Here is a 72,089-nt window from a genome sequence, read left to right as displayed (position 1 = left end):
CGCAGACCATGGAGCGCAGCAGATGTGGAAAGATGGGACGTGGGAAATGAGAACGTCGCAACGTCATTGTGTCCCCCATCTTTGCCAAAAGCATGGCTACTGCTGGCGAAACACATTACATGATGGGGTCTTGTTGTGTCCTGCAAGGTGCCAGGGCGCCCGTAAGAAACCCAGCAGGTCACCATGGCTTGCTACAATAACCTGCGATTCGCAACGTGACGCCATTCATAGTCATTGGCCGTGATGCAGGCAGTGATACACTGGAATCTTTGACCCTGTGATGTGACTCAGGCAAACTGACCGTGTAGTCTCAGGTACATCCACACAGCCGCACGTATTCTGTGATCGGCAAATTGCGGATAACGTCCATGTTGCATCAGTTTTTTTTTTTTTGCAGACCCAATGACTTCAACGCGTCCATAAACCACATTTTCCGGCCAACGAGAGGATATGTTCTGTCTTTTGTAGAACAGACAGGCGGATGCGGAAAGCACACGGATCATTTGCATCTGTATATCCTATACTTGGCCGCAAAACGCGGTTCATGCACCCACTGAAGTCAATGGGTCTGCCAAAAACTGATGCAACATGGACTTCGTCAGTTGCCTGCGGATCCGCATTTTGTGGACGTCGTGTGACTGTGCCCTTAGGCAAGATTCACACAGATGCATTTATTCGACCACAGGTTAAGGGCTCGTTCACACGAACGTATTTTGCGTTCCGTACATGGACCGTTTTATACGGTCCGTATACGGAACCATTCATTTCAATGGGTCCGCAAAAGATGCTGTGCTGTGCTGTGCTGTCCGCATCCGTTGCTCCGTTCCGTGGCCCCGCAAAAATTATGAGTCCTGTCCTATTCTTGTCCGTTTTGCGGACAAGAATAGGCATTTCTATATAGGGCCTCCTGTTCCGTTCCGCAATGTCGTGTGAACAAGCCCTAAAGGGATTGTCCAGGTTTTTTTTAAGTGAAAGCCTCTCCTCAGAACAGGCCATCGCTAGCTGATCCGAGGGGGTCCGATACCTTGCCGGTCAGCTGGTCTGTCGACAGAAGTCAGCGCTGGAGATACACGGCACCGTCCGTCGACACTGTAGTGGTGGGAGCTTACTGCTACATTGCTGTACCCATTGACTCCAATGGGAACAGTGCTGTAGTAGCGAGCTCCCATCACTACAATGTGGCTGGCGCTGTGTGGCTCTGGCGATGACAGAGCTACACAGACCAGCGCTGATCGGTGGGGGGGGGGGGGGGGGGGGGGGTGTCAGACCCTTGACAACCTCTTTAAAGGGATCTTAATACTCATGGATTGGTGGGGGTCCTACATCCCGCACCCCTGCTGATCAGCTGGTTAAAGAGCAGACGAGCTCAGCCTTCCCTCTATTGTTTACCTGCTTGCCGTCGATATTGCAGCGATGAGCAGGTAAACAATGAAGGGAAGGTAGCGCTCACACAAGCTGATCGGCGGGGGTCTTGGGTGTCAGACCCCCACTGATCTGATATTGATGAACTATCATGAGGCTAGGTCATCAATATTACAATCCCCGAAAACCCTTTTAACTGACCCGAAATCATGGTCTATATCACCCTATGATGCTTGAGTCCCGAATCCGTAAAACCCGCTGTTTGGCCTCGACGCGCATCCGTAATACTCTTGTGTCCATGTCCAGCTAAAGAAACAGAAGATTAGAACTTTAACAATTTAAAGGGGTCGTCCCATCCTGACAACCTCTACCTATATGCCCTACTGGGGGCGGTTTATGCTGGAGACCTCCACTCACGAGGGGTCAACCGCTTATAAGTAGTGGCTGTCGCTCTCACAGACCCAGCCTGTCATTTCATATAAAATATTAAGCACCTATAATATCGATCCTTTTTGACTCTTCAGGCTTCACTTTAAATCCCCCCCCCCCCCTTATCCATTTCCAGAATCGGCAGGCTCTTCCCCGGGCAGCCGCCGCCATTAAAATTAGAATTACATTTTCTCTACCTTGAAGCCCAAAAATGAAACTTTTATTAGTCCTTATAATAGATGATGTAAAGACCTGAATATGAAAATGCCTCCCACCCGCGTCTGCGGTTTCTTTCAGCTTCCCGAGTGAATTAATAGGGTCTGGAGATTGCCTAACGCGGGGGGCGCGGGCTAATGCGATTTGTTTGCCGAGGCTCCTGGCTGTTAACACCAGGTATTGCTATTGTGCAAGATCATTTTGAGAAATTCACGGCACACTGGATGCAGCGAGGCGGAGAGCAGCTAATAAGGAATGGCGCTGGAGTGCGTAGTCGTGCAGAACAGTAACATTTTATTACACGCCGGTTACTATTCGATATCCACGTCTGCGCTGAATCCCGCATATTAGTCTTAGTGGTTAGAGTAATCATGGCCCTTAATAGCCTCCATTACTCTATATTTCCTATAGTCTCTTTGGAGTTGGTTAGGATATCAGCGAAATATGGCTTCTCAGACCCAGCTTTACATTTGGCCATAGTGTTATGGGAGGGAACCACCTTGCAACTTTATCAAAAAATCTGGTTAAAGTGGTTTTCTGGGAGTAGATAATTGATGAATCAATATCTGATCGATACCTGGCACCCCTAGTGATCAGCTGTTAGAAGAGGCCGTGGCGCTCCAGCGCCGTCTATTGTATGGTGGCTGTGCTTGGTATTGCAGCCAGGCCCATTCAATTGGTCCTCATATGGACTAATCCTATCAATGTTAGTCCAATTGGCGCTGTCTACCATGTATGGCTGTGAAAAGCCCGCCAGAAGTATAATACCTCATGTTGCTGACAACACCTGTAATTTGAAGTTTTGTCTCACGCTAATTATGATATAAAGAACCCAGTCTAGTAACAATGCTCAATAATTGCATTTCACAGTTACGAAAGAATGCATTAAAGGGGTTGTGAACCCAGACATACCCATAATCTCAACCAGGCAGAGCCCCCCTGATGCTCTCCTTTGACCTGCGCTGGATCGCGCAGGGCAAGGGCTCTTTTATTTACACCACCACACTGCCGGGCGGAGGCTTCCGCCTAGCGGTGTGTTCGGTGACGTCACCGAATCTGAGCTAGAAGTAGCTGTAATAAGTTTTCCTAGATAGAGGAGACCATAAACTTCTTCCTTTTTTGGAGTTTGTGTTCTCCACCAATGCCCCCCAGGTCAACAGTCTACAGTGATATGGAAGACAACTTTAGAAATAAAGTGTGGAATTGTTTTTTCAGCCTGGACTTTTTGTAGTCAACCTCCTAGAAGATTCCAAAGTTAAAGAAGTTGTTCAGTAAAATTTAGAACTTCTTTTTGGTAATAATAAGAACATGTCCTAAAGGTCACGGAGATGATTTTATATATAGTTCAGCCAACAGTCCCATATTACTTCACGCTACACAAGGAACAGCTATAAACACAGCAGATTGCTGTCTTGTTGATTTGACCTTTTTTGTTTTTGCTTGGAATTGGACGCTGGAGAATATCCTTTCCTGTTATAAAAGTCTCTTATGGGCTTCTACACTAAGTAGATGTTATAAATTAATGCTTAGGGGAAAATACAACTCTATAGAAGAATTCTGTATGAAATGGTTCTCCAGCAGAATGTAGAAATAGATACATTCAAACACAAAATACAAACAAAAAAAATTAAGACAGAATCACGTGGGGTTTCCTAAAAAGATAATTTTGGTAGTGCTGGACATGCATGGTTGAGACTGGGTCGTAAGATTAATGAAGGAATGACCTCTTCACTGGTTTTAAATACAGGGAATGTTTTTTATATGGTGACCTAAATACCACCTGGTCATCCGACGACGTCATGAATCTCCACAGAATTGGTACAGATAAGCAAAGAGAACTTTTTATTTTTGGGGACACCTTGAAAAATACTCCACTGCGGCTCTCTCACTGCCTATCTACCGCTCGTCTAGGCAATGATGTACAGTAGCTTTCATTAAAATGTCTTGTCCCATGACCATAACTGGCAATCATGGCATCCTATGGCGTGATGACAGGACAAAGAAGGGTTTTCCAAAATCTACCTATGAATCCATCACGAGGAACAAAACATGCAGCTTACACATGGTCAATAGACTCATCGAATCTTGTCTTCTTGTCATTCATATCAGCAAAGCATACAGTCCATGGACAACACATCAGTCAGAAGTGATGGGCTTGGGTATCTTGAGTCAACAGGAGGGAAATCTTCTGAAGGCTCATTTTCATAGTAAGCCTCATGGATTTCATCATACACACAGGAGATATGATCCATGAGGACTATTGACCACAAGTGGGTTCTCTTCTGTTATATATCTTGTCCCCGGTTGTAGCTGAACCTTGAACCTGAGACCAACAGTGACGGGAAACCTTCCATCCTTTTCGCCATGGTTTTCACCTATTCACCAGTATGTTTTTGGATTGTGGGAGGGAACCAAACTAGCTCCAAAACCCACAAGGGAATGTCGGGATCTGTCCTTGTGAGTGGGGTCAGAAGTGACAAAACACGGGCATCATGGGTTAGAAGTCCAAATAAGGTTAATTTTCTTCAAAATGGCTGCCCTTTAACACCACAGGGCATCCGAGTTCAATATTCACTTGGGTGAATCCACAGCAGAAAAGTAATACATAATCAGAACACCTGCCTGTCTGGACGCTAACTATACAGAAGCTTACCTCACCTAGGTACAGATTAAACAAGGGGATCAGGCTTTGCACAGCTATCACAGGCCATGCAGTCTCCAAGCTATGACCAGGAACAAGCTTTTGAGGCTTGTATTTATCCTCATGGTAATAAGCCCAACAGCTACACCTGGGTTGGTCTCAGCCTAGTTGAATAACTTGTACTGGAGTGTGGGGGGGGAATGGCAGGTCCCTCTACCAACCTATATGCAATTCTATTAAAATTGAGCCCATGAAATGATTTAAAGAAAATATCTCAGCAAACAATGCTTTGCTGAATCAACACAGCTTTCTGGATTATTTTTGCCTCACCCATCTGAGCATTCTGGATGAGATATACACCCCATACACTACTTTACCATACACAGTGTTAAAGGAACTTAACAGATGTTCTTTAGATAGGAATTTCCATCTCCCCCCCCCCCCCCCCAAAAAAAATAAATTAAAATTAAAAAATAAAAACAGCTTTAAGCAATGGTACCTAAGCTACGTTCTCATTTAATTATAGTCTGGCTCTGGGTGAATCTGAACCATGATGCATGAATTAAAACACGTCATGTGAGGTCTATGAGGCTTTAGCAATGAAGACAGAAACAAGACAATCCAATCATGAAAAAGTACATTTTAGACCCTTGTTAAATTACTCCTGTCATGCTCTGTGACCTTTACACCATGACAGGTTCATGATAATTGTAATTGGACGACCAAGACATTTAACTTGGTTAACAGGCAATTTTCAAGTAATATTTTAAATAATTACTTTTAACTACGTCCCTGGCATATCTTCCCTTAATAGGCATTTTACAGAGGCGCATGGCGATAATTGGGGATATATCTGGAAAATTACGGAAATCAAGGGTATATTGGACTCTTCTATACCGGAGTCTTAACATTTATCTAATTTATATTCAAGAATGGGGTGGCTTCCAGTGACAGACGGATGGTAAAGAGGTTTGGCTGCGTTCACCGCGCAACAATGATTTTGCTACTGAGAGAAAAACATGTGATTTATAATAAAATGAGCGCACTGATTCCAAATAGGAACTCGGAATACACATGCAAAGCCTATTCAGTTATAATATTAATGCATTATATCGGAGATATTCCAATGGACCTGTTCGGACGCACTCAGGCTGATGTCAGCAGTAAGTATATAAGGCAAGCTGGACAGATTTTGATAAAGTGATCTGTTATAGTGCTATCAGTTTTGAAACTTAAGATGGATAAACGCAAATGTGTCCAGACAATTTCTGCTACATATGTGGCAAATACACTACTTATGATCACCGCAAGAATCTGACAAAGCGAGGGCGTCTTGCTTACAAGTATTTTTTTGACTGTAAAATTGGAGCTCAAGATAAAATCTGGGCACCTCATGTTTGTTGCACTGTGTGTTACTCTGGGCTAATGCAGTGGTTGAATGGTAAAAGGAAAGGAATGGCTTTTGCAGTGCCTATGGTTTGGCGTGAACAGAAAAATCACCATTCAGACGGTTACTTTTGCATGACTAAAATCGCCGGATATTCGAAGAGAAACAAGTCACAAATTGTGTATCCTGACTGTGAGTCTGCTCTTAACCCAGTACCACACGATGTAGACAATCCAGTGCCTTCCCCTCCCACAGCAGGAACGGCAATTGAAAGACGGTTCTGATCCTGATGAAGAAGATGATGTTGACTGTCACAATGTATTTCCTGATCCAGAACAACTGGAGGGTCAGCCGCACTTTCTGAGCCAATCAGATTTAGATGATCTGGTAAGAGATCTGTCATTATCTACAGAAAAGTCAGAACTGCTAGCTTCTAGACTTCAGGAATGGAATTTGCTATAACGAGGCACCACAACTTCACACTTTCGTCATCGACGCACAAAGTTAGCTGCATACTATGCAATGGTATCTCATATTTGAAAAGGATACCTTAATATATCACTTTTATTAATTATTCACTAAAATTCCCTAAAAAATTGTGATACAAACTACATAAATCCCTGCGCCAATGGTAACCTTGAGCTAAGGGTGTGAGGGTGGCTAATACTGGGTCTCTTACACTTGATCGTGATGGAAATGGTTTCCAGTATTTGAAGAAGTTTAGCACACTAAAAACTGATGCTGAAATAAAGGCCGGAATTTTTATTGGCTCCAAAATCAACTAATGCATGATGACACATTCAGAACAAAACTCAACCCTCTGGAACTTGCAGTTTCGGATGCATTTGTGCTCGTAGTGCAGAACTTCCTTGGGAACAGACGAGCTGCAAACTCTGCTGGAATAGTAGACAACATACTTACAGCACATGAACAACTTGGCTGCCGAATGTCATTGAAAGTGCATTTCTTACATTCCCATCTTGACTTTTTCCCACCCAATTTGGGACACGTAAGTGACGAACATGGAGAGCGGTTCCATAAAGATATTTCTACAATGGAGAACAGGTATCAAGGCCGCTGGAATCCCAACATGATGGCGGACTACTGCTGGGAAAATATGACCGTTCACAAAAGCAGATGCCTGAAGCACTTAAACAGTACTGGGCCTCGCTCAAGTAAGACTTTTAAACGGAAAAACAAGACTTTTAGAAATTTTGTTATTCCGTTACATTTTCATACACTGTTTACTGCGCAAACTTTGATGTAGATCAGGGAATTGTTGGAGTAAAACTCGTTCTGTTCAAAATTATTCAATGCTTTCCAAGTGCGTAATTCATTTAGGCATACTTATGCATAGCAAAATTTTGTGACGTGTTACACTCGATTTAGTATAGGACAAATGGTTTTTGCCCAGTAGCAGACGAAAAGTTTTTTTAACAGGTACAGGTGCAGGAAAATCTTCAGGACCAGGCACCGTTTTTCACATGTGTTAATTAAACCGCTCCAACTTTTATTGTTTTATTTGTTGGCAGAGCAATATGATTTTTTTTTCCAGTTTTTTAAAATAATTTTTATACATATAAATTATAATTTTTTAATTTTAAGGTTTAGAACTTGAAAAAAAATTTATATATATATACACTGCCTGTCCAAAAAAAAGTAGCCATCTGGATGTAACTAAGCAAATAGTTCTGAGCCTCCTATTGGATAATTACTGCAGGGGCGATTATCTTTCAGCAGCAACAAGTTATTTAACCCCAACTGGTGCAATGAGTTGCTTCTCATTTCTTAAACAACCATGTCGAAAGGCACATCTCGTGGTCATGGAAAAGATGTTAGTGTGTTTGAGAAGGGTCAAATCATTGGCGTGCATCAAGCAGAGAAATCATCTAAGGAGATTGCAGAAACTGCTAAAATTGGGTTAATTACTGTCCAACGCATTATTAAAAACTGGAAGGATAGTGGGGACCCATCGTATTCGAGGAAGAAATGTGGCGGGAAAAAATCCTGAATGATCGTGAATGGCGATCACTTAAACGTTTGGTGAAATCAAATCGAAGAAAAACAGTAGAACTCAGGGCTATGTTTAATAGTGAAAGTAATAGAACTCAGGGCTATGTTTAATAGAGAAAGTAAGAGCATTTCCACACGCACAATGCGAAGGGAACTCAAGGGATTGGACTGAACAGCTGTGTAGCCGTAAGAAAACCACTAATCAGTGAGGCAAACCAGAAAAAAAGGCTTCAATTTGCTGGGGAGCATAAAGATTAGACTCTGGAGCAATGGAGGAAGGTTATGTTGTCTGATGAGTCCAGATTTACCCTGTTCCAGAGTGATGGGCGCATCAGGGTAAGAAGAGAGGCAGATGAAGTGATGCCCCCATCATGCCCAGTGCCTCCTGTACAAGCCTGTGGGGGCAGTGCTATGATCTGGGGTTGCTGCAGTTGGTCAGGTCTAGGTTCAGCAACAGTATGTGCTCCAAGAATGAGGTCAGCTGACGACCTGAACATACTGAATGACCAGGTTATTCCATCCATGGATTTATTTCTTCCCTGATGGCACGGGCATATTCCAAGATGACAATGCCAGGATTCATCGGGCTAAAATTGTGAAAGAGTGGTTCAGGGAGCATGAGACATCATTGTCACACATGGATTGGCCACCACAGAGTCCAGACCTTAACCCCATTGAGAATCTTTGGGATGTACTGGAGAAGGCTTTGCGGTCAGACTCTACCATCATCAATGCAAGATCTTGGTGAAAAATTAATGCAACACTGGATGGAAATAAATCTTGTGACATTGCAGAAGCTTATCGAAACAATGCCACAGCGAATACGTGCCGTAATCAAAGCTAAAGGCGGTCCGACAAAATATTAGAGTGTGTGACCTTTTTTTTGGTGGCGACTTATTTTTTTGGACAGACAGTGTGTATATATATACACACACACACACACATTTTTACTTTTTAGCTATTGCTTTTTCTGGTAATAATATTGCATTACTCAAATTCAGGCTTTTTATTTGCGTTTTTGTCTAATTTTAGGTAATAGGGCGTTGGCCAGCAATGCGACAACAGTTAGCTCAGGGTATTTTTTTGTTGTTTATGTTTTGCATTGGGGAATATATATATATATATATTTATTTTTTTACTTTTATACTACACTTTTCACTGCACAGTAGCCTCACTTACAGGGGTAATCTGCCCAGTTGCAGCGGTCAATGTTAGGGCTGTGTCATGACCTGTTGACTACTTTAGCCTGGCCTGTATATTGGGGGCTTTAAAAGAGAATATACACCAGGAAAGGTCCTTTTTATGGAAGACTTCAGGCAAAATTGGTATCTTATGACTACTGCAGGTACTGAGGAGGCAGAACATAACACAGGGATCCTCTTTGGTGTTCCTTAAAGGGGTTCTCCGGGAATTAAGAAAATGAAAATACTTAAATATTACTATATATTACCAAATACCTTTCATTAGTTATAATAGCATGTTTTGTCCGGGGAGCGATCTTCGGGAAAAATAAAATGGCCGCCTTTCTACTAGTCCACACAAAACCTGTCCTAATTACACAGGAGGACAAGTTAAAGAGCTGTGCCATCTTCCTCTCTTACCTGTCAGGGATTATGATCCTGAATACAGTTTAATATGATCTTCAGATGAATCTCTGTAGGAATGGAGTCGATTAGGAGACATGAAGTACAGAGAGGGGGGTTAGATGTGGATAATGAGCAGCAGCACTTGTATGCAGTCTCCATTACCACAGTCTGTCCTGTCCGTCCTCTCTGTACTTCATGTCTCCTCATGAACTCCATTCCTACAGAGATTCAGCTGAAGATCTTCTCAACTGTATTCAGGATAAGCAGAGAGGAGGATTAGGCAGCTCTTTAGCTCAGTGTTGTGAAGTAACTTGTCCTGCTGTGTGACTAGGACAGGTTTTGTGTGTACTAATAGGACGGCGGCCATTTTATTTCTCCTAATGATTGCTCCCTAGACAAAATGAACCATTATAGCTAATAAAATGTATTTGGGAATATATATATTATAAAGTAATATTTAAGTATTTTCATTTTCTTAATTCCCGGAGAACCACTTAAAATACTTTGGTCATGCTTCGCCCCCTCAGGCCCTGCACTAGGTACAGTACAGTTTTGAACCAAGGGTTCCTTTGGGCATATATGCATTGGGTGCAAGAGGGTTCCCCAAAATGTCCATTAGAAAGAGGGTCCTGATCCCATGCATAGAAAAAAAACTATTTGTTGGGAAAGCTCATATGTTAACTAAAATTAAGCATTTCCAGGTCAAATTTGAGGAGATGGCTAGAATGCCCACCTTCCCCTCCACCAAAAAAAAAAATAATAATATCCAGCCGAATTGCGAGTTGCAGACATTAGGGTCAAGAGACGTATAATCACATTGTCACGCAAAGGCAATGAGAGTGGATTATCTGTTCCGGACACGTTAATCCTGGAGCTAAGAGGATAGTATCCTTTAAGGGGATTAGAGGTTTAAACCAGGAGGATCTGGACCTTGTAAAATTAAGGGAAGAGGGCGCTCTGCCTGTTAGTAATACCATCAAAGGGAACACTTACAGCCAGGCCACTTACAGCAGGCATTTCTCATAATACATTCAAGAGCTGCACATAAATGGTGTTTTGCTGAAGGTGGCTGCACCGGACTCTGAATTTTGGATATGTACATTAACCCTTAATCCTTCAGAATTCCGATAGACCCATTCGGAGCATATACTAGCGCAGAAATCTGAACGTGCACAAATGGGTTACTGTGCACCGGAATCCGAGAAGGTAGCTGCAATGCATTGTCTATGGGCATGCTCTTCTTGTAGTGTCAATGTATGGCCGGTGAATCTCTACAAAGAGCCCTCGACACGTCCATGTGTTTTAGGGCATTTGTAGTGCTGGCGTGATGAATGGCTACCAGTGCTTGGTGCAGTGCTTTGTAATGTGCACACAAACCTTTGTGGCCAATCTTTGCTTTTCTTTAAACTCGTTCTATTGAAGTTTAACAATTCAGGTATGATACATAAAAATTCATCCGGAAGCATAAAATAATCACGAGACTTGTTACATATCAACAGCGAGAGTACAATTGTTATGTCAAATGGCTGCCTGTCTCCAGGCGACGTTGTCAAATGGCTGCCTGTCTCCAGGCGACGTTGTCAAATGGCTGCCTGTCTCCAGGCGACGTTGTCAAATGGCTGCCTGTCTCCAGGCGACGTTGTCAAATGGCTGCCTGTCTCCAGGCGACGTTGTCAAATGGCTGCCTGTCTCCAGGCGACGTTGTCAAATGGCTGCCTGTCTCCAGGCGACGTTGTCAAATGGCTGCCTGTCTCCAGGTGACGTTGTCAAATGGCTGCCTGTCTCCAGGCGACGTTGTCAAATGGCTGCCTGTCTCTAGGCGACGTTGTCAAATGGCGGCCTGTCTCTAGGCGACGTTGTCAAATGGCTGCCTGTCTCCAGGCGACGTTGTCAAATGGCTGCCTGTCTCCAGGCGACGTTGTCAAATGGCTGCCTGTCTCTAGGCGACGTTGTCAAATGGCTGCCTGTCTCTAGGCGACGTTGTCAAATGGCTGCCTGTCTCTAGGCGACGTTGTCAAATGGCTGCCTGTCTCTAGGCGACGTTGTCAAATAGCTGCCTGTCTCTAGGCGACGTTGTCGTGCTGTTAAAGTTTAGCGTAAAAAAAAAAAAAAAATGATGAGATGCTGCTGCAGTTAGTAATACTGTACATGCTTTATATGTTTTGCTCTATAGTTAGATACCTGGGCAGCTAACTGGAAGCAAGGTCACATGACACTTGGAGGTCATACGATGGTTCACATGACTGATGCCATGTTTAGTCCTATCCAGCTCTCCTATGGGTACATTTTACAGGACTAAAATAGACAGTACCATTTTTTTCCTTTAGGGAGAGGCTACTGTATGGATACAATAAAGGTCTCCAAGCAAAATTTTAAATAGATGTGTGTTAGAAAATTGTTCAACATTCTCTAAATAAGTAAATGTAATCATTAAAACTGGAATACCTCTTTAATTTGGCATGCAAATTGCTTGCCAATTGCCTCGAGGGTAGTCCCAATCCCAGCAAGAGCTCGAGGTATTATCTGCAAACCCCGCTCCCTTCCCTTTGCCCTAACTGACAGCCCCAGCATGGTATCTACATAAAAAAAAAAACGCATGGACATCAAGCTTCCTGATGTACTGGTATACTGTGCATACACTGGGAACGAGCGATGCATGAACAGAATTTCTGTTGATTCCAGGCTAGAGTTTTAAGGGGGAGGAGCGGAGCAGGGCTTGAAAACAACACCCAGGGCACTTTCCAGCACAGGGACCACCGTCAGGACACTTGCCAATTAATCTGCACACCGAATTCTCTGCAATAAAAAGGAGATGAATGGCCACAAAGGTATGTGTGAACCTGTTTTATGTACCCTACCAAGCGTATGAGTTGTTTGGTGGCCATATATCTTTGCAATATACTCTGAATGCTAATGATCGCTTCCATTATGGTCTTCTTCCGGGTCCCGCTGTGGTGTCCTGACTGCGCACAGCAGCAGAACATGGTGCACATAGACGACCACTATGACCTGACCCTGTGCGCCGTCAAGTCACAGTACACAGCGGGACCTGGAAGAAGCAATGAGTCCTGGATGTTAGTCGTCGTCCAGAGCAAGCAAGGTAAGTTTAATTATAATTTTTTTTTAAATGTCTGATCTGAGGTCTGATGGGGACTGGGGGGCGTGATCTTAGGCGAGTGGGGTTGTGGGGGTCCGATCAGAGGCCGATAGCGTCTGACTGTGATGGGGGCTAAGGGGTCCGATCTGAGTCTGATGGGGGCTGATCTGAGGTTAATGGAGGCTGGGTCAAATGGGAAGCTGATCTGAGGCTAATGGAGGCTGGAGGGTCTGATGGGAGTCTGGGGGGGGGGGGTCTGACTGAGGCTGATAGAGCTTGGGGATCTGATCTGAGGTCTGATGAAGAACAGGGGTCTGATTTAGGGGTCTGCTCTGAGGTCTGATAGAAAATATTTTCCTCCTCCAAATCCTAGGTGCGTCTTCGAGTCCGGTGCATCTTATAGTCTGAAAAATACGGTAATCCCTATTAAAAATATTCAGCAACTTTGTCATAAAGGGTTAACTGCTGCCTAGCTGTGTGAATGGTACTCTTTACTTTCACTTTGTGCTGGTCACCTAATAACCCTCCTCTCTGACAGCTCATAAACACTTAAGCCACATTCTTATCAGTAAGACAAGAATTTAGCTATACTGAGTGTTTCGAAGAAAAGAGATAAGAAGCCGTCAGTTGAGCTGCCTGACAGAACACAGTAAAAACACAGAGCCTGCTACTAGAGAATCTCAAGTACGGAGAAAGGGGCTTTTATCTCTAAATGAGTAAAATGCGTGACTCTTTGCCCCCAAAAGGTGTCCATAGCCTTTAAGAAGAATTTCTTACTGGAAACTTTAGGCGTCTCATGAAAACCTGTGCGTGCTCCCTTACTGCGTGTTCGGGGGCGAAGGAGTAAACGCTGCATAAAAGCATTTTGGAGACATTGTTTTTCTTGTCTAGAAATGCTGGTCTAAGCAAAAATGCTGAAATTGCTCTATTAAATTTGTACGCCGAGCAGTCAAACCAACTGGAACGTGTCAACGTCTGAACTGACACGCAGTAAGCTCCTGAGGGCTACATGTAGAAGTGTGGGTGAACCTGCTGCAGCGGCTCAGTGTTTATCAGACTAATCCCCGGCAGGTAATGTCCAGGGGAGCAGCTTGGAGCTCCCGGGCCCCAGAATACACGGTAGGTCTCCTTCAATTCAGTACAGAAAGGACTTTATTGTAGCATCTATATACTATATGCTGTCAACAATCCTCGACAAGGCCCATATCTAGCACGGCTTTTCTGGGCTCTTTGGACACCCCAGGTATAGGGGCCCAGATACAGCCGAACCCTCTACAGCTACGCCATTGTATAGCTCTCTTTATCATGCTATTGGTTTATTTAGTCTATTGTTTCTAGTGTCCCGACTCATTACCTTTATCAAATGCTACGAAATTCTTGGTTTCAGTCCATCTGCTTATGGGCCAGCTGAGTGGTAATCAGTATGGTGGGCATTAAAATATTTTTCTGAGATTTTAATACTGATGACCTATCCTCAGGAGAGGTCATCAGTATCTGATCGGTGGGGGTCCGACACCTGGGACCTCCGCCGATCAGCTGCTTGAGAAGGCACCGACGCGCCCCCAGTGGCCTTCTCCATGCTCACCAAGCAAAGCGCCGTCTATTGTATAGTGGTTGTGCTTGGTATCGCGCTCAGCCCCATTCACTTGAATGAGGCTGAGATGCGTCTAGGCCATGTGACCGATTAACGTGACATCATTGGCCTATGGAAGGCTCTAAGAAGGCTGCAGCACTACCGAGAGTGCCGGTGCCGTCTCAAACACCTGATCGGCGGGGGTCCCAGGTGTCGGACCTCCTCCGATTAGATACTGGTGACCTATCCAGAGGATAGGGCATCAGTATGTAAATCTTGGAAAACCCCTTTAATCTCCTACAGAGGTTGTTAATTTTAAACCTGTCTAATTATTCCACGATGTGGGACACTGCCTACAGCTGCACATATGTCCAGGAGATTGCCTATGGGCCAATACTAAAGCATATACTAGAGCCCTGTATGTGCATAAGTACCTTCTTAATGGGAGCAAATACACCACATAATACCTAGTGCAGGAGATGAGGGGGTGGAGCATGACACAGGGACTCAAAGAAGACCAAAGAGAGCACCTCTTTGTCATGCCCCGCCCCCTGCTCCCCATCCAATAATCACGTATTTGGTGCAGAGGGACATGATTGAAAAAAAAAAATGTATATTCAAGAGTCGTACCTCATCCCTATAACGTATCTCTGAGCACCAACTGTAGAAGGATGCTCCATCTTCACGGATAGGACGTGCGACCCGATCCTTGCATTAGTAATTAGACAAAACAATGCCAGGCTTAAAAGGGATTGTTCATCTTTTTAGGTGGTTTGGGCAGAACTTCCTTCCTGGCCAGACCTGGCCGTTAGATCCTGGCTCCTTCGTTCGGGCCCCCTGGTGTCAACATTCACATTGTTACCGGTTCAGTGGGGATGTGCCCCCCTTTGCATCATGTGATCCATTGACTGACGGGTCACTGCTGCAGCCAGTCATTGGCTGCAGCGGCATCAACTAATATTGACAGCAGGGAACCAGAGAGCAATAGAGCAGGTAAGTAGGCTTGTGTTTGCAGGTCTAGCCAGGAGGGGAGAAAGTGACTGCCCAAACACCCCCAAAAAAATGAACAACCCCTTTAAAAGGGGACACCATTTAACATAGCCTCTCCCATTGTTTTAATAGAATTTCACGCCATATTTCATAAAAAAAAAAGAAAAAAGAAGTGTCATCAATATCTGATTGTTGGTGGTCTGAATCCCACCTCCACCATGGATCAGCTAACTGTAGAGGCTGTGGCCCTCTCATGGCGTCACGTCCATTGGTCACACTGCCTTTGTGCGGGTCGGTTCCACTCAAGTGAATGAGCTGCAATACCAAACACAACCACTATATAATTGGTGGCGCTGTGCTTGGTATTGGGTGACTTGTCTGAGCGGTCCCTTCAAACAGCTGATCGGCGGGGTAAAGACTAGGGATGAGCGAATCGACTTCGGATGAAACATCCGAAGTCGATTCGCATAAAACTTCGGTCTAATACTGTACGAAGCAGGAGCCAAAGTCCGATGAGCCAAAGTTATTGCTTTGCCAGACTTCGCGCAATAACTTCATAAATTAATTTGTACTGTAAAACAAAAAACATTTCCCGAACTCGGGTTCGGTTCCAAGTGGTACCTGAGTTCGGAACCCGAGTTCGGGAAATGTTTTTTTACAGTACAAATTAATTTATGAAGTTATTGCGCCAAGTAATAACTTCAGCCAAGACATTCTAATACTGTATGAAGCTCCTGCTCCGTACAGTATTAGAACAAAGGCGATATTTCATCCGAAGTCGATTCGCTCATCCCTAATAAAGACCTATTCCTGCCGATACGTCATCAGTACGTGAATGGCAGAAAACCTCTAGAAATAGGATCATATAATATATCTGGACTTATAGAAACCTACCACATTTCCACATACAACGACTCATGTTCATAAGCCGACTCACGCCGGCCGAGCGCTTACACGTGATTCTAAATCACAACAACATGACAAGATGACTGGAGAGCGAGGAGATAAGGCGAGGCAGATATGTTCTCGGAAATACCTACTTGAAACAGAGGACTCGCCGGTATTATACGTCGTCGTATCATCTGGAATAAAGAAAACACAATTAGATACAAGCTGAATACCCGGCTGCCAATCACCGCGCCACTTAACTGTGCCGAGATCGTTTGTTGTACAAAACAGCACATCAGTTACTAAATGTGGCTCGTCTTCTGAAAGTACACAATTAACTTTCCATAGAAGAATGAATGGAAATGTCTTCTCCCTCTTAAAGGGGAAAACAGAACAGAACACAATGCGACTATTGTTTTCGAAGACGTGTAAATCAGATTTTTCAAGCTAAAATTAGGAGATGTTCCGCCTTCAGACACAATGCAAAGAGCTCTATAAAAGGTGTAACCCTGTAACGTACCGCACTTGCAATAATGTATCCTCCGCGTTTTCTCAAAGGGACACAATATGCAAGAATTAAAATAAATAAATAGAAATCCCTAAAGCCGTCGTCTCCTTCCAGTGACCGTGAACCAGGTTGAGGGGCAGCTTGCAGCACCATTGGTCTGTCGGTCAGTGAAAACCAAGGAAAACTAAGCCCCACCCCTTTACTTAAAGGGGGTTTCCAGGTTTTTCCTTTTTAAACTGTATTTGCAAATATGCTCCAGACAAAACTGATGCACTGCATTATGACTATAGCACGACTTCTCTTGAACTCCTTGAGTTATGCACTGCCTCTTAGCGCCTGCACAAGGATAACACGGCATTTAAAGAGGGTGTCTCACTTCAGCAAATGGCGTTTATCATGTAGACAACATTAACACGAGGCACTTACTAATGTATTGCGATTCTCCATAGTGCCTCCTTTGCTGGCTGGATTTATTTTTCCATCACATTATACACGGCTCATATCCAGGGGTTACGACCACCCTGCAATCCATCAGTGGTGGTCATGCTTGCACACTATAGGAAAAAGCACCGGCCTCTCTAGTGGGAATGCATGTACGACTGCACTTTTTTTTGCTGGCTTGATTCATTTTTTTCCCATCACGTTATACACGGCTCATATCCAGGTGTTATGACCACCCTGCAATCCATCAGTGGTGGTCATGCTTGCACACTATAGGAAAAAGCACCGGCCTCTCTGGTGGGAATGCATGTACGACTGCACTTTTTTTTGCTGGCTTGATTCATTTTTTTCCCATCACGTTATACACGGCTCATATCCAGGTGTTATGACCACCCTGCAATCCATCAGCGGTGGTCATGCTTGCACACTATAGGAAAAAGTGCAGTCGTATATGCACTCCCACCAGAGAGGCCGGTGCTTTTTCCTATAGTGTGCAAGCACGACCACCACTGATGGATTGCAGGGTGGATATGAACAGTGTATAAGGTGATGGAAAAATGAATCCAGCCAGCAAAGGAGGCAATATGGAGACATAGTAAGAGCCATGTATTATCTGCATCTACATAATAAATGTCATTTGCTTACGTGAGAGGACCCCTTTAAGTGCTTGTTCCTTTAACACAAGTGGACCACTTATTAAAATATCTTAAATGGAAATAATACCCCCCCACTGTGCCGCACATACACCAGGTTATTAGTCAAAGTGCGCATGTCACATCAACATGGGGAATGCAAAGTTGTGGGTTTGGACGAATGAATGGGACTGAGGAATTAAAGGGCATCTGTCAGCAGTTTTGTCCCTATGACACTGGCTGACCTGTTACATGTGCACTTGGGAGCTGAAGACATCTGTGTTGGTCCCATGTTCATATGTGCCCGCATTGCTGAGAAAAATGATGTTTTATATATGCAAATGAGCCTCTAGGAGCAACAGGGGCGTTACCGTTACACCTAGAGGCTCAGCTCTCTCTGCAGTTTGAATGATAGGACCAGGTAGTATAAACATCATCACACCTGGACCTGTCAATCAATGTGAAGAGGACGCGGCAGTGATTTCCATCAGTGATTGAGAGCCAAAACCAGGATTGGATCGTCAGAACTGCAGGGAGTTGCACCACCATGATCTGATTTTGATGGCCATCAAAAATTCTGGACACCCCATTTACCTAATTTTTCAGAGTATAAGACGCACCAGGGAGCGGTGAGAAGCGGAACCGTCTGGAGCAAGTTAATTTATTAACTTTTTCTTTTTTTTATGTCTAATCTGAGGTCTGATGGGGGTCTGTTCTGAGGCTGAAGGGGGGGGTCTGATCTCTCTCCTCCTGTACCAGTTTGTAACTCATCTGGTTTATAATTAGTGCAATTGTCTGTATTATGTATGTGCACCGCTTATCACATGTACAGCGCTATGGAATGAATGACGATTTAATAAATAATAATAATCTGAGGCTGATGGAGCTTGGGGGTCTGATGTAACATTTTTCTTATTTTCCTCCACCAAATTCTAGGTGCGTCTTATAGTATGAAAAATACGGTAAGCATCTCAAATGTTTCAGCTGATATATAAAAGACCCCTGCTTCTCTGCCGGACGTCGACAAGGCATTGTCCTTGCAGACTGACGAGCAATTACCGACTATGCTCAGAGGGGTTTCTGAGAACAAAGGGTCCTCGACTGCTCCAGTCACCCGCTGTGCACAGAATTGCAGGACCCCACCGATCATATCCTAGTGATAAGATCAAAATATCCTTTTAGGCTACCTGCACATGCTGTGTATTTGTGTGCCGAAGATCTGCACCAAAACCGCCTAATAAAAAGGGAAAAAAATAATAATAAATAAATAAACAAATCCTCACTATTTATTTCCGTTTTGAAGCAGATTTTACAATCTCTCTGCGTCTGACTTCTGGAGTAAAAAAAAGAAGCCGCAAACCTCATGTTTGTGACTTTCTAGACACCATTGTGATAATATATTGTCACAAGTGGCTTTTTTTTTTACACCAGATTTGAGAAAGGGGGCGTGGCCAGCAGCCGCAACAAATTTATCTTTTTTTTTCACCAGTTTTATGGCACAAATGAAGAGCGAAATCGGAGCTGCCATAGATGTCTGTCTATGCGCACAGACTGCCAGAGGATGCGCCTAACATGACGAGGCCTGTGCCTCCTCAGGCTGCACAGGGGATGTCAAGACAGAAACCTCCCCCTTTGGGCTCATGCACATGAACGCATTTTATTTCCGTGTCTGTTCCTTATTTATTTTTTTTGCGGACCGTATGTGGAACCATTCATTTCAACGGGTCTGCAAAAAAAAAGGAAGTTACTCCGTGTGCATTTCGTTTCTGTATTTCCGTTATGCAAAAAAATAGAACATTTCCTATTATTGTCCGCATTACGGACAAGGATAGTGCTGTTCTATTAGGGGCCGGCTGTTCTGTTCCGCAAAATACGGAAAGCACACGGACCTCATCCGTATTTTTTTGCCGATCCGTTTTTTGCAGAACGCAAAATACATACGGTCGTGTGCATGAGCCCTTTCTGTTTAACAACCCCTCTGTAGTCTATGGCAGGGATGGCCAACCTGCGGCTCTCCAGCTGTTGCAGCACTACAACTCCCAGCATGCCCAGGCTACCTACAGCTATCAGCCTACAGCAGGGCATGGTGGGAGTTGTAGTTTTACAACAGCTGGAGAGCCTCAGGTTGGCCATGCCTGGTCTATGGGGTAAACCAGTACATATAAAATTTTTAAATCTGTCGACAGGTCAATTTCCACACATTAAAAAAAATACACACGGCGTACGAGATCTGGCCAATCGCTCTTACTTTACTGGTGCTGTATTACGCACATAATCCGCAGTGTGTGCGGTTACTCTTAGGCGACCTGCACATGGGTGAGGGTTTCCAAACTGAGTTTCCCCAACGATTTTTGTGCACATTTCGATGCAGATTTTGCTGCGATCTCACCCTTTGCAATCCACAGTAAAAATCAGCAGAAACCCGTTCCGTGCAGCAGAAAGAGATTTCTGAAATCTCGTTCACTTTGCTGGTGCTGTATGACGCTGAGGTTTCTCCGCATGCAACCAGCCACGTGTGCAGGTAGCCTTAAGGGACGATACAAATCATAGAGCCGAGCGTTATTAAACCAAAGCAAACAGCGTGCAACTACTATAAAAGCATTTAATGAGCGGCTTACCCCACATCGCAGTGCAGCGATAAATCATCTGGCAGGACAACAGAATAGTTTTTCCATATGATCTGATACAAAACGTCGTTAACAAGCCTCATACATTATTCCGGATAAGAGATGCTTAGAAATCGGAATATCGTACGCGGCGCTCTGCACTACAGGTACGCAATGCGTTTATAGAAGGTGCTGCGTCAGGTATTGGTGTCCTATAGTGCTGCTAATGGAACAGGTTGGCAGGGACAAAATCAATGCAGCGTGTGAAATGACCCCAGCGCGTTACCCTAGGACAACTTCCAACTACAATTCACTGCAACGTTACATCAAACCCAAGCAGAGGAATAGATCTGAAATCGAAAAACAAATGGCGACGGCTCTGTCCAAGGTCTGGTATTGCAGTCTTTTCCTATGCAGCCGCGGGGAAACTACAACTCCCAGCATGCACATGTTTGGATGTTCTCCGGACTCTTACAGCAGTGAATGGGGCATGCTGGGAGTGGTAGGCTGGAGCGTTGGAGGTTGCTGACTCCTGCAATACCAGTAGGACTAAGGAAGGGTGTGGAGTTTTGGGGAATAAAAAGGCAGATCATTTTTTTTCAATCTCATATCCAGGAAATGATAACCTATCCTCACATCGGCGGGGGTCTGAGTCCCCGCACCCCCATCGATCAGCTGTTTCAGGGAGCTCTTGGGAGTACAGCCGGCACCAAGCACAGCGCCGTACATTGTATAGTGGCTGTGCCTGGTATTGCAGCTCAGCCCCATTGACTTTAATGGGGCTGAGCTGCAACTAGGCAATGTGATCGATATACGATGAGGTCACTAAGCGCCCGGCCTCTTCTAACAGCTGATTGGCGGGGGTCCCAGGTGTCTGACCTCCTGCCCATCTGATATTGATGACTTATCGTGAGGACTAACCCCTTTAACCTAGAGCCTCTACCCAATGGCCTATGACAGGGATGGCCAACCTGAGGCTCTCCAGCTGTTGCAAAACTACAACTCCCAGCATGCCCAGACAGCCTACAGCAGGGCATGGTGGGAGTTGTAGTTTTACAACAGCTGGAGAGCCACAGGTTGGCCATGCCTGGCCTATGACTTCATATTGATTGTACAGGTGATATGTCAAACTGTACGGGCCCTATCCCTGCTCATCGTGGTGATACTGTTCTTATGTGGCATGAAGTTGTGATAGAAGCATAAAGTTTAAAGATTGTATAAATGACTGCCTCTCCTCAGAATAGGCCATCGATGTCTGATGAGCGGACGGTCCAACTGCCCACACCCATGCCAATCAGCTGTTACAGAGCAGCACTGGCACCAGAACTTCACAGCTATGTCCATTGTAGGGTTGTTGCGGGTATCGAAATTTCGATACCCAATCGATACTTTTGTCCTGGTATCGATACGATACCGGGATTTCCATTTTTCCGATACTGGGCTGCGCTTCTGCGCAGTCTAGTATCTCTGGACATGAGCGCGTTGCTGTCGGCGCGCTCATGTTCTCTCAGCAGCACAGGGGAGAAGGAAGCAGTCTCTACCTCCCCCTGTGCTGCCGCTGCCACCAATGAGAAGAGAGGGGCGGAGGAGGGGCGGGCGCACTGCGCCACCAATGATAGGACTTTTCCTACACAGAGCGGCGCACAGCACTTACTATTATTCCTGGGCGCCGCTCCGTTCGCCCGCTGTGCCCCATTACTGTCTCCTCTCCTGCTCCACATGCTGATTACTATCGGAGCAATGGGGAGGAGACATCAGCTTCTCTAGTGGGCGTTCCTTCTTCCTGCGCTGCGATTGGACAGCGCTACAGCCAGGGAGAAGGAACGCCCACTAGTGAAGCTAATGTCTCCTCCCCATCGCTCCGATAGTAATCAGCATATGGAGCAGGAAAGGAGACAGTAATGGGGCACAGAAGGGGAACGGAGTGGCGCCCAGGAATAATGGTGAGTGCTGGGACATCGCTGGGCACCGCTCTGTGTAGCCTAATACTTAGTCTGGACCAAGGAAAAGTAGACTTTAACACATAATACAGGAGGCGGGTGCCGGCAGCAGAATCGCATTGCCGGCACCCTGCCCCTGACAGGGAGCTGCGAGCAGCGGCAGTAAACCCCTCAGGTGTGGCACCTGAGGGGTTAACTGCCGCTGATCTGCCAGTACCCGCCTCCTGTATTAAGGGGTAATTATCATTGGTGGAGCAGGGTGCCCCCCCCCCCCCTCAACCCCCCATCCCATTAAAATCATTGCTGGCACAATGCGCTGGCCCCTCTCAACCCCCCAGTATTAAAATCATTGGTGGCAGTGGTCACAGGGTCCTCTCCCCTCCCCTCATTGGTGGTGTAGTGGCAGCTTCTGATCGGAGCCCCAGCTGTGTAAGCCTGGGGCTCCGATCCGTTACCATGGCAGCCAGGATGCTACTGAAGCCCTGGCTGCCATGGTAACATCCCTGATGCTGTGTGCACAAAGCACAGAGCAGCAGGGAGAGTGTGGAGTCCTATTCACCCTGATAGATCTCTATCAGGGTGAATTGGACAAGGGATGAAAGATCCCAGGTTCTGGCCCCTAAGGGGGAAATGGTTATTAAATAAAAAATGTCAAAAAGGAAAAAAAAAAAACACCAAAATATTAAGTATAAATCACCCCCTTTTCCCAATTTCACATATAAAATGTATAAATAATAAACCTATTACATATCGCCACGTCGGAAAAGTCCAAACTATTAAAATCTATGTGGTGAACGCCGGAACAAAAATAAATAAATAAAAACTGCGCGATTCGCCATTTTTAAAAATGCGGAATGCACGTGGCCTTTTTGGTTTCTTTTTTTCGCGTGGTATCGAATATCGCAATACTTTTTCATGGTATCGAAACCGAATCAAAAATTTGGTATCGCAACAACTCTAGTCCATTGTGTACTGGAGGGACCTGGTTTCTGCAGCATTGTTCCCATTCACTTCTGTGGTTACAGCGCTGCAGTAACCAGCTCCAGACACGCAGTAGAGGGAGCTGTGTAGATCTGGTGCCGGAGCTACTGCAGAACGGCTGATGGGCGGGTGCCAGTCCCCCTGCCGATCAGATATCGATGGGCTGTCCTGAGGAGAGGCCATCACTTGTAATATCCTGGACAAACCCATTAAAGTGGTTTTCCGAGACTTTTATACTGATGATCTATCCTCTGGTCATCAGTGGGACCCCCACCGATTAGCTGTTTGAGAAGGCACTGGCGCTTGCAGTAGTGCTCCCACTGCCTTCTCCAGCTTTTCCTAAGCCATGTGACATCATGTTCATCGGTCACATGGCCTAAGCGCAGCTCAGCCCCATAAAAGTGAATGGGGCTGAGCTGCAATACCAAGCACAACCTCTATACCATGGCTGGCCAACCTGAGGCTCTTCAGCTGTTGCAAAACTACAACTCTCAGCATGCCCAGACTGCCTATAGCCATCAGCCTACAGCAGGGCATGGTGGGAGGTGTAGTTTTACAACAGCTGGATTGCCGCATGTTGGCCATGCCTGCTCTATACAATGTTCGGCGCTGTGCTTAAACAGCTGATCGGAGGAGATTCCAGGTGTGGGACCCCCACCGATCAGATACTGATGACTTATCCAGACGATAGGTCATCACTATACAAGTTTTGGAAAACACAGTTAATACTTTTCCACTTTGGCGTCGTTTCTCTTCCAGCAGGACTGTTGCTGGTTATCTTGTTATTACCCACCACTAGGGATGAGCGAACTTTGTGTTTCAAGTTCAACGTACAAGGTTCAAGTTATCTAAGAATTCCGTTATGGATTCTGCCACTACAGACCATATAACTTATAATATCGTTGAGAATGGAGTTTTATCTTGGGCCACGCCCCTTTCCATACATGTTAGGCTCCTTTCACACGGGCGAGTTTTCCGCGCGGGTGCAATGCGTGAGTTGAACGCATTGCACCCGCACTGAATCCGAACCAATTCATTTCTATGGAGCTGTGCACACGAGCGGTGATTTTCACGCATCACTTGTGCGTTGCGTGAAAATCGCAGCATGCTCTATTTTGATCGTTTTTCACGCAACGCAGCCCCATAGAAGTTAATGGGGCAGCGTGAAAATCACAAGCATACGCAAGCAAGTGCGGATGCGGTGCGATTTTCACGCACGGTTGCTAGGAGACGATCGGGATGGAGACCCGATCATTATTTTTTTACCTTATAACATGGTTATAAGGGAAAATAATAGCATTCTGAATACAGAATGCATAGTACAATAGGGCTGGAGGGGTTAATTCTTTTTTTTTTAACTCACCTTAATCCACTTGTTCGCGCAGCCAGCATCTCTTCTGTCTTCATCTGTGAGGAAAAGAACCTTTGATGACATCACTAAGCTCATCACATGATCCATCACCATGGTGATGGATCATGTGACGGACCATGTGATGAGCGTAGTAACATCAAAGGTCCTATTCCTCACAAGACAGAAGAGATGCCGGCTGTGCGAACAAGTGGATTAAGGCGAGTTAAATTATAATTTTTTTTTTTAACCCCTCCAGCCCTATTGTACTATGCATTCTGTATTCATGTTATAAGGGCAAATAATACAATCTACACTACAACTAACCCAAACCTGAACTTCTGTGAAGAAGTTCGGGTCTGAGTACCACAGTCAGTTTTTTATCACGCACGTGCAAAACGCATTGCACCCGCGCGATAAAAACGGAACGCAATCGCAGTCAAAACTACCTACTCGCGAAGGTTTGCCGCAACGCATCCGGACACGCTCGTGTGAAAGAGGCCTTACAGAACACGTACAGGACACTTAAAAGGGGTTATCAGAGACTAAAAAATGTCCCCCATAATGAAGATACCTACCTGGCTCTCCGCTCCTCCCCGTATGCACATGAAAACATCCGGGGTTGGGGAAGGCCAATGGCAGGCAGTGACGGGGACGAGACTCCCTAGTGTCACCCACGATGCTAGTGAGGCTCGTCACCACCTGCCATTAGGATACGCCCCACCCCTTTTATTTAAAAAAAAATATATAAAAATAAAAATATAAAACCCTAGTTGCACCACTTTCTAGGCGCAGACACATTAGTAATTCTGGGTCAGTGTATGTACACTCAGTACCCAACTTTTTATATAGACGTAGTTGCTCGGCCAACATTTTAATTTCTAAGTTACAGATATAGTATAGGTATAAGTGAATCAATTTGTCTCGTCAACAACAGCTCATCATCTGCGAGGGGCTGCCCAAGGAGCATGCCCCCCTGCTGCTTGATGGACAGCGCTAGAGGCTCTGCTTCTATAGCGGAGGCCCAGGCTCTGTGCAGCGTTGCGGGCGCAAGATTGTCAGGGCTAGGCGAAATGTACAGCCCTGTCAATTAAGCAGCGGGGGGGGAAGGGGCGCTTCTTCAGCAGCGGGGGCAGCCCGGTCGCAGATGAAGAACTTTTTTTTTGAGGAGATGAATCAATTCACTCATCTCTAATGCAGTAGTGTTTGTGGGCAACTAAAATAGTTTAAGAAAAAAAATAAAAAATTGCTGTAACCCATAGCAACCAATTTATTTCCTGTACCCTATATAAAAGAATAAGGGAGGAAGTTATAGGTCGTTACCTAAAAACGTAAGCGGCTGTGCGAGATCTGTGCGTTTCCAGGAACAGGGTCACTCCTGCAGCTCAGCAAATAAATAGGAGGTGTAATACCAGAAACAACCCTAAGGAGAAGAGTGGCGCTGTCTGTAGAAACACCCCTCCCCCCCCTCTAAGCCATGAAGCTCCAATGACTCAAGGTATAGAAGGTCAATATACGGTCCGTTATATTTACAGCTTTACATTTAAAAAAAAGGAAGTAAAATAATTAAAACGAAGCTGTCCATTCCTCAGATTTACACACTCGGTGTTCTGCAGCCGCTCAGTCCTTAGGCTTTAGAAAGCCTTTTTTCACTTTGCTGCTCTTAATATTACTATTTTCATCTTCTTCTTCTTCTTGGATGACTTTACGATCTCTCTTCTTTGTAAATTTCTGTTTGATGCTGGTCACTAAAGACCCATATCTGCAAAAAGAAAAGGATTTTGTTAAGGAAGTTCAGTTTTTTGCTACTCATTATATAACTGTCTCCGTCGTCACATGTAAAAGAGGGAAGCGGAGCGACAGTGCCTCTACCTGCAGCTACAAGGCACTGCACCATAAAAAGAAACAAAAAAAAAGGGACAAAATGCAACAAAAAACATGCTGCAAAGCAATACAATACAATGGTGAAACCATTCGGGCTTAGTCCTGAAGGGCAATCTGATACACTGATGGGGAGGTGCATCCCACAGGCGCTCTCTCCTAGGTGATATTTTAAAGGGAATGTGTCATCAGAAATTTGACCTGCTGTTTTATGTTTAAAATATTTTAAAATACTGCATTTTTTGCTTTATAAGACGCACCTTTTTTCCGCCAAAAGTGTGTGGGGGGGGGAATGGCCGTGCGTCTTATAAAGTGAATACTAGTGAGTGCTTCCATTGTGGAATGATACCACCTCTGTGTATAGATAAGACAGGATCCACCATTCACCTCTTCTTTGCTTGTACAATGACCTCTGCACAGGTCACAGAGCATGCCCAGAAACTCTCCCATGTCAGTCAGCGAGGTCCCCTCCTGACCATGGGGCTGCCGTAAAGCAATTTTTATTAATGCTGTGTAAATGCCGTTAAGAACAGCCCAGGCAAGATGGCTGCCCCCGTAATCAATATACAAAAATCAGAAAATAAAAACAGATTAGGAGAAAAAAAAAAAAAAAAGATGTCACATTTTTGGTGACATTTCCTTTAATCCTCGCTTCATGCTATGTCCCATTAGACTACACATGAGGCATAAATACAGTGCAGTCTTCACGTAGTGTGCCTATAGACACCATGACAATCAGCGCTGTGTGGGGGAAGGGAAGGAGTAACCGTGTAGAGCAGAGGTGGCGAACCTATGGCACCTGTGGGCAACCGCACCTTGGAAAAAGTCTATGGTGTGCCAACTAGACTAAGATGCAGTCTATTGTTCTCGGTTATTAGCCATTTTGCTATATATATATAGATAGCTTTGTTTTCGTGGCCCTTTAAATCTTCGCTGCGATTTGATGATCCTAGTAATGGGCAGTAACTGTAAGATCACAGCAGCTGCTTTGCTCCACATAGGCATCCACTGGAAGACTTTGCATCCAGCTTGCCGTCACTGCAGGCACTTACACGCGAGTCTATACCGCCACCATATATTACCTGGCCAATGCCGAATATCTTAAATACTCCCTGTGTGCCTGTCACCATCCCCACGCATCGGAGCCTGGAAGGCTTTCCGCTGTGATTCATGGTGGCATTAATGGATTCAGCAGAGCACATACATATATATTAACGGCGCGTCTCTCATCACTTCCTGATCATGGAATAAGATGATAAATCCTACCGGAGGGCCATTTCTTCGTCTGTCACATCCACATCCATTCTTCCGTCCTCGAGGACCTCCTCTTCGGCATTTGTCTTGGAGTTCATCTGGACCATAAGCTTCTGAGAAGAGAAATGACATGATTGAGTGCACGGTGACACGAGACTGATGATCGCGCGCCATCGCAACGCCCTGCGCGCCACAGATACGGACAGACGTGGTTTTCCTATTTTCCGGTAATGGGATTTGCTCTTGTGAAACACAGTATAGGCGGCGATAAGCATCCGCGTCCTTAGAGGGGATCTGTCACCATAATTATATCAATTATATGTGCGTCCTAGGATAATGTACAGCACAGAGAGGGCCCAGGTTATAGCAGTCCTGCCTTCAGTTACTCTAATGGGAGGGCAGATACCAATATGCGACGCCTCTTGGTGCTGCTCATTTGCATAAGGTATTTAAATATAAAAAAGGTATAATTGTTTTTGGAGCCTCACCCCCAATCGGAAAGGTTTGTGGGGTCACAATGATTCCGGCTGGCCGTAGCTATAAGATAAATGTTGGCCGAATTCACCGATTTAAGCAGGACTTGCCGACCATCTACAGTATATGGGGGCCTCCCGGCTCTCGCCTAACAGCACATGTTGCCGAAAATGAGGATCGAGCTGTCGGATTTCAGTTGCCGGATCCTTTTTGTTCTCAGGGAGAGATAAGCCGATACCAAAAGTGTGTGGCAGCGGCTTTCTCCAGCCTCCCCTTTCAGGACACATGCATGCTCAGCCGAGCATGCATGTTTATAAGGGTGTCAGGAGAGACAGCGGCTGGCTGAATGAACATGTACGGCCAAGCCTTAGCTTGGAAATCGGAGGGACATTAGATCAAATCACTGAAATCTGCCCAGTGTGAGCCAGGACCCCTGCAAAGAGGACTCGGCACCACCGACTGTCCCTGACTTCAATGGGTACGACGTGCCAGTTGCCTAAACTGGCAATAACATCTAATTACCAGGGGCGGGGGGGGTCCCTATTAAACAAGAAAATAGACAGGAATATATGGTGTACATTCAAATAATGCAAAAAGAAAGCGCAAATGTAATGGATTCAAATTTGGGCCACTCTAAGCACACGATATGGCTGCGCTGACATCATACATACCCCAAAAAAGTTACAAAAGTGCTAAAAACCTATTAAAGTGTGGCCAGACCATACCAGCCGAGGCCATGACACATCCACACGGAGGTCACACCGGCGGCCCTGCTCTAGGACAGGGATGGCCAACCTGAGGCTCTCCGGCTGTTACAAAACTACAACTCCCGGCATGCAGAGTCTGCCTACGGCCATCAGCCTGCAGCAGGGCATGCTGGGGGTTGTAGTTTTACAACAGCTGGAGAGCCGCAGGTCGGCCAGCCCTGCTCTAGGACTTACATGTTGTCCGACATCGATCATCCTGCAGAAGTCCTTACCTCAATCTCCGGATTAAACCCTTTGAAGGACATTCTGCCGTACAGGAAGTCTTCGCATGGGAGGAAGCTTCGCTCTTCGATAATGAAACTCCTGAAAATGTTGTTCAAATTTCGATTAGCATGACCGTACATTTATCGGCGATTAGGTCACATTCCAAAAACGAGCGGGAAAGACTGAAACCCAAATACACATCATTTATTAGCGCTAAATCAGCTCAGCAGGAAGTCTGCAAAAAAGTGGGTGAAAATTTGATTTTTTTTCGGTACAAAAAAAAAAATATATAAAAGTCTTCAAAACACTAGGACCGTGTGTGAACGGTAACCCGGAAGGCAGTTTTTTAATGAAGTTCCTAAATGCACAAGGGCATCTATGTATTAGGGCTCATATGCACACGACCGTATGGACTTTGTGGTCTGCAAAAAATATGGATGACGTCTGGGGAAGGTGACAAAAAAAATAATAAAGAAAATTCTGCACATCATATGTATCGCATATAACAGAGATGCTCAACCTGCGGCCCTCCAGCTGTTGCAAAACTACAACTCCCAGCATGCCCTAACAGCTGTAGGCTATCCAGGTTTGCAACAGCTGGAGGTCTGCAGGTTGAGCATGCCTGGTATATAATATCATGGAAGCAGCGAGGGGTTAATACAGAAAATCTTCGGAACCCGGCTCCTCTTGTTCTGAGTGTTGCGTTTCTTCCGTTTTGGCACTTTTAGGCCTCATGCACACGACCATTCCGTTTCTTGCAATTTGCGGAACGGAACAGGCGGCCCATTGTAGAAATACCTATTCTTGACCGCAAAAAGGACAAGAATAGGACAGGTTATCATTTTTTTTGCTGGGCCACGGAACGGAGCAACGGATGCGGACGGCACACGGAGGGCTGTCCGCATCTTTTGCGGCCCCATTGAAGTGAATGGGTCCGCACCCGAGCCGCAAAAACTGCGGCTCGGATGTGGACCAGAACAACGGTCGTGTGCGTGAGGCCTTACTCAATCCGCTGGAGTCGGCCACACAGGCCGACATAAGGATCAAAAAAATCTATCCTGCAGCCCATCCCTACTCGCTAGGTAAACCGGACTAATCTCACAGCCGCTAGCGAGAAATGTACCAAGCCAAAGGCCGGCGGGCTCTGAGGATATTACGTATCGGAAAGGCGCAATATGCGTTACCCCAGCAGCTCCACACCGGGCCCCTGTCCTACACGGATGGGATCTGCATAGAAGCTGTAGGAAGGGAAAATCCCCCGACTATTCTGCACTTTATAATCAGCTTGCTAATGGAAATGACACTGAATGACATTAAAGCAGGGATTGCTATTCAAGCATTTGTCCTGTTTTATGCATAAAGCATCTAATTGTAGTAAAACTGCTGCCTTTACATTTGGAATATGGATATTTCTGACTTTGGATGAATCCTTTGTCTGTGCTGCATGAAATGGAGGATGGGCATTAATTTCAGGGGCACTGCTCCTTTAAAGGGGCTTTCCGAGACTTTTATACTGATGACCTATCCTCCCATCAGTGTCTGTTCAGTGGGGGTCCGACACCCAGCACCCCTGCTGATCAGCTGTTTGAAAGGGCCACCAGTGCTCTGGCTTTCTCCCTGCTCACCAAGCACAGCGCCGTACATTGTATAGTGGCCGTGCTTGGTATTGCGCTCAGCCCTATACACTTCAATGGGGCTGAGCTGCTCCTAGGCCACATGACCGATGAACGGGACATCACCGGCCTGGGCTAAACTGAGAGCATAAAACAAGATAATACACACAGGGCGCGGCGCGCACGTACAGTGCAAGTCCTAAAAATCACTCCCGTGATCAGGGAGACATAAAATCAAGGAATTGGACTTGGAGCAGAATGATATTAGCAGCAGTGGATGAATTGTATAGTAAAATGAGCGCCTTAGGCCTCACCGCCACACAGATCGCAGTCCAACTGTCCTCCCGATGACGGAGGCCCCGTAGTGTCAGCGCGGTGGTCTCGCTTTTATTATACTCACAAAGTTAAAATTCATGAAAGCATATAGATTAAAAAACAATTGGATGCGGTTCCCTTCCCCGGCCGGCTTTTCCTACTCCGCTTCCTCAAGGGCTGCTGAACCGCATCCTATCGTTTGTAAATCGATGTTTTAGGAATTTTAACGTTGTGAGTATAACAGAAGACCTTTACTTACCGTTACGCCCTGCACGATATCTTCGCGTCCTCTCCACGCTATCTGGAAGTCTGAATGATACCGAGTGGTATCTCCCTGCAGCTTTATCCTGAGGAAGGTAGAGGATTGTGAACGATCTGACTCGCCGAGGGACCACCACCCTGACACCGCGGGATCTCCGTAAGAAGCGGAGTTTGGCCGCCAGTCAGACGGGCTTATTGGGAGGACAGTCGGCGGTGAGCACGGACTTTACTATAAAATTCATCCACTGCTGCTAATACCGCCTGCTCCAAGTCCAATTCCTTTATTTCTAAACTGAGAGAAGGCTGTGGCGCTACTGCAAGCGCGATGCCTTCTGAAACAGCTGATTTGTGGGGGTCCCGGGTGTCAGACCCCCCACCGACCAGAGACCGATGACCTATCCTGAGGACAGATCAACAGTGCAAAACTCCCGGAAAACTCCTTTAAATGGTCAATTTGCTATCAATGAGTGGATGTAGCGGAAGGGTTTTGGACCCTTTAAGGCTTAAAGATCTACAGCAGTAAAGCGCGCAAAAAAAAAAAGGACCACCACCGAGGCCGCCGCGGGCAGGCTGGTGATAAATTCATTAGAGGCAGCAAAACGCCGAGGAGCTCCAGGGACTTCCAATTATTACAGGTTGCAGCCTCCTGCATTTAAAAAACTATTTTTAAGACAAACCCAATAAATACTACAGAGGTCAGGATTCAAGAGGACACGCCTGGTGACCACGGGACGTCATTTGCTTTTCTGTGCACTTTTAAATGACTGGCGGGGGGCAAGAGATAGACCAGGGCCACTACCTCTGAAGTCAATGGATGGCACTGCCATTGGGCAACTTTCCACGGACTTCTATGGGGAGGGACTGTTGACTGGATTTGATGCTGCCGGTCGTCGGTGTCTTTTCACACCTGACACAGCCGGCGTTTGATGGGGAGATATGTCATGCAGAACTCCTTACTCTTTCTCCTTCAGCTCAGGCAGGTCGAGGAACCAGTGTTCATCGCTGATGATCTTCTTCTCTTCCTCTTCTAACTGTTTCTTGGTTTCTGGGTCAAGGCTCCTTTGCATAAACTAAAGGAAGAGATAGGAATAGATTTAGTAGAAGCCGCCATCCACCAGCACAGCTTAGCCGGGATTTACAATACCGCTCTGCTACCACGAGGGAAGGTTAATACCATTAACAATTCCGTTTCTCCTGTTCTGCGCTGCAATTTCGCGGACATCTGGGCGACAAGAATTATGGCGACATCTGCTCCTATAAATGGTTCCGTCCCCCTGCATTCTGAATGGAGAGCGATCCGTTCAGGATGCATCAGGACGTCTTCAGTCCAGTCATTTTGACTTTTCAGGACGGAGATGATACCGCCGCATGCTGCGGTTTTATCTCAGTCCAAAATTCCGGAACACATGCCATTTTTTCGCCATTGAAATGCATTGGGCTCCGAGTGTTCCGGCAAAACGGATCCGGCATTGCGGTCTGCGCATGCTCAGCCCGCCAAAAATGTTAAAAAAATTAATAAAATGCTGGATACGTTTTTCCGGATGACACCGGACAGACGGATCCGGCATTTCAATGCATTTGTCATAAGGATCAGGATCCTGATCCGTCTGACAAATGCCATCAGCTTGCCTACGTTTTGACGGATCCGGCAGGCAGTTTCGGCGATGGAATCCTCCGCCGCAAGTGTGAAAGTACCCCAAGTTTCTCCTTGTGAAAGTGGGCAGTTTGGCGCAGTCTTACAGGTCAGGAAATATACAGTAACATATAGGGCAGCAAAGCAATAGGTGGCAGTAGAGAGCAGTTCCGTTTCCTTTCCCCCACGGAGCCACGCCGGGCCTAGAAGACTCCCTAAGCCAACCTGCTGTTCCGCTCCACAAGGGGTAAGCAACTTCCACCACTCCAGCCGTTGTAAAACTACAACTCCCAGCATGCTTCATTCACTTCTATGAGAATTCTGAGAAGAAGTGAGCAAGCTTGCATGCTGGAAGTTGTAGTTTCTCAGCAGCTGGAATGCTGGAGGTTGCCGACCCCTGTCCTATACCTTGCAAAGGGTGAAACGCATTAAGTATTAGTGCGCCGGATTCTTCTGCGATTAGTGCTGGATGTACGCACGCTGAACTGGAGCGACACCGCGGACTATCTGCCGCTCTTAAGATGTGTAAGGTCTTGCAGATTTTTCCAGCAAATTGCGTGGCGACCCTGCACCCGTAGGAATGAATGAACGCGCGCTGGTGCACACACGTTTCTTACGCACCTCCTGCAGAAGCACAGAGGTAGGAGGCATATTTTATTGTCACGATGGGCATCATAACCCACGATTGGCCAGCAGCTCCAAGCAAGGCACGCCAGCTGTTGGCAAAGCACGGAGGGCTTAGATTGCGTGAGGTCATCGCTATGGCCTATCCGGCCGGGGATTCGGGCTGAGATACACCGACGTCACTCGCTGACAGACAGACGTCCTATGAGCTGCCACTATCCCCATTCTGAAATGGGCATCTTGCCAGCTTCCATAAGACTGACTTCCTTCTTCCATGTTTGTGTATTCAGAGAAATCGCCAACCTACAGCAGGCGAAGGTAATTTACCCAAAGGGCGGTGAGCGTGTCACTCGACGGCTGCTTAATGCATTTCATGGGAGGGTTTGGAAGCGGTGCCCTCCCTCCGCTCATTAGGCTTCCATTAGACCTACCCGGCGCGCCGCCTGGCATTAAGAAAGAAGCCTTTCAGTGCATGACCGGAGATGGCGGATGTAATACGGGTCAGCGGCTTCCTATTTAATCTCCCCGGGCTCACGTCAGTGTGGGCATTACAGGCACTTACCAGGCAATGGGGCACCCCGCTGCTTTTAATGCAGATGTACAGAGGCGAGCCTCACAGCTGGATCCTCCCTACAGCGCAGGGTGCACCTTAATGAAGTGTCTAGATTAGAGATCACATATGACCCGGATCCGGCCGCCCGGAATGCACGTGGCTGTGCTGACATCTCCCATGATGGCTTTTTACTGTTATTTCAAAGTGGAAGGAAAGTGGATTATAATAGAAGAGAAGAAGCAGGACTTGCAGCCATTATTCTTCCCCGCTGGAGGAGAAGCACAGCACACGTAGTGTTAATGGCACACAAGCTAAGGAAAGGGGATCAACAAGGGACCCTCTAAGGCTACTTCCACACTTGCGGCAGAGCAATCTGGACGCAAACTGATGGCATTTGTCAGACGGATCCGTCTGACAAATGCATCGAAATACCGGATCTGTCTCTCTGGTGTCATCCGTAAAAATGGATCTGGTATAATTTTTTTTTGCATTTTTAAAGATCTGCGCATGTGCAGACCGGAAAGCTGGATCTGTTTTACCGGAATGCCGGATCCGGCACTAATACACTTCAATGTAAATGAATGCCGGATCCAGCAAGTGATCAGTATTTTTGGCCGGAGAGAAAACTGCCGCATGCTGCGATATTATCTCCGTCCAAAAAACGTAAGAGGGACTGAACTGATGCGTCCTGAACGGATTGCTCTCCATTCAGAATGCATTAGGATAAAACTGATCAGTTCTTTTCCGGTATTGAGTGAAAGTACCCTCAGACCCTTCAATGTACTCTATTAGAACATAAGGACATCATAGAGACACAGTAACCTGCGGGGAGACCACCTGTGTAGCAGGACACCAGTAACCTGAGGGGTAATCACCTGCATAGCGGTACCCCAGTAACCTGTGGGCGAGCACCCATATAGCAGTACACTGGTCAGCACTCAAACGTATGGGCTCCGCCGAGGGAAATTCGTTATCACCAAAGTATCGCGAGACTTTGGAATTCGATTTTTCCAAAGTTTGATGGTTCCAAAGTTGGCTTCGGTACAGAGGTACCAATTGGATACCTGTTTTAAAATGGTTTTCAAGTTTAATAATCAAATGCCAAAGTAATTGACACAAGTCTCGCGAGACTTCGGTTACAACTCTTTTTTTCGCCGCACCGGAGCCCATACGTTTTAATGTTCTGCGGAAAACGGATCTCCGTACAGCGTTGAAACAAAGTTTAGAGAGAAGCGACTTTGGATCTAGGATTCGAACCTCGCTTTGCTCATCCCTTGTTGGGATCAGCTACTAGAAGAGGCCTTGACGTCACTCACTGTGCATCGGTCACATGTCAAGTCAATGGGGCTGAGCTGCAATACCAAGCACTGCCACTATATGATGTATGGCGCTGTCCTTGGAAAGCTGCTGCATTCTTCAGAGCTCCAATGAGCACGGCGGCTACCCGCTGATCGGCGGGGATGCCGAGCCTTGAACCCCCGCCGATCCTGAGGATAAGTCATCAATATATTTTCCAGGATAACCCCTTTAAAGGGGTATTCCCATCTGGAACATTAATGGCATATCATTAGGTCAGAGACGTGGGACCCGCACCAGTAGTAGGGGCCCTCTGAACTAAGTGATGACTAGCCGCACATGCGCGGCCATCCTCCGTACATCTCCGGCTGTCCCATAGAATGAATGGAGCGGTGACTGCGCTTACGCGGTTGTGCGCTCTATTTACCGCTATGGGACTTTCGAAAATACCATTCAGCTCGCTTATTTAGTTATTTGCCTATTTTCGGGACTCCCATGGCCATGAATAGAGAACACACTGCACATGCTTCCTTCACATCGAGGGCGACAGCGTCCCAGAGTTGGGACCCCGGCTTATCTGTCATGGAGGCCTCTCACTCACCCCAGGGAAAAAATAGGTGATTTTTTTTTTCTATTAGGCCTCCTGCACACGAAAGTGTGCTGCCCGCTGCTGTATTGCGGACCACGTTTGCGGATCTGCAATACACGGGCGCCATTCCATGGGCATTCCGCATCCCGGATGTGGACCCATTCACTTCAATGGGTCCGCAAATCCGGAGATGCGGAATGGAAGCACGGAATGGAAACCCACGGAAGCATTACCGAGAGCTCCCGTGGGGTTTTGTCCCGTACTTCCGTTCCGCAAAAAGATACATGTCCTATCCTTGTTCAATTTGCAAAAAAGAATAGGCATGTCTAACATGGCGGGATCTACGGAAAGAGACAATGTGTTTGGCAGATCTGCGGTTTGTGGTCCACAAAACGGACACAGTTTGTGTGAATGCGGCCAATACCTTGGGCATCATTTAGAAAGATCGGCATTTACGCTGGCAGAGAAAGAACGAAATGACGAGGCACAGGCCGGCGCCTGGAGTAACGACCAGTCCAGCCCCCGACTGAAGTCGTTCTTACTCCAGTTTTAAGGTGTAAAAGTAAGTAAATTCGTTGGGGCTGATGTCCCCGCTCTGAAGCGGCGTAAAAACGCCCAAGCGTTACACCTAAAACTGGCATAGTGCACTTTGCAAATGACCCCCTGTGTGAACACTGTGCCACCAATGCGGCACCTGAGAGGTTAACTGACAGGTTTTGGCGGATCGCCGTTCCCAGTCATTGAGGCAACCTACATTTGTATTTAAGGGTTAATTATATGCATCAGTGGCTGCTAGAGGACTATGCTGGGACTTGTAGTGCACCAAAGTCTATCGCTGCTGCAGGCATGGTTGCTAGAGGACTATGCTGGGACTTGTAGAGCACCAAAGTCTATAGCTGCTGCAGGCATGCTTCAAGAGAGGACTATGCTGGGACTTGTAGTGCAGCCAGGGATATAGCTGGGGGACAATGATAACTAGTTGTCAGAGCACAACAGCTGGAGCGGAACTACACGTCCCAGCATACCGCCAGACAGTACAGCTACAAAGTCTCAGGCTGAGGACTGACAGCTGGTCACACACAAGAGGTTCCGCAGCGGCACGTCAGCCATGTGCTCCCCCACACAAGCATCCATCATGGCGGCGGCCACCGCCTGAGCTCCTGCCCCGACCTTCCTCACCTTCATCCGCAGGAGGTTCTTGGAGAGTTTTCCCGTGGCCATGGTGACCAAAAGCACGGCAACCACCGGGAGAGTCAGGAACCGCTTCACAGGCCCCGGCACCTGAACTGCAGCCTAGCGACAGACAGCACTAGTCACCTCCCGGCAGCCAGGAAGAGCAATCGATGCGCCGAGGTAGCCGAGCAGAGCCAGTGTACCACGTGACCCGCCAGCTGCTGGACGCTGCGTTCTGGTCACGTGTGATTCCCGACCTGTGGGATTATAGCTTCTCATTCACGGAACGTGTGCTGCCCCTTGTGGTATTGCGGACCCGCAGGCGCTCTTCGTGGGCATTCCGCATCACCATTTGGGTCCGCGAATCCAGAGATGCGGATGGGTGTGGAATGGAACCCTACGGAGCGCTTCCGTGGGGTTTCGCCCCGTACTTCCGTTCCGCAAAAAGATAGAACATGTCCTATCTTTGTTCTGTCTTTTTGCAGAACGGGCGGATCGCGGACCCATTAATCTCACACGGGCGTTTTGGCTTTCCGTTTCTGAGATCCGTTCAGGGCTCTCACAAGCGTCCAAAACGGATCAGTTTGGCCCTAATGCATTCTGAATGGAAAAGGATCCGCTCACAAGGCATCAGTTTGCCTCCGATCTGTCTCCATTCCGCTCTGGAGGCTGCCTGCAGCGTTTTGGTGTCCGTCTGACTAAGCAAAGCCAAGCGGATCCGTCCTGACACACAATGTAAGTCAATGGGGACGGGTCCGTTTTCTCTGGCACAATAGAAAACTGATCCGTCCCCCGTTGACTTTCAATGACGTGATGCTAATAGAAGACATAATACAACCGGATCTGTTCATGACGGACGCATGCAATTGTATTATTGTAACGGATCCGTTTTTGCAGATCCATGACAGATCCGCCCAAGACGCAAGTGTGAGAGTAGCCTAAGGCCTTCTGCACACGAACGCGTGCGCTCCGTGGCCGTATTGCGGGCCACATTCACTTCAATGGGTCCGCAAATCCGGAGATGCGTAATGGTGCTTCCGTGGGGTTTCGTCCCGTACTTCCATTCCGCCCAAAAAATTAAACATGTCCTATCTTTTTGCGGAACGGCCGGATCGCGGACCCATTAAAGTGAATGTGTCCGCGATCCGCTGCGGCTGCCCCACGGTGGGCCATTCTCTGTGTGTATTCTGATTCCGTATGTTCGTATTTCAGTATATTTAGAAAGAATGGGCACCGTTTTATATTATACAGGGGGGCCATTATATATTATACAGGGGGGCCATAGTGATTGCAGCTCTGGAGTATAATACAGGATGTAACTCAGGATCAGTACAGGAGAAGTATTGTATGTACACAGTGACTGCACCAGCAGAATAGTGAGTGCAGCTCTGGAGTATAATACTGGATGTAACTCAGGATCAGTACAGGATAAGTAATGTATGTACACAGTGACTGCACCAGCAGAATAGTGAGTGCAGCTCTGGAGTATAATACAGGATGTAACTGAGGATCAGTACAGGATAAGTAATGTATGTACACAGTGACTGCACCAGCAGAATAGTGAGTGCAGCTCTGGAGTATAATACAGGATGTAACTCGGGATCAGTACAGGATAAGTAATGTATGTACACAGTGACTGCACCAGCAGAATAGTGAGTGCAGCTCTGGAGTATAATACAGGATGTAACTCAGGATCAGTACAGGATAAGTAATGTATGTACACAGTGACTCCACCAGCAGAATAGTGAGTGCAGCTCTGGAGTATAATACAGGATGTAACTCAGGATCAGTACACGATAAGTAATGTATGTACACAGTGACTGCACCAGCAGAATAGTGAGTGCAGCTCTGGAGTATAATACAGGATGTAACTGAGGATCAGTACAGGATAAGTAATGTATGTACACAGTGACTGCACCAGCAGAATAGTGAGTGCAGCTCTGGAGTATAATACAGGATGTAACTCAGGATCAGTACAGGAGAAGTAATGTATGTACACAGTGACTCCACCAGCAGAATAGTGAGTGCAGCTCTGGAGTATAATACAGGATGTAACTCGGATCAGTACAGGATAAGTAATGTATGTACACAGTGACTCCACCAGCAGAATAGTGAGTGCAGCTCTGGAGTATAATACAGGATGTAACTCAGGATCAGTACAGGATAAGTAATGTAATGTATGTACACAGTGACTGCACCAGCAGAATAGTGAGTGCAGCTCTGGAGTATAATACAGGATGTAACTCAGGATCAGTACAGGATAAGTAATGTATGTACACAGTGACTGCACTAGCAGAATAGTGAGTGCAGCTCTGGAGTATAATACAGGATGTAACTCAGGATCAGTACAGGATAAGTAATGTATGTACACAGTGACTGCACCAGCAGAATAGTGAGTGCAGCTCTGGAGTATAATACAGGATGTAACTCAGGATCAGTGATGTATTACCGTGCCATTGTTCTGAGGCTGTAGAATGCCATGAACGGCAGGTCTGAATAGAATATATAGCACATCTCATGCCATTAAACTCCAAAACCTAATTATAGATCCCCAGATAATCTGCTGAGACCCAGCATTCCCGGCTCTGAGCTCTCAGGGTGCACTCGGGTCATGCATGTATCACGCCTTCCAGCACATTCATTAACATTGCCGACCATTAGGTTTTAATTACAGGTCCTTGGTGTCAAGATTGTTATTTAAAGCTACAGTAATTTGCTGAACCTTTAGACTGTTTTCTAATTAAGTGCGATTGATTGACTACTAGTGAAATATCACTACCGGGCCCCATGTCAAAATGTATGGTTGTGTACGGGGTCCTTTACCGCAGGAGGCTGTTTGGCACTGTAGAACACAGGCAGTGCTATGTATGTATTATGTATAACATTTAGCGTCTTAAAGGGGTTGTCTACAAAGGGTCCTCCTCTTGAGAACACCTGGGATCAGCGGTAATCTGTGAAGAAACCTGGCAGTAAATGTTCCAACACAAGGGAAATAAAATATTACATAGTGCCTATACAAATCAATGCAGTGTCAGTGTAATGCAGGACAAGTCCTCCAGAAACTTTTTTTTGGGGGATCTGCTCCCTGGTTTGGCCAAGAGATGAGGAACCTGAACTAGAATTCACTAACACGATGTATGAAAATGGTGTTTGTAGATTAGACAGCTCCTCAGGGGCGGGGCAATCTCTTACAGGGCATAGTGAAACTGCTTCACCCTCTATCATTGCAGTCCAGGTGATCTGCCGAAATAAAGCACCAGATAATCGAGTGGATCATGTGTACGTGCCACTGGCATCCCCTCTAGGGCACCAGGGCTGAAAGTGACTGCATCACTCTGTTCCCTTTAGGTGTGTCCTTGGTGGTCTACCTATATGCCGTATAAGTCACTGGATTCTATGCGTGCATTTTCCATTCATGGTACTGGTATCTACATATGTGCTATTGGGTGCTGCCCCCTAGGGTACCAGGACTGCATGGGATTTAAATAGCTCTACCCCCTACAGTTATAGCCCTGGTGGTCTGCCTATATATAGTACCAGGTAATCAAGTGGATTATACTGTATTTCTTATTCATGGTGCTGGCATCTAATTAAGTTGTAGCGGGCACTGGTCCTAACTGAAGCACTAGGACTTGCATGTGACTGTGGTTAGTCCACTCCTAAAGGTATGCTCCTGGTGGTCTGTATGTAAGCCAGATAAGCCACTGGATTCTGTGTGAATTTCTCATTCATGATACTGATATCTACATATATTGTACATAAGTGTCCCCCTAGGACACCAGGGCTGCAGGTGACTGCAATTACTGCATCCCTATAGTATTGACCATTGTTGTTTCCCTATAAGCTATTCGATTCTATGTATGCATTTCTCATTCAAGGTACTGGTATTTTCATATTTTGCACCGGGTTCTGGCCCACTAGGGAACCAGGGCTGCAAGCGACTGCAATTACTATATAGTTACATCCCTGGTGGTTTGCCTGTATGCCAGATGAATCATTAGATTCTTTGTATGCTTTTCTTTTTCATGGTCCTGGTCTCTACATTTGCAGGACAAGTGCTGGCCTCCTAGGGCACCAGGGCTGCAAGTGATTGCAATCACTTCACCCTCTATAGTTGTATCCCTGGTGGGCTGCCTAGTCTATGTATGTATTTATCTTTCACCGTACTGGTATTTACACTGGGTGCAGGCCCCCTAGGCAACATGGCTGCTACAGTTACACCACCCCTGATACTTACATCCCTGGTGGTCTGCCTGTATGTCAGGTAAGTCATTAGATTCCATGCATGCATTTCTGCTTCACATTACTGGTATCTATAGATGCTCGGACAGGGATGCTCAACCTGCGGCCCTCCAGCTGTTGCAACATACTGGGAGTTGTAGGTTTGCAACAGCTGGAGGGTCACAGGTTGGGAATCCCTGTGCTAGGACAACTAGGACACCAGAGCTGAAAGTGACTGCAATTACTCCACCATCTATAGTTGTATCCCTGGTGGGCTGCCTATAAGCCAGACAAGTTAGTAGTCTATGTATGCCTTTATCATTCACAGTACTGGTATCTACATATGTTTCACCGGGCGCTAGCCCCCTAGGTCCGGCATGCATATGACTAAAATTGATCCACCCGCTATAGTTATGTCCCTGATGTTCTGCCTATATGCTAAAGAAGACCCTGGATTCTATGTATGCATTTCTTATTACATGTGTTGCACTGGGTGCTGCCACCCTAGGACACCAGGGCTGCAAGTGACTGCAATTACTTTACATTTTATAGTTGCATCCCTGGCGGTCTGCCTGTACGCCAGGTAAATCATTAGGTTCTGTGTATGCATTTCTCCTTCACGGTACTGGTATCTACACATGCTGTACCCTAGGACACCAGGGCTGCAAGTGACTGCAGTTACTCCATCCTCTATAGTTGTATCCCTGGTGGGCTGCCTGTATGTCAGGTAAGTCATTAGGTTCTGTGTATGCATTTCTCCTTGACGGTACTGATATCTACACATGCTGCACCCTAGGACACCAGGGCTGCAGTTACTCCATCCTCTATAGTTGTATCCCTGGTGGGCTGCCTATATGCCAGAGAAGTTATTGGATTCACGGTACTGGTATCTATATGTTGCACTGGGTGCGGACCCCCTAGGTCACAGGGCTGCGTGTGACTCCGTTCGATCCACCCCTATAGTCACATCCCTGGTGGTCTGCTTATTTGCCAAACAAGCCACTAGGTTCCATGTAGGCATTTCTCATGCATTGGCAGATGCTACGTAAGTGAGCCCGTATCCGAGAGCGCTCTTGAGGGTAGAACCGCCGCACCTAATATACACTTTATTTCCACTGAACCCGATCAAGTAGCTATTGACGGTATTATTCTACCCTATGAAAAATGAATCTGTCAGTGGGAAATAAGAAAAACATAATGCAACGGAGATTGAATTCATAGCGACAAGTACAGATCCAACAAGATGAAGGTTTAATTGAGTTAAGTCGGGTGGCGGCGTTTACATCCACTTCAGATATGGCCGCAGGTTTCTCTCTGTTTGCCCTGTTTTTATTGTTTGTGTAGATGGCGGTGTAATGTGACTGTGTCTCGGGGTTTGTTACACCGGCGCTGCTGTTATTATCCCTGCTGATGGCGAGTAAATGTGAATTGTGCGCATAATTCACCTCTCGCCGTTATCCACATAATTCATCGGAAATCGCGGCAGCGTGGAATTCCATTACCCGGCCACTTATAGAGTTTAGTCCGTATCCTGGCGCAGAATTGCTGTGCGTCTGGGGAACCCTTTCCCGACCGTAAAATAGTTATGGGTTTAAATTAGTACGGCAAAGGGGAGTCCATCTTATTTTTTTTTCTATTTAGCTGTGCGAGATGGCTAGTATATATAGAGAGCGGCAGCGATAAGTGGTGTCGTAACCTAGAAAGCATGGGGCCACATTGCAACGATCGAAATGGGCTCCACCGAACAGAAGGTCCATGTTCTTTTCCCAGGCTACAGAGCCGTAGAGGATGCGGCTGTCAGCCGGCATCCAAACTCAAATTACAGTATCAAAAAGAAATGACCAAACCCAGAAGTAAGGGCCCCATAGCAAGGATCAAACCAGGTCCCCCCACAGGACAGAAGGTTTTCCGCCTAAACCCCTTTTAATTACCCTTGGGCCATTTTTTCTACTGCCTCATTTGCTAAAAGTTGTTTCTTTAGAGCAGGCATCCACAAACTGCGGCAAAACTACAACTCCCACCATGCCCTGCTGTAGGCTGGTAGCTGTAGGCTGTTCGGGCATGCTGGGAGTTGTAGTTTTGCAACAGCTGGAGGGTCGCAGTTTGAGGATGCCTGCTTTAGAGGGTAGAGTCCTGACCAAGTTTTCACCCCCAGTAGAAGAGGAGATCATCTCAACTGGGCCCCCTCTTGCCCTTGGCCCCATAGCAGTCGCATGGTAGTTACACCCCTGACCAAGCCATATACATTGACATGGACATGGAACCTTTGCCCGGTTTTCTGTAAACGAAAAGTTCTGCAACTTGCTATACTAGGATGTCTCCATGCTGTGTAGTGTGTTACTGTGTTGATAAGTAAAGGTGCACAGGAGGACCTCGTGGTCAGACCACGCAGAGAAAGAAGAAGAAGAAAACCTGCAACAATGCATGGTAGTTAGCTAGCAAGTGAGAGTAACACCTTTCAAGTGCTGCACCCCACTAGGAACTTAGGTAAAGGTTGGAGCAGGAGCACCCATAACAGAGGGGAGCATTGAGCAGGGGCAGCTGACCTTAGCACCACCCAACTTTCCTAGCACCAATGAGTCTTTGGAGGAACTGTGAAAGGCCAAGTTAGGCGAAAAACGGACCAGCCACCATGCCCCACAGAGTAACATCAGTGAGGGTGTGGTGCACCGGACTGTGCTAGGTTTAAGTAGTCAACATTTGAAGAAAGTGGTGGCTGACAGTGTGCCATGCCTGGGCACTATAGGCAATGCAGAGAGGATCCGCGGCCTGTGGTAATGCCTGTGTAGGGTGCGGAGACTAGCCGTGGCCTATACCAAGTAGCAAAGAGCCATCTCCATCACTGCCAAGGGACATGCCCCTTCTTGGCGTGGTCTGCAAATGCGGCAGTATGGACGACAGTGCAAAAATGGTAGGCGGTTTATACATGAATTTCGAACACGTAGAATACTCTGTGTGAACGAGCTCTAGGTTCTAATAAGCTGTAAAAACATTAAATGAATAAAAAAAATAGTTCAAACAGCAAAAATGAAGCTTGGTGGCGCAGGGGGCGAAACGTAAAAAACAAAAACTATCCGAAAAATAGTGCAAAAGATGCCGAAAGCGCCAGGTGTGCCCCTGGAGCTGTACTCGCTGCCAGTCCCGGAGTGTCAGGACTGTCGATCTCTGACGTGTCTCCGGGATTCCCACGTCACCTGGGCTCCAGCGATGGCAGCTACGTAACGCGCTCGCCTTATCTTCAGTAGGACACAACATTTCTGATGTGGGTAATATGTCTCTGTAATAAATACGGGCGCATCAACATAATGAACAATTTAAAGAAAACTTCATTTTGCAGAATAGTAATAATCTTTATTCTGGGGCTATTACGGGACGTCTTGCTGGGGTTTCGGTGACTTTTAATTTCAGTTATAATAAATAATGTAGCGCGCGCTAAGCTGCGAGAAGATAAAGGTGAAATTCATGTACTTTCCGCTCTCTGTAATGGAAATATTAACTACTTTGTCCTACAGCTGCTTTCCAATTAGTTTCTGGGAAAATGATATTCTTCTTTAATACAGATACGATAGCTCATTGTGGACTGACTCGGGGACTTACCAACAGTTTGTGCAGGAAAAAAAGTCCACTTGGATTTTTTTGCACTTGTGTATTGGAGAGAACTGGTCTTAAAGGGAAACTCCACTACTGTATGGATAGTCGGGGTTTGCTGGGAAGTCTGTGAGAGGCAATCTCCATTCTCTTCTGGAGAACAGCATAGCTGATCTATCTACAGTATCTATCTATCTATCTATCTATCTATCTCATATCTATCTATCTAACAAACAAAAATTCAGACAGCAGCACTAGTCCAATAGACCACGGATACAAAATCCTTCAAACCGCAGGCTCAGCAGCTAAAGTAGATTATATACATTACAGACCAAAAGTTTGGACACACCTTCTCATTCAAAGAGTTTTCTTTATTTTCATGACTATGAAGGCATCAAAACTATGAATTAACACATGTGGAATTATATACATAACAAACAAGTGTGAAACAACTGAAAATATGTCATATTCTAGGTTCTTCAAAGTAGCCACCTTTTGCTTTGATTACTGCTTTGCCCACTCTTGGCATTCTCTTGATGAGCTTCAAGAGGTAGTCCCCTGAAATGGTCTTCCAACAGTCTTGAAGGAGTTCCCAGAGATGCTTAGCACTTGTTGGCCCTTTTGCCTTCACTCTGCGGTCCAGCTCACCCCAAACCATCTCGATTGGGTTCAGGTCCGGTGACTGTGGAGGCCAGGTCATCTGGCGCAGCACCCCATCACTCTCCTTCATGGTCAAATAGCCCTTACTTTCAAAATTTTCCCAATTTTTTGGCTGACCGACCTACCTTCATTTCTTAAAGTAATGATGGCCACTCGTTTTTCTTTACTTAGCTGCTTTTTTCTTGCCATAATACAAATTCTAACAGTCTATTCAGTAGGACTATCAGCTGTGTATCCACCTGACTTCTCCTCAACGCCACTGATGGTCCCAACCCCATTTATAAGGCAAGAAATCCCACTTATTAAACCTGACAGGGCACACCTGTGAAGTGAAAACCATTTCAGGGTACTACCTCTTGAAGATCATCAAGAGAATGCCAAGAGTGTGCAAAGCAGTAATCAAAGCAAAAGGTGGCTACTTTGAAGAACCTAGAATATGACATATTTTCATTTGTTTCACACTTGTTTGTTATGTATATAATTCCACATGTGTTAATTCATAGTTTTGATGCCTTCAGTGTGAAGCTACAATTTTCATAGTCATGAAAATAAAGAAAACTCTTTGAATGAGAAGGTGTGTCCAAACTTTTGGTCTGTACTGTATATACACGTGTTATGTATAAGCACAAGGGCACTTTATGATTTTGAATCAATGGGAATTGATCACTATCACAAATTTTATGGAATAAATGTCTTTTAAAGAATCTGTACCCATATCTTTATTGATCATCGGCACCGACATTTTGGACTCATAATGCACTTTATTTTGAATCATGTCATTTTATATGGAAATCACTTTTTTATTTAAAAATCATGTTTATTGAATAATTGAATGTAATAATATGTAATTGGATACTTACTTGCTTATATACACTGGTTATCACTGCTTTACAAAGGCTCCATTGAGATGAGCTGAAACGTTGCATTGGGCTGAATAAAGAATTCAAGTTTTTCACTATAAGACCGGAGTGCGGCCGGGTTACCTGTCTATGCTGTTGTTTGTGGATTTTGCTTGTCCGGAATGCTGCAAGGACTCTGCACCTGGCACTGAAGAGGGCTGCTATTATTAGTCTTTGTTTGTATCTGATTATCTATCTATCTCCTATCTATCTATCTATTATCTATCTATCTATCTATCTATCTATCTATCTATCTAATATCTATCTATCTATCTATCTATCTATCTATCTATCTACAGGGAGTGCAGAATTATTAGGCAAGTTGTATTTTTGAGGATTAATTTTATTATTGAACAACAACCATGTTCTCAATGAACCCAAAAAACTCATTAATATCAAAGCTGAATATTTTTGGAAGTAGTTTTTAGTTTGTTTTTAGTTTTTAGCTATTTTAGGGGGATATCTGTGTGTGCAGGTGACTATTACTGTGCATAATTATTAGGCAACTTAACAAAAAACAAATATATACCCATTTCAATTATTTATTTTTACCAGTGAAACCAATATAACATCTCAACATTCACAAATATACATTTCTGACATTCAAAAACAAAACAAAAACAAATCAGTGACCAATATAGCCACCTTTCTTTGCAAGGACACTCAAAAGCCTGCCATCCATGGATTCTGTCAGTGTTTTGATCTGTTCACCATCAACATTGCGTGCAGCAGCAACCACAGCCTCCCAGACACTGTTCAGAGAGGTGTACTGTTTTCCCTCCTTGTAAATCTCACATTTGATGATGGACCACAGGTTCTCAATGGGGTTCAGATCAGGTGAACAAGGAGGCCATGTCATTAGATTTTCTTCTTTTATACCCTTTCTCGCCAGCCACGCTGTGGAGTACTTGGACGCGTGTGATGGAGCATTGTCCTGCATGAAAATCATGTTTTTCTTGAAGGATGCAGACTTCTTCCTGTACCACTGCTTGAAGAAGGTGTCTTCCAGAAACTGGCAGTAGGACTGGGAGTTGAGCTTGACTCCATCCTCAACCCGAAAAGGCCCCACAAGCTCATCTTTGCTGATACCAGCCCAAACCAGTACTCCACCTCCAACTTGCTGGCGTCTGAGTCGGACTGGAGCTCTCTGCCCTTTACCAATCCAGCCACGGGCCCATCCATCTGGCCCATCAAGACTCACTCTCATTTCATCAGTCCATAAAACCTTAGAAAAATCAGTCTTGAGATATTTCTTGGCCCAGTCTTGACGTTTCAGCTTGTGTGTCTTGTTCAGTGGTGGTCGTCTTTCAGCCTTTCTTACCTTGGCCATGTCTCTGAGTATTGCACACCTTGTGCTTTTGGGCACTCCAGTGATGTTGCAGCTCTGAAATATGGCCAAACTGGTGGCAAGTGGCATCTTGGCAGCTGCACGCTTGACTTTTCTCAGTTCATGGGCAGTTATTTTGCGCCTTGGTTTTTCCACACGCTTCTTGCGACCCTGTTGACTATTTTGAATGAAACGCTTGATTGTTCGATGATCACGCTTCAGAAGCTTTGCAATTTTAAGAGTGCTGCATCCCTCTGCAAGATATCTCACTATTTTTGACTTTTCTGAGCCTGTCAAGTCCTTCTTTTGACCCATTTTGCCAAAGGAAAGGAAGTTGCCTAATAATTATGCACACCTAATATAGGGTGTTGATGTCATTAGACCACACCCCTTCTCATTACAGAGATGCACATCACCTAATATGCTTAATTGGTAGTAGGCTTTCGAGCCTATACAGCTTGGAGTAAGACAACATGCATAAAGAGGATGATGTGGTCAAAATACTCATTTGCCTAATAATTCTGCACTCCCTGTATTATCTATCTATCTATCTATCTATCTATTATCTATCTATTATCTATCTATCTATTATCTATCTATCTATCTATCTATCTATCTCATATCTATCTATCTATCTATCTCATATCTATCTATCTATCTATCTATCTATCTATCTATCTATCTATCTATCTATCTATCTATCTATTCATTATCTATCTATCTATCTATCTATCTATCTCATATCTATCTATCTATTATCTATCTATCGATCTATTATCTATCTATCTATCTATCTATCTATCTATCTATCTCTCTATCTTATTCAGGTCACTGTGGTAACAGTCAACAGTATTCCAGGTCCCTTGGGCCTCAATTATCAATATCGATTACAATAAATACTGTCCTTGTTGCCCATAGCAACCAATAGCAATGCAGCTTTAATGTTTCCAAATCTGCTTTGTGCTCAGTTGCTATGGGCAACAAGGACAGCTTCCCTGTAAGACAGTTTTAGTCAATGGGCTGGACCGTCTTCCTGCTGAAGGTTTTCTGTGGACAATCTGAATCAGTAAAGCGTCGATCTAAGAAACAATTCATTACAGAATCTCACACATGCCGCCATGAATAACGACTGGTCCGAAAAACGTGGTGCCTGCACCGATTGCCGAATGATGCACCAGCACGGCAATAGTTAAATGCACGTCCATGCGCTTCCTTCGCCGGCCCCGGGGCAACGTCTGCCAATTATTCTACAAGCGGTAATTTCAGCAATACCTGGTGTAGGTTAAAGTAATAAGAGAATAAATACAGCGTCGTCCGGTAATTGGTGGTCGCTCCCACACGACGCGCTCCTACCCTTTCATTAAGCTGAATGGCGACACGGCGGCACCTGCAAATAAATCAGGCTATTTTTCCTTCTGTCAGGCGGTTAATCAGAGAGCGTCAGCGTGAGACTAATGGGCCCCGGTATTTATCCTGATTAGAAATTGTAGTATTTACATTTTTATTGTGATCTCAAAATTGCTACATCAGGTCAATGGCGTCGGGCGGTATAGAGAACGCCAGCACCTGGCTTAGTAATACAGCGCGCCACAATAGCGTCCACTTTCATGGCTTAGAACAGGGAACTGGATGGATGGCTCTTAAAGGGGTATCTCCATATCTCCATCTTGTATATCTCTAGGATATGCTATCACTTTATGATGGTGGGGGGGGGGGGGGCGACCTCAGGGACCCCCAGTGATCCTGAGAATGAAGGTCAGTAGAACTGGTTTAGAGGGGATGCAGCAGTAAAGCTCTCAGGGTCAGTGAGGGTCCTGCAGGTCAGACACCCCCAACCACAAAGTCATGGCAAATGCTTACCAACACTGAAAGTGCAAAAATCAGGACATTTAAAGTTTTTATTTTCAGGAATACAGTTGTCAGGATTGATCCTCCATATATGATCAGTGGAGGTCTGACACTGCAGCCTCCTCTCATCTTACTAAGCACAGCGCTGCGCATTGTATAGTGGTTGTGCTTGGTATTGCAGCTCAGCCCCATTCAATTGAATGGGACTGAGCAGCACCTAGGCCATGTGACTGATGAACGTGATGTCATATAGCCTAGGAAGTACATATACAGTGTCGGCCAGAACATGTCCTTATATACAGTGTGAGCCAGAACGTGCCCCTATATACAGTGTCGGCCAGAACATGTCCTTATATACAGTGTGAGCCAGAACGTGCCCCTATATACAGTGTCAGTCAGAACATTCTCCTATATACAGTTTCAGCCAGAACATGCCCCTATATACAGTGTCAGCCAGAACATGCCCCTATATACAATGTCAGCCAGAACATGCCCCTATATACAGTGTCAGTCAGAACGTGCCCCAATATACAGTGTCAGCCAGAGTATGCCCCAATATACAGTGTCAGCCAGAACATTCCCCTATATACAGTTTCAGACAGAACGTGCCTCTATATACAGTGTCAGCCAGAACATGCCCCAATATACAGTGTCAGACAGAACATTCCCCTATATACAGTTTCAACCAGAACATGCCTCTATACATAGTGTCAGCCAGAACATGCCCCAATATACAGTTTCAGACAGAACATTCCCCTATATACAGTGTCAGAAAGAACATGCCCCAATATCCAGTGTCAGCCAGAACATGTCTCTATATCCAGTGTCAGCCAGAACATGCCCCTATATACAGTTTCAGAAAGAACGTGCCTCTATATACAGTGTCAGCCAGAACATGCCCTTATATACAGTGTCAGCCAGAACATGCCCTTATATACAGTGTCAGCCAGAACATGCCTCTATATACAGTGTCAGACAGAACATTCCCCTATATACCGTTTCAGACAGAACATGCCTCTATATACAGTGTCAGCCAGAACATGCCCTTATATACAGTGTCATACAGAACATGCCCCTGTATACAGTTTCAGCCAGAACATGCCCTTATATACAGTGTCAGCCAGAACATGCCTCTATATACAGTGTCAGACAGAACATTCCCCTATATACCGTTTTAGACAGAACATGCCTCTATATACAGTGTCAGCCAGAACATGCCCTTATATACAGTGTCATACAGAACATGCCCCTGTATACAGTTTCAGCCTGAACATGCCCCTATATACAGTGTCAGCCAGAACATGCCCCTATATACAGTGTCAGCCAGAACGTGTCCCTATATACAGTGTCAGACAGATCATGCCCCTATATACAGTGTCATAGAAGAACATGCCCCTATATACAGTGCGAGCAAGAACATGCCCCAATAAACAGTGTCAGCCAGAACATGCCCCTATATACAGTGTAAGCCAGGACGAGTCCCTATATACAGTGTCAGACAGAATGTGCCCATATATACAGTGTCAGCCAGAACGTGCCCCTATATACAGTGTCATAGAAGAACATGCCCCTATACACAGTGACGGACAGAACATGCCCCAATAAACCGTGTCAGCCAGAACATGCCCCTATATACAGTTTTGGAAATAATGTGCCCCATGAACACTGCAATCCAGAAAATGCACCAGTAAGCATTGCTGCCAATTGTGATAGAGAGCGCCTCCCAGTGCCTGATAGAAGGTAATGTCATCCCACAAATAAGGCAGGGATGACTGGCCTAAGGGTCATGCAACCATTTTCTTCTTCAAGGAATGAGGCAGGTGAGTGTATTCCAGCAGTAGAGGGACCCTTCAGCCCTTGTCATGGGACCCCCCTCCCCCCCCCCCCATATTCTCCTTTCTTTGCCTTGTTCTATAATCATAGGTTATGTGCCCTGCACTTAGATCTACCATTAGCATCGATCATCGCATGAGCAGATCTGCAGCACATTGCACCGCAGTCTGCTCCACCAGCACTGAGCGTAATGCATTCAGTTGTTTTTTCCCCCAACTTCATGGTTAAAAGTATTTTCTCATTACTGATAATGGGATGATGAGATGAAATATGACCGTTAGCATTTATTATGCTGAAAGCTCTCGTTCTGAGGAGCCCACAGTGATTTCAGGCAGCGCGGGAATAACTCAGGTCCATTTTCCAATCATCATGCACATATTCTCCTACATCTGTGTACAAATCTGGTAATTGTATTGAAGAGCACGCTGCCAATATCGACGGCTCCCGGTCATTCCTCTTAAGCTGCCGCCATGTGTGCGGAGGAGAACTGAAGGTACCAGCAGGGATTACACCGGCAAGAAGAGGGAACATTTATAAAATCGGGGTGAGCACAAGTGCAGGAGAGGATCAGCATGTCCGTGTGGGAGGTCCAGGTTGCAGCCTTTTGTACCTGAAGGGGAGTGATTCCCCGAAACGCGTTGTATTGCTGCAATAAAATACTATACTCCTGATCCTGGTGACCTGTGGACGGTTTTTGCACCGTGGGACGTTTTATTTCTGCTAACTACTTTGATTGAGAGGGCCAGGGAGTGTAAATGGCATCACTCCTGGCTCTGTCAATCAAAGTGGAGAGGACCCAGCAATCGCAGAGAGAGCAGAGCCTCTAGGTGTAACGGTAACGCCCCCATTGCTCCTAGAGGCTCATTTTCATATATTAAAACATTATTTTTCTCAGCAATGCGGGCACATATGAACATGGGAGCAACACAGCTGCCAAGCGCACATGGAACAGGTCAACCAGTGTCATAGGGACAAGACTGCTGACAGATGTCTTTTAAAGGGCATCTGTCAGCAGGATAAACCCTATTAAAATCAGGCATACTGCTGGTTATAGGATCATATTGCGTTAAATCATCCCTTAGTTTAATTCTGTGGCACTTTATTCAATATGCTAATTCTGTGTTTTAAACACCATGTGGCGGGTTTAGCCCGGCTCACCACTGCTTTCCCCCCTTAGCCAGACCCCCTTCCCCTTGAGCAACAGGTCCAGGCGTCCTCATTGTCTATCCTGACCCTGTAATCCTGACGCATTTACTGACACATGAGCAAATCGGATTTTGACATCAGGTAAACATTCATCGGCACGTGCACAGTTCAGATCTCAGAATAATGACCACCACCCCGGCTGCCTCGTCTGCATCAGCACTGATTCACCAGCGCATGCGCAGTTCAGATCTCATGATCATCACCACCTCTTTGGCTTCCTCTTCTCTGCATCATCACTGATTCACCATTCACCAGTGCATGCGCAGTTTGGATCTCAGAATTGTGACCACCTCCCCGGCTTCCTCTTCTGCATCAGACCCGATTTACAATTCACCAGCGTATGCGCAGTTGTGATTTCAGGATCGTCACCACCTCCCCGGCCTCCTCTTCTGCATGGGCACCGATTTACCATTCACCAGCGCATGCGCAGTTCAGATCTTAAATTGTGACCACCTCCCCGCCTGCCCTTTCTGCACCAGCGCTAAATGATTTTTAGCGCAACATAATCTACTGTATATGCACATGCGCTGAAAGGTGCGGTACAAGAGCGAGCCAAAAAGGCAATCACTTGGGTAGAGCACGTGACCGCCGCCATTTTTGGACCCGTGGTAACCATTTTGGGATCCAGTCCGGCTCCACAGGTGAGTTAAATATCCAATTTATTGTATTGTAAAAATAAAATAATCCAACAGCAAGGTGAAAGCAGCGACGCTTCTGAGTCTTATCAGAAACATGAACTTAGACAAAGAGTAGGCCTCACGTTGGTGGGTAGGTTGTCCCTCCGGAGCTGCTTAGCACAGGAACAGTTGGAAAACATTCTGTTAGTTGTAAATGGCGCTGCTTCCTGGGCTTGTGACCAGAAATTCAGCTGCTTGCTCGAGAGCGGCCATCTGGGAATAAAATGGAATAAAGTGGAAGGCGCTGATCTGGAGGTTTTCAATGGGGCCTTGCCATGTAGACTGAGGTTTTAAGTGGATTTGTGACGCCTTGACGTCTGTAACGCGGGTGAAATGGGATTGTTTAAAGCTTTCACTTCCCAGATCTTATAGTTAATGGTCAGGATATGAAGAATTCATCTTAAATAATCATCATGCCCTTTTGTATGGACGTCATACCCTTAACAGGAGATTCTATGCTTCATCAGCTCATATAAAATTTATTATATAAAAAATCTTCTCCACTTTGATAAGTGGATCTAAAAGAGATTGGGGGACTGATTAATAGAGTATTATTGGCTGAGAGTAAAATATCGATGCCTGGTTATTGACTCCATCATCCATCTGTTGGTCCTGCATCTGACCCCCTTCCTTGCACTGTGCCAACCAGGGGTGCACCTAGCCCTTCTGCTGCCCGAGGCAAAAACTGAAACAGCGCCCCAACCCCCCAATGCCAATTTCTTAACCTAACCCCTTCCCCCCAGCCCTACATACTTGGAAAACATTACATAAAGAGCTACAAAACATACAGGGTAATACAGCGCCACATACTGTGCCCACTGTGCTTCCCAATACTATACTGCAGACACAGATAATCCCCCTTCTGCTGCCCCTACCTGGTGCTGCCTGAGGCAATCTCCTCACCTCGCCTCATTGGTGGTGCACCTCTGGCCTCACCTCGCCTCATTGGTGGTGCACCTCTGGTGCCAACCACCTAACATCAAGGTAACCCCAACCACCATCAGGCAGGAGCCCCTGAATGTCAGAAAGCGCCCTGAGGGAGGAAAGTGAGGACGGTCACTGTGAACTGTCCACAACCACCACTCCCATTCTCACTGCAAATGCATGCTGTCACTCCTTTCACCTTTGTGGGACTTCCGAGAGATAGGCAAGCTCTGTACTCTGCATCTCTTCTGGGTAAGTGTTGGGATTTTGGATGAGTTTAAATCTTGGCAAACCCCTTTATTGAGAATGAAACGGAGCTACAGTACCAGGCATGGCCTCAACTGCATGTACGTCGCTGTGAAGCCTTCATACTTCATACAATTGAACAGTGAGGATGCCAAGGGCCAGACCCCCAATGATCAACTCAAAACTGGAAACTGGTGCTTGTTATAAACTTCTGGAGGGTCCGGTCATGGTGTTTGTTATACCCCCTCCATAGACTGACAGTGTGACGCCTTACATTTTTTTTGAATTTTATGGTGAAGAGAGGTAGTGCCTTACAGGTTTGTACCACCCACGAGTAACCTTTACTCATGGGCGGTACAAAACTGTAAAGAACTACCACCCACAAGGGGATGGACCAGATATTTATATTTGATTTTTGCTTCGTTTCTACTAGAGGATGATGCTGAAACGGTTAAAATGTTTGGAAATCAGACATCCGCTTCTCTTTCCAACCGTTTAAAGGCCTGCAGAGGGGGATAGCAAATGTTCCTGCCTCGCACGGCCTCGGCTACAATTTAGTGCTGATTAAACTTTCTGCAGTTCCATGTTAGATGAATAAAACACGCTGGGCAGACAGGGAGCGCTTGCAAATTCACATTTTCTGATGTCATAAATGGTAGATATTCTGCATTAAAATTTTAAACGCCAGCAGTAAATGAACACCTATAGATTACTCTGGCACGGGCTCACTCACGCGGCCTCCTCCCACCGCCTCTCATGGCCCCAGTGTGAATGCGAGCGCCACTTCTAATGCTTATGCTGGCAGGACGCATATATCTCCTCTGCATTTTTTTGGGCTTCATGGAGTAAACTTCTTGTCAAGCAGAATTCTGCATTAGTAGAAAGCAAAGTGGAGGGAGGGCAACCGCTGGAAGCAATTTCTTCTAGAAAATCTTATGTGGCCTGGTGTGAAAAGTACATTTGCCCTCCACCATATTAATAAGGTGCAGGGGTCCCTTTAAGAGGGAAAACATTACTTGTTTTGTCGTGACGCAAGTTGCAGTGAAGCAACAAGGGCACAGGGCCCCTTTTAGTGATGTTGTTGATGGTCCCCAGGAGTAGGAATGCCAGAGTGGTGTAGGGTAGCCTAAATGTCCCTTTTAGTGCACTTGTGCATGTGTCGCGGTGCTCCTACCTGGATGCGCTGGAACCCCAGGCAGAAAAGGGAAAGTTGATGAAGGGGATGATGAAATAAATTGAGTCCAGAACTTGTGATGACATTGATAACAGCTTTACTTGAATAAACGTTAATCAGAAACAGTCTTCAAACTTTGTCTTGGTTCCCAGCAGGTGTTGGCATGAACTGTGGCAGGCAAACTCCTCCCTGCTACGTCTGTTGCTCTCTGGCTCTGCTGTGCTAACAGGATAGCTGTATAACTTAGCTTTAGCTGCAGGCTGTAACTTCTCTCTGTAGTCTGACTCTAAACTGTCCAGGGAAAACTTTACTCCTGGTCTCTGAGGCTTCGGGCTTTGGCCTCTGTGTCCAGCAAAGCTGAAGGTGCTCCGGCTGGCCCATACAGGGCTCGTCCAACAGGGATGGGCTCCTGCTGCTTTCCCCTAGCAGAGGGTACTCTGAACTAACTCCTCACTAACTAGTCCCTCCCTCTCTTAGAGAGAGCTAGAATGGAAAGAAGGATTCCATTCTAGGTAAAATAGCCCTGCCATTTATGCCGCCATCTGCTGGTAAACCAGGCATATTACACTTGAACAGTTACATAACAAGAAATATGGATACACATTTTGCAAGACCTGGAAATCAATACATAGGATGATGTTAGGTTAACCATAGGAGACAGTAGCAAGGCGCAAAGGTGGTAATGCACCTCTGGGGCGTTACAAATGCTGTACATGAGTCTTAGTTCTGATAAATGTCAAAAAGCCCTTTGCCACCTCTACTGGCATAGGACCCTGGGTGCTGTTGCCCCATGTGCACCCACTATGGGTATGCACCTGCTTTTAAGAGACATAAAAGGGAGAGTTGAAGCATTCAGTGGGACAATACAGAGGGGTCGCCCCATCAGGATGGCTATGACAGAGGCAATCCTTTTCAGACCAGAGGCCCCACGACAAGGTTCTCACCACCTCAGTAATCAGCTGATGACTACACACTATACATTTCTCCTAAGGTGGCCAACAATGCAATACATGGATGGCAATAGTCTGCCTGAGCTGTATGATAGTGTCATGGTCTTACCTGCTTGCTGCTCTCCTTCGTTGGACATGTGCTGGCGGCCATCTTGGGTCCTGGGTTTCTTGTAGCCTTCCACCCTGCGGCTCCTCCTTCCCCTGGGAGGAGCTGGATGCCTAGCTCATATATATAGGAGGTCTGTGGCTTCAGTTCCTTGCTTGGTCCTCTTGTGTTCACATGCTTCTAAGACTGCTGCTGCTTCTGGTTCCTGATCCTGGCTTCGTCTGACTACCCTGCTGGTTCCTGATCCTGGCTTCGTCTGACTACCCTGCTGGTTCCTGATCCTGGCTTCGTCTGACTACCCTGCTGGTTCCTGATCCTGGCTTCGTCTGACTACCCTTCTGGTTCCTGACCTCTGGCTTCGCAAAGACTCTGCTCGGTTTCACCATCCGTTTGGACTTTTGCTTTACAGCTTTATTTTCAATAAAGCCTTCTTATTTTCACTTATCTCTTGTTGTACGTCTGGTTCATGGTTCCGTGACATTAGGACCAAGCCATGAATTCTGACGGTACAGGGCCATCCTCGCTACCCACGCTGGTTGCCAGACTTGATCAGCAGGATCACCTGTTGGGTCGGTTCGCTGTGGCGTTGCAAAACCCTGCTTGAACGCACGGCTCATTTCGCTCCCGTTGCCGATGGGTCGGTTGTCGCTCCTGGGCTCGCTCCTACTGCCGCTCCGGTTGTTGCGCCAGAGTCTACCCCGACACCTGTTGTTGCGCCTGCGGTGTTTCGGGGTATGACCGGTTCTGCCCCTCTTCCACAGCGCTTTGGGGGAGAGCCAACTCAGTGCCGAGGTTTCCTTAACCAGGTGGGCATTTATTTCGAGTTGCTGCCACATGCCTTTCCTACTGAGAGATCAAAGGTGGGCTTCTTGATCTCGCTGCTCTCGGACAAGGCCTTGGCCTGGGCCAGCCCTTTATGGGAGAACAACAATCCGGTGGTTGCCGAGTTTTCCGGTTTTGTTGCTTCTCTTCGGAAGGTATTCGATGTGCCGGCTCGTGCTGCCTCTGCTGCGAAGCTCCTTATGTCCATCAGACAGGGTTCACGATCCGTAGCTGAATACGCCATTGAGTTTCGTACCCTGGCAGCAGAGGTGGGCTGGAATAATGAGGCTCTGGTCGCTGCTTTCTCTCATGGTCTCTCGGATGCCTTGAAGGATGAGGTTGCAGCTAAGGACCTACCAGTTGAGCTCGAGTCTCTTATTTCTTTCCTGATTTTGATTGACACCAGACTCAGGGAGAGACCTTCCTTTAAGGAGAACCTGCGGAGGTCTTCTAACAGATTGGTGCCTACGTTTGCTGTCCCACCCGTGCCTCCCTCTCCTCCCACGCCTCCTGGGGATGACTTGTCTGGGGGTGAACCCATGCAGCTGGGGTTTGCTCGCCTGTCCGAGGGGGAGAGGGCACTCCGGAGACGCGAGGGCCGATGCATGTACTGTGGTCTCGGTGGGCATTTTCGGTTGGCATGTCCGAACCGTCCGGGAAACGCTCGTACCCTGAGATTCTGTCGGGGGCAGATCTTGGGTGGAGTCTCCTCGTCCCCGGTTTCCCGTGTTGACAAACCACTGATCACTGTTGTCCTCTCCTGGGTCGGGGGCTCGGTGACGACCCAGGCGTTGGTGGACTCTGGTGCTGGTGGTTTGTTCATTGATAGTGTGTTCGCTGCCGCCAATTCCATTCCTCTGCAGGCTCGAGGTTCCCCACTGGCTCTTGAGGCGATAGACGGCAGACCCCTTCTGCCGCCACACGTGACTCATGAGACCCTTCCAGTGGGGATAGCCATTGGTGCCGTTCACAGAGAGTCGGTCTGCCTCCAGGTTATTTCGTCTCCACACTACTCGGTGGTCTTGGGGTACCCCTGGCTCCAGAAGCATAATCCGACTTTCGATTGGAGATCGGTCGAGATCCTCTCGTGGTCACCGCAGTGTGGGGCTAGTTGCATCCATGGGTCTGTCAAGTTGCTGTGTACTTCCTCGGACTCTCTGTTGCCTCCTGAATACGAGGAGTACCGGGATGTATTCGATAAGGTGCGCGCGGTTGCCCTACCTCCGCACCGCCCATACGATTGTGCCATAGAGTTACAATCTGGTGCCGTTCCTCCTCGTGGCAAAGTCTATCCACTGTCGGTAGCGGAGAATGAGGCCATGGAGGAGTACGTGAGGGAGGCGCTTTCACGCGGACACATTCGCAAATCTTCGTCCCCGGCAGGGGCTGGATTTTTCTTTGTGAAAAAGAAGGGCGGTGAGTTGAGGCCTTGCATCGATTACAGGGGTCTCAATCGCATCACGATCAAGAACGCTTACCCGATACCCTTGATTTCCGAGCTGTTCGATCGCCTAAATGGGCCACGGTCTTTACCAAACTCGACCTGAGGGCGGCATATAACCTGGTAAGGATCAAGGCGGGCGATGAGTGGAAGACCGCGTTTAACACCAGGACCGGTCATTACGAATCCTTGGTTATGCCCTTTGGGTTGTGCAATGCGCCCGCAGTCTTTCAGGAATTCATCAACGATGTTTTCCGTGACCTGTTGCAGCAGTGTGTGGTAGTCTATTTGGATGACATCTTGGTATATTCTGAATCCATGGAGGCCCACATTCTGGATGTCAGACGAGTGTTGCAACGGTTACGAGAGAACAAGCTGTTCGGTAAGCTTGAGAAATGCGAATTTCACCGATCCCAGGTAACCTTCTTAGGTTACATCATTTCCGCTGAGGGGTTCTCCATGGATCCTGAGAAGGTTTCGGCTGTCTTACAGTGGCCCCAGCCCAGTGGTCTTCGTTCCCTGCAGCGCTTTTTGGGCTTCGCCAATTATTATCGGAAGTTCATCAGGGACTTTTCCATGCTGGCCAAGCCTCTCACGGATCTGACCAGGAAGGGCAGTAATTCCCAGGTCTGGCCGCTCGAGGCCATCCGAGCTTTTGAGGCCCTAAAGTCCGCCTTTGTGTCGGCTCCGATTCTGTCGCATCCCAACCCTGGGTTGCCTTTTGTCCTCGAGGTGGACGCGTCTGAGACGGGAGTAGGCGCCCTTCTGTCTCAGCGTAGAACACCAGAGGGTCCTCTGCTTCCTTGTGGGTTTTACTCCCGGAAACTGTCTTCCGCGGAGTGCAACTATCAGATTGGTGACAGGGAGTTATTGGCCATCGTGCAGGCTCTTAAAGAATGGAGGCACTTGCTCGAGGGTTCGGTGGTTCCGGTTCTCATCCTGACGGACCACAAGAATCTGACCTACCTTTCTGAGGCCAAGAGATTGACACCACGTCAGGCCAGATGGGCTCTGTTCTTGTCACGTTTTAATTACGTGGTCTCCTACCTACCCGGTTCCAAGAACATCAGGGCGGATGCCTTATCACGGCAGTACTCCGAGCTGTCCAGGGAGGAGTCGATTCCGACTTCGGTCATACCTCCGAATCAGATCCTGGCCGCCATTCGCACCAGCCTGACCTCTCCCCTGGGTGAGCAGATTTTGGCGGCTCAATCTGGTGCTCCCTCTGGGAGACCCAACGGCAGATGTTTTGTGCCTGAGGAGTTGCGCACTCGGTTGTTGCGAACCTACCATAACTCCAAGACCGCGGGGCATCCTGGAAAGAATCAGCTGTCCTGGGCTGTTTCACGTCTGTTCTGGTGGCCTTCCCTACGTTCCGACATCGCCGCATATGTAGCGGCATGCTCCGTTTGTGCCCAGAGTAAGTCCCCTCGGCACCTTCCGTTGGGCCTTCTGCAACCCATAGCCACCGGGGAGCGCCCATGGTCACACCTGGGGATGGATTTCATTGTGGACCTCCCTGCATCCCGAGGCCATACGGTCATTCTCATGATTGTGGATCGGTTTTCCAAAATGTGCCACTGTGTTCCTCTCAAGAAGTTACCCTCTGCACAAGAGTTGGCCACGATTTTTGCCAGGGAGGTCTTCCGGTTGCACGGTTTGCCTAAGGAGATTGTGTCGGATCGGGGGAGTCAGTTTGTGTCCAGGTTCTGGCGCGCCTTTTGCTCCCAGTTGGGGATTCATCTCTCCTTCTCCTCGGCCTACCACCCTCAGTCCAATGGGGCCGCAGAACGATCCAATCAGGCCTTGGAGCAATTCCTTCGTTGCTATGTCTCCGATCACCAAGACAATTGGGTTGACCTCCTGCCTTGGGCTGAGTTTGCCAGGAACACGGCGGTGAACTCTTCCTCTGGGACGTCTCCCTTCATGGCCAATTATGGGTTCCAACCTGCCGTGTTACCGGAGGTATTCTCTCCCCAGGATATTCCGGCTGTGGAGGATCACCTTTCCGTCCTACGTGCTTCTTGGGTACAGATCCAGAAGTCCCTTGAGGTCTCTGCGCAGCGCCAGAGATTCCAGGCTGATCGCAGACGAGCGCCTGCTCCTTCCTACCAGGTCGGAGACCGTGTATGGTTGTCCACCCGCAACCTCAACCTTCGAGTGCCCACTCCCAAGCTGGCGCCTCGCTTTGTTGGTCCCTTCCGAGTGCTTCGCAGGGTAAACCCGGTAGCCTATGCCCTTGCGCTTCCTCCTGGCATGCGGATCTCCAACGTGTTTCATGTCTCCCTGTTGAAGCCACTGGTGTGTAATCGTTTCACTTCCTCGGTTCCTCGGCCTCGTCCGGTCCAAGTGGGCAATCGTGAGGAATATGAGGTGAGCAATATCCTGGACTCACGCCTGGTCCGCGGTCGGTTGCAGTTTTTGGTCCATTGGCGTGGTTATGGTCCAGAGGAGCGTTCCTGGGTTCCCTCCGCAGATGTCCATGCTCCTGCCTTGCTCCGAGCCTTCCACGCACGCTTCCCTCAGAAACCGTTTTGTGCTCCGCGGAGGAGGGGCCCTTGAGGGGGAGGTACTGTCATGGTCTTACCTGCTTGCTGCTCTCCTTCGTTGGACATGTGCTGGCGGCCATCTTGGGTCCTGGGTTTCTTGTAGCCTTCCACCCTGCGGCTCCTCCTTCCCCTGGGAGGAGCTGGATGCCTAGCTCATATATATAGGAGGTCTGTGGCTTCAGTTCCTTGCTTGGTCCTCTTGTGTTCACATGCTTCTAAGACTGCTGCTGCTTCTGGTTCCTGATCCTGGCTTCGTCTGACTACCCTGCTGGTTCCTGATCCTGGCTTCGTCTGACTACCCTGCTGGTTCCTGATCCTGGCTTCGTCTGACTACCCTGCTGGTTCCTGATCCTGGCTTCGTCTGACTACCCTTCTGGTTCCTGACCTCTGGCTTCGCAAAGACTCTGCTCGGTTTCACCATCCATTTGGACTTTTGCTTTACAGCTTTATTTTCAATAAAGCCTTCTTATTTTCACTTATCTCTTGTTGTACGTCTGGTTCATGGTTCCGTGACAGATAGCCATTAATCTCCCACCTAACTTACTTTTAAAACCCTTTAACCCTTTTGATACTAGGCCCATGAAGTCCTTTCCTCACTTTTTTGTAATTTATCCTATACTTGCCCATTACCCCCAGAGTCTCTAGGAGGCTCCTGGAAAAAGAGGCAAGTCTCCCGGGTACAACACAAGCCTCTCAGAACACCAGCAATCCTGTGATTGGCACCCTGACACAGCTTCGGCACCCAGGTGCAAATTCGAGAGGTGGAAACCGTAAGCTGTACAGTTTAATTTGGATCTCACAGGTACTTCTGACTCTACTTGAGGTCCCCCCTCTTGTGTCTCTGCTCCAGGTTTGCCCCTACTATAGTGTCTCTGTTCCAGGTTTCACCTCTATCAAGCCTCTGCTCCAGGTTTACCCCTTTTCTAATATCTCTGTTCCAGGTAGCCACTCCCATCTTGTGCCTCTGCTCCAGGTTTACCACTGTTCTAATGTCTCAGTTCTGGGTTCCACTCTTCTTTTGTGCATCTTCTTCAGGTTCACCCTACCTGTGCCTCTTCTTCAGGTTCACCCTACCTGTGCCTCTTCTTCAGGTTCACCCTACCTGTGCCTCTGCTCCAGGTTTACCTTTGCTCTAGTGTCTCTGTTCCAAGTTCCACCCCCTTCCTGTGCCTCTGCTCCAGGTTTATCTTTGCTCTAGTGTCTCTGTTCCAAGTTCCACCCCCTTCCTGTGCCTCTGCTTCAGGTTTACCATTGTTCTAATGTCTCAGTTCTGGGTTCCACTCTTCTTTTGTGCCTCTTCTTCAGGTTCACCCTACCTGTGCCTCTGCTCCATGTTAACCCCTGCTCTAGCGTCTCTGTTTCAGGTTCCACCCACTGTTGTGCCTGTGCTCCAGGTTCACCAACAAGGTGCCACTGCTCCAGGCTTGCTCCTGCTCTAGTGTCTCTGTTTCAGATCCTACTCCCTTTGTGCCTTTGCTCCAGGTTCACCCTACTCTCTCGGTCCTCCCAAGTACCTCTGTTCTAGACTAGTTCCCCCCTTTACTGTCCGTTCTCCAGTCTCCCTTCAATATTAGGGCAAGGAAAAGCCATTGTAAAGGGGCCGTGGGCTGTAAAAAGGGGGTCTGGCCAGACCAGTTTTGTTTTGTGCTTCAGTAGGTGCTTCGGTTTCTAGGATGTCCATGAAGACAATTTAAAACATTTGGGTAAGTGTTCTCTAGACAGTCCCATGTGCCATACATGAGACTGGTGTCTTCTCATGTGGTAGTGGGGCATTTGGGTCACCACAGGTGCCAAGGCTTTTGTAACCCCTATAACTACACCCCTGTCTCGAGGCTGTATAATTATGGAACTATAATTGACCAGTGAGATATTGTAGAAGTGACTCTTAGCGTTTCTATTTTCCGGTATTGAGATCCATCATAGGGTCTCAATACCGGAAAAAAACGCTTCCGTTTTGTCCCCATTCATTGTCAATGGGGACTAAACGTAACGGAACGGAATGCTCCAAAATGCATTCCGTTCCGTTTGGTTGCGTTTCCATACCGGAGAGCAAACCGCAGCAAGCTGCGGTTTTCTTTCCGTCATGGGATGTGAAGCACAACTATCCGTCTTGACCCACAATGCAAGTCAATGGGGATGGATCCATTTTCTCTGACACTATAGAAAAAGGATCTGTCCCCCATTGACTTTCAATGGAGTTCATAACGGATCCGTCTTTGCTATGTTACAGATAATACAAGCGGATCTGTTCATAACGGATGCAGACGGTTGTATTATCAGTAACGGAAGCGTTTTTGCTGAACCCTGCCGGATCAAGCAAAAGCGCTAGTGTGAAATAATACTGGTTCCCTGCTCCTTGCAGAGCTGGAAATACCACAGCTGCAGTCAAGGAATTATCTGTCTCTTTCAGTAGAACAGGAATCATCCAGATTTATAGCCAACCTGATTACTTTACATTCCCTTCCCTCCATTCATGTAAATAGGAGGGAATTTATACCATAACCTGAAGAAATTGTCACTCAAAGTGTAATCTAAAATCTTCCATTACAGTAAATCACGAATCTAGAGGAAGACAAGGACTTCTAGACACGTTGCTGAAAATACACTCAAGTCAACCAAGTCCTCCGACTAAGGTCATATACCGCTATCAGTGCAGCTCCGCTATGAAAGCGCCAGTCCATCCATATAAGAAAAACTACTGTAATTGGTCTCTGTATTCTGCACTGTGGTTAACTGAGCAACAAAAGTTGCACCCATAGCAGGGCCGTTTCTTGGACCGGGGGCGCTGTCAGAAGAAGGGCGCCGGCAGGGCACATCAGGAGATGAACGCTGCGCTTCCATTGTGGAAGCGCTCACTCATCACTATAGTCATCTGTATCGCCGTCCTCAGGATGGCGATACAAATGTCTGTGTTGCGGCAGCCGGCAGGGGAGGGAGAGGTGTGTCCCCTCCCTGTTCCTCTGATAGGCTGCCAGCACTAGGCCGGCAGCCTATCAGAGGCCGGTGCAGGCGGCGCGATGACGTCATTGCGCTGCCTGAGCCAGCGAGGGACACAGGCCGGAAGAGGCATCGCATCCTGGAGGAGGTAAGTATAAGTTTTTTTTATATATATCTATGTACAAATGACAATACTGGCACATAAGGGGTGCTGCTGGCACATAAGGGGGGCTACTGGCACAGACATAAGGGGGACTACTGGCACAGACATAAGGGGGACTACTGGCACATAAGGGGGGCTACTGGCACATAAGGGGGGCTACTGGCACATAAGGGGGCTGCTGGCACATAAGGGGGGTTGCTGGCACATAAGGGGGGCTACTGGCACATGATAGGGGGACTACTGGTACATAAGTGGGGCTACTGGCACATAAGGGGGCTACTGGCACATAAGGGGGGTTGCTGGCACATAATGGGGGCTACTGTCACATAAGGGGAGCTACTGGCACATAAGGGGGGCTACTGGCACATAAGGGGGGCTACTGGCATATAAGAGGGGCTACTGGCACATGATAGGAGGCTACTGGCATATAAGGGGGGCTACTGACACATAAGGGGGGCTACTGGCACTTGATAGGGGGGCTACTGGCACATGATAGGGGGCTACTGGCACATGATAGGGGGGCGACTGGCACATAAGGAGGCTACTGGCACATGATAGGGGGGGCACGCTGGCTACTGGCACATGATGGTGGGGGGGCTCTTATTACTGGCACATGATTGGGGGGCATTATGGTGGGCTTTATTACTCCCCCATGGTATGACCCCCTAGTAGCAGCACCAGCCTCTCCCTGCTCTGCTATCCCTCTGCCCCTTCTCCAAATCCTTATTATGAAATCTTTCTCATTAGGATAAAGCACATCAGCTCCGCCGAGCCCCCGGCCAAAGTGTGGAAGTGGCGTCCGAGATCCCCAAGGGCCAAGCCAAGTAACTGTAAGTTTTTATGTGGAATATGTTTATGTTATACACATATAGCCTACACTGTGCCCCACAATATACAGTACACCGCTATACTGTGCCCCACAATATACAGTATACCTCTACACTGTGCCCCACAATATACAGTACACCGCTATACTGTGCCCCACAATATACAGTATACCTCTACACTGTGCCCCACAATATACAGTATACCTCTATACTGTGCCCCACAATATACAGTATACCTCTACACTGTGCCCCACAATATACAGTATACCTCTACACTGTGCCACACAATATACAGTATACCTCTACACTGTGCCACACAATATACAGTATACCTCTACACTGTGCCCCACAATATACAGTATACCTCTACACTGTGCCACACAATATACAAAATACCTCTACACTGTGCCACACAATATACAGTATACCTCTACACTGTGCCACACAATATACAGTATACCTCTACACTGTGCCCCACAATATACAGTATACCTCTACACTGTGCCCCACAATATACAAAATACCTCTACACTGTGCCACACAATATACAGTATACCGCAACACTGTGCCCCACAATATACAGTATACCTCTACACTGTGCCACACAATATACAGTATACCTCTACACTGTGCCACACAATATACAGTATACCTCTACACTGTGCCACACAATATACAGTATACCTCTACACTGTGCCACACAATATACAGTATACCTCTACACTGTGCCCCACAATATACAAAATACCTCTACACTGTGCCACACAATATACAGTATACCGCAACACTGTGCCCCACAATATACAGTATACCTCTACACTGTGCCACACAATATACAGTATACCTCTACACTGTGCCACACAATATACAGTATACCTCTACACTGTGCCCCACAATATACAGTATACCTCTACACTGTGCCCCACAATATACAGTATACCGCTACACTGTGCCACACAATATACAGTATACCTCTACACTGTGCCCCACAATATACAGTATACATCTACACTGTGCCACACAATATACAGTATACCTCAACACTGTGCCCCACAATATACAGTATACCTCTACACTGTGCCCCACAATATACAGTATACCGATACACAGTGCCACACAATGTACAGTATACCTCTACACTGTGCCCCACAATATACAGTATACCGCTACACTGTGCCCCACAATATACAGTATACCTCTACACTGTGCCACACAATATACAGTATACCTCTACACTGTGCCACACAATATACAGTATACATCTACACTGTGCCACACAATATACAGTATACCGCTACACTGTGCCACACAATATACAGTATACCTCTACACTGTGCCACACAATATACAGTATACCTCAACACTGTGTCCCACAATATACAGTATACCTCTACACTGTGCCCCACAATATACAGTATACCGATACACTGTGCCACACAATGTACAGTATACCTCTACACTGTGCCCCACAATATACAGTATACCTCTACACTGTGCCACACAATGTACAGTATACCTCTACACTGTGCCCCACAATATACAGTATACCTCTACACTGTGCCACACAATATACAGTATACCTCTACACTGTGCCCCACAATATACAGTATACCTCTACACTGTGCCACACAATATACAGTATACCGCTACACTGTGCCACACAATATACAGTATACCTCTACACTGTGCCACACTATACAGTACACCGCTACACTGTGCTGCACAATATACAGTATACCTCTACACTGTGCCACACAATGTACAGTATACCTCTACACTGTGCCACACAATATACAGTATACCTCTACACTGTGCCACACAATATACAGTATACCTCTACACTGTGCCCCACAATGTACAGTATAACTCTACACTGTGCCACACAATATACAGTATACCTCTACACTGTGCCACACAATGTACAGTATACCTCTACACTGTGCCCCACAATATACAGTATACCTCTACACTGTGCCACACAATATACAGTATACCTCTACACTGTGCCCCACAATATACAGTATACCTCTACACTGTGCCACACAATATACAGTATACCGCTACACTGTGCCACACAATATACAGTATACCTCTACACTGTGCCACACAATATACAGTATACCTCTACACTGTGCCACACAATATACAGTATACCGCTACACTGTGCCACACAATATACAGTATACCTCTACACTGTGCCACACTATACAGTACACCGCTACACTGTGCTGCACAATATACAGTATACCTCTACACTGTGCCCCACAATATACAGTATACCGCTACACTGTGCCCCACAATATACAGTATACCTCTACACTGTGCCACACAATATACAGTATACCTCTACACTGTGCCACACAATATACAGTATACATCTACACTGTGCCACACAATATACAGTATACCGCTACACTGTGCCACACAATATACAGTATACCTCTACACTGTGCCACACAATATACAGTATACCTCAACACTGTGCCCCACAATATACAGTATACCTCTACACTGTGCCCCACAATATACAGTATACCGATACACTGTGCCACACAATGTACAGTATACCTCTACACTGTGCCCCACAATATACAGTATACCTCTACACTGTGCCACACAATGTACAGTATACCTCTACACTGTGCCCCACAATATACAGTATACCTCTACACTGTGCCACACAATATACAGTATACCTCTACACTGTGCCCCACAATATACAGTATACCTCTACACTGTGCCACACAATATACAGTATACCGCTACACTGTGCCACACAATATACAGTATACCTCTACACTGTGCCACACTATACAGTACACCGCTACACTGTGCTGCACAATATACAGTATACCTCTACACTGTGCCACACAATGTACAGTATACCTCTACACTGTGCCACACAATATACAGTATACCTCTACACTGTGCCACACAATATACAGTATACCTCTACACTGTGCCCCACAATGTACAGTATAACTCTACACTGTGCCACACAATATACAGTATACCTCTACACTGTGCCACACAATGTACAGTATACCTCTACACTGTGCCCCACAATATACAGTATACCTCTACACTGTGCCACACAATATACAGTATACCTCTACACTGTGCCCCACAATATACAGTATACCTCTACACTGTGCCACACAATATACAGTATACCGCTACACTGTGCCACACAATATACAGTATACCTCTACACTGTGCCACACAATATACAGTATACCTCTACACTGTGCCACACAATATACAGTATACCGCTACACTGTGCCACACAATATACAGTATACCTCTACACTGTGCCACACTATACAGTACACCGCTACACTGTGCTGCACAATATACAGTATACCTCTACACTGTGTAGGGGATATACTGTTTATTGTACAGCATGGCACAGGGGTTATATTGTCCGGCATGGTGTAACCTCCATACATTTTATGTACAGTATACAGTAATCCGCCATCTGCTTTGAATCTGGAATTATACGTTACTTGGTTTTTGTACATTTACTTGCGTGTGCTAGGTGACACCTGCTGTGATTGGGGTTTAGTTAATTATTAAATGCTAACATGACAGTTTTTTGGTTTTGCACATTATTGATGATTGTATTTCAGGACTACTCTTCTAAGGGTATTGCCTTCCTTTATACTGCAGTTCTCCTCTACCACTCTGCCTGCCACTTTTAGCAGTTTAAGGGTCCATTCACACGTCCGCAATTTCGTTATGCATTTTGCGGAACGGAGTTGCGGACCCATTAATTTCTATGGGGCAGCACGATGTGCTGCCCGTATCCGGAATTGCGGATCAGCACTTCCGGGTCCGCAATTCCGATCCTGAAAAATATAGAACATGTCCTATTCTTGTCCGCAAGTGCCTGCGATGTGCGGTCCACAAAATGCGGAACGCATATCGCATATCGCCGATGTCCCTGTTTTGCGTATGTTTTGCGTATCCGTGGATCCGCAAAACACACACGAACGTGTGAATGGACCCTAAGCAGTAATTTATGATTTTCTTTTGCTCTCAATAAATCTTGTGTTGAGCATAAAAAAAATATAAAAAATGATATGGTGAGACGGTTGCAAGTACTCTTCTAATATGATTTCATCGAGCAGTTTTGATGGGGGGGGGGGGGGGGGGGAGAGTTTTTTTGACACTCTCCCTGAGAGATTTTACCTAGAAACTGCACTGACCCATAGGAAGCTTTTTTGGACACCCACACGCATACAAGACTTTATCCACTGCTCTCTTCTCCTCTCCTATTCTGTCCATATTTGACACTCTATGGCTTTCTGCCCCTTACGGATCTGCCCCTGCGGATATGCAAAACAGACACCTGCCATGTGCACCCTGCGTCATGGTGCAGACTCACTGACTTTAATGGGTCATCGATCCACATGTTGCGGCCAAAGATAGGACATGTCCTATGTTTTGTGACGAGGAGGCATGGACCTGGAAGCTCACGGAAGACCTTGCTGGTCCATGTGGCCGTGCCGCAAAAAATAGGACAAGTGCACGGGGTGGGGGGTACACACGGCTGGGGTCTGTGATCGCAAAACGGACAAGACCATGTGAATAAACTCTTATACTCACCTGTAATTATGAAGGCTTAGATGACTGCCTCCCCATCAATTTTTGTAGATATGCAAATATTATACAGCCACGTGGTCTTTCCTTGTAGGGGACATAGGCACAGATAGTACTGTCTCCCTGTCTGTCCCTGTAAATGATGTAGGTACAGATAGTACTGTCTCCCTGTCTGTCCCTGTAAATGATGTAGGTACAGATAGTGCTGCCTCCTTGTCTCTCCTTGTAAATGATGTAGGTACAGATAGTGCTGCCTCCTTGTCTCTCCTTCTAAATGATGGAGGTACAGATAGTGCTGCCTCCTTGTCTCTCCTTCTAAATGATGTAGGTACAGATAGTGCTGCCTCCTTGTCTCTCCTTCTAAATGATGGAGGTACAGATAGTGCTGCCTCCCTGTCTCTCCTTGTAAATGATGGAGGTACAGATAGTGCTGCCTCCTTGTCTCTCCTTCTAAATGATGGAGGTACAGATAGTGCTGCCCCTCTATCTCTCCTTTTAAATTATGTAGACACAGATAATACTGCCTCTGTGTTTCTCCTGGTAAATGATGTAGTTACCTAGATAGTACTGCCTCCCTTTCTCTCCCTGTAAATGATGTAGAGCAGGTAGCACTGCCTCTCTGTCTCTTTGTAAATACAGTTGACACACACATAGCATTGCCTCCCTGTCTATCCCTGTGTAAGTACCTGTTGAGACAACTAAAACTACCTCCCTGTCTTTCCTTGTATATGACATAGACACAGATAGTACTGCCTCCCTATCTTTCCATGTAAATAGCATAGACACAGATAGTACTGCCTCCCTGTCTCTCCTTGTAAATGATGTAAGCACAGATAGTACTGCCTCCCTATCTTTCCATGTAAATTATGTAGGTACAGATAGTACTGCCTCCCTGTCTCTCCTTGTAAATGATATACAGCAGGTAGCACTGCCTCCTTATCTCTCCTTATAAACATTTAAAAAATAGTACTGTATCTCCATCTCTCCATATAAATGGCATAAGTAAGGACAGTACTGCCTTCCTCTCTCTTGCAGGGTGGCAAGTCATGATACATTCTCCCTGATTCATTCACATAAATTGAAAGATGAATATTTGTGCCGATGACCTTCCCGACCCTTTGCGCCAATGGTTCGTGATAATACAACAGGTCGTAGAACGTTCTGTTTATATTTGTTGGGATATTATAAGGCTCAGATTTGAGCACTTACTGAGCCATAATAGTTTCTCACCCTGTGTAGAGCTCGCCTGTATAGAAGGTGCAGAAAGATGCTGTAACTCTTGACAATGTCATATTGATCGCTTGCTACAAAATCTATAATAAGGAGTAAGGAGCTTGTTTATTTTTTTAAGATGAAGCTCTCTCGTCTACGGGTATTGATTGGTAAGGATTCACCAGGGAAAACGGCGTCCATCACTTCTGCTGCACACTATACCACTGACTGAGCGGTCGTCGGTAGGTGAGGGATGGTCTCTACGAAACTTGTCTGCAGCAGCTGTGGTACATCGGAGAAGAGACAACCCGAGAGCTTTATGGTTTTGTCTTAAAAAATTCATTTATTTACAGTATTTTTTTTGTATCTATCTAATATCTATCTATCTATCTATCTATCTATCTAAAATCTATCTATCTATCTATTTATCTCATATCTATCTATCTATCTATCTATTATCTATCTATCTATTTATCTCATATCTATATATCTATCTATCTCTATCTATCTATTTATCTATCTATCTCTATATATCTCATATCATTGTATGGATAAGTAAGGGTTAACACCTTGACTCAACCTCTTTAGGTGGCAAGGAGATG

General features: G+C 46.5%; 1 protein-coding gene and 1 long non-coding RNA gene across 2 annotated transcripts; one reads left to right on the top strand and one right to left on the bottom strand.

Moving 5' to 3' along the window:
- Nucleotides 1–23,332: 23,332 nt before the first annotated feature.
- On the top strand, nt 23,333–25,660 carry LOC120980904. The gene is made up of 3 exons (XR_005774589.1): nt 23,333–23,362; nt 23,836–23,840; nt 25,270–25,660. It is a non-coding gene; the product is annotated as an uncharacterized LOC120980904 (long non-coding RNA).
- A 373-nt stretch (nt 25,661–26,033) lies between these two features.
- MPHOSPH6 (M-phase phosphoprotein 6) lies at nt 26,034–37,474 on the bottom strand. Its single transcript, XM_040410271.1, has 5 exons — nt 37,282–37,474; nt 32,365–32,477; nt 29,227–29,317; nt 27,786–27,886; nt 26,034–26,400 (listed from the first exon to the last, which is right to left on the bottom strand). The coding sequence occupies exons 1-5, from the start codon at nt 37,321–37,323 to the stop codon at nt 26,259–26,261; spliced, it is 489 nt and encodes a 162-aa protein (XP_040266205.1). The 5' UTR covers nt 37,324–37,474; the 3' UTR covers nt 26,034–26,258.
- Nucleotides 37,475–72,089: the final 34,615 nt, after the last annotated feature.

The sequence above is a fragment of the Bufo bufo genome, chromosome 10, assembly GCF_905171765.1.
Source record: "Bufo bufo chromosome 10, aBufBuf1.1, whole genome shotgun sequence".
Taxonomy (NCBI): domain Eukaryota; kingdom Metazoa; phylum Chordata; class Amphibia; order Anura; family Bufonidae; genus Bufo; species Bufo bufo.
Note: the sequence above shows the minus strand (reverse complement) of the source record. Positions and strands in the feature narration are given on the sequence as shown.

Bases quoted from the DNA above. Each gene is read 5' to 3' on its own strand.
- MPHOSPH6 (XM_040410271.1), bottom strand. From the start codon at position 37,323: ATGGCCACGGGAAAACTCTCCAAGAACCTCCTGCGGATGAAG. The intron at 29,318-32,364 runs GTAAGGAGTTCT...CAACATTTTCAG, and splicing joins CCTGAGCTGAAGGAGAAAGA to GAGTTTCATTATCGAAGAGC. The intron at 26,401-27,785 runs GTAGGATTTATC...TTCTTTTTGCAG, and splicing joins GACGAAGAAATGGCCCTCCG to ATATGGGTCTTTAGTGACCA.